Source organism: Piliocolobus tephrosceles, chromosome 18 (genome assembly GCF_002776525.5).
Source record: "Piliocolobus tephrosceles isolate RC106 chromosome 18, ASM277652v3, whole genome shotgun sequence".
NCBI classification, from domain to species: Eukaryota; Metazoa; Chordata; class Mammalia; order Primates; family Cercopithecidae; genus Piliocolobus; species Piliocolobus tephrosceles.
In genome coordinates, this window is record NC_045451.1 from 57595512 (window position 1) to 57667600 (window position 72089).

General features: G+C 40.5%; 1 protein-coding gene across 1 annotated transcript; it reads right to left on the reverse strand.

The window, feature by feature from the left end:
- Positions 1 to 11881: 11881 nt before the first annotated feature.
- On the reverse strand, positions 11882 to 43545 carry IMPACT (impact RWD domain protein). The gene is made up of 11 exons (XM_023207764.1): positions 43395 to 43545; positions 42142 to 42270; positions 41254 to 41306; positions 39799 to 39861; positions 31765 to 31850; positions 25063 to 25185; positions 22538 to 22641; positions 20239 to 20312; positions 17501 to 17591; positions 15727 to 15861; positions 11882 to 14637 (listed from the first exon to the last, which is right to left on the reverse strand). The coding sequence occupies exons 1-11, from the start codon at positions 43428 to 43430 to the stop codon at positions 14569 to 14571; spliced, it is 963 nt and encodes a 320-aa protein (XP_023063532.1). The 5' UTR covers positions 43431 to 43545; the 3' UTR covers positions 11882 to 14568.
- Positions 43546 to 72089: the final 28544 nt, after the last annotated feature.

The window sequence follows — 72089 nt, forward strand, 5'->3', positions numbered from 1 at the left end:
CAGAAGATAAGATTAGTGAACTTAAACATGTAATGATATAATCCATCTCCAATGAAACACAGAGATAAAAGAGATTTTTTTTTAATTAACAGTGTATCACTAAGCTAGAAGACAACTTCAAGTGACCTAATATATGTCTGATAGGAGTCCCAGAAGGAAAGGAGAAAGGAAAGGACAGAAAAAAATTTGAAGAATCAGTGGTTAAAACCTTTCAAAATGTGATGAGAACTATAAACCAAGAAGCTCAATGAATCCCACACACAAGAAACAGAAAGAAAACTACAGAAGGCATATCAAATAAAATTGCTCAAAACCAGTGTGAAAAAGAAAAGCTTAAGAACAGCAGGGGTTGAGGGAGGACACATAACATACAAAATAAGAAAGGTATGGGTGTTAGCACGTTTCTCATCAGAAGCAACAGAAGCAGAAAAACAGTGGCTGCGATATCTCTCTAGTGTTGAAAGGAAAAAAGAACTCAACCTAGAATTCTATATTTAGCAAAAAAAAAAAAAAAAAAGTTTCAAAAACAAAGACAAAATAAAGGGTTTTTAGATATATAAGAGCCGAAATAATTCACCATCAGCAAACTTGCTCTACAAGAAATGTTAAAGGAAGTTCTTCAAGCAGAAGGAAAATGATACCAAATGCAAAAATGACTCTATGAAAAGGAAGGAAGAGTAACAGAAATGGAGATTATCTTGCTGGCCCTCCTAATAGAACATAAGTTGCTACAGGGCAAAGAATGCACTTTGTTTCATTTTGTTTTATTTCTTTTTTGTTAAGTATGTGCATAAATCATAAATTGATAATTGATTAATGTTTACAAGTTGAGCATAACCATGTAACCACCACCCCTACCCTTTTCCAATTACTTAGCCCTCATGGGTAAACATTATCTGGACATTTAAAAACATAAGTTAATTTTGCACACTTTTATTTTATAAATGTAATTGTACATTCAAAAATTATATAAAATATTTCTTCATATATATTCATTCTACATGATCCACATTTGGTTGATTAAATTATTTAAAAATCTTTACATTCTGCTCTATTATAATTTATTAATGCCATTTGCTTGTAAATTGATTAAAATGAAGATAAAAAGTAATTAATTATTGTATTAGTCCATTTTCACACTACTATAAAGACATACCCAAGACTGGATAATTTATAAAGAAAAGAGGTTTAACTGACCCCCAGTTTCGCATGGCAGGGAGGCCTCAGGAAACTACAGTCATGGTGGAAGGGGAAGCAGGCATGTCTTACACGGCAGCAGGCAAGAGAGAGCATGTGAGTGCACAGTATGGGTATGGGGGAGCTGCCCCCATAATCCAATTACTTCCCTCCCTCGACACATGAGGATTACAATTCAAGATGAGATTTGGGTGGGGACATAGCCAAACCATATTAATTACATTTTCCCTTTCTTAATAATTTCACTGGGGAAAAAACAACTATTCTTTCTCATGTGCCAATCATAACCTGAGCCAGAAGCTCCTTTACTGGATAATTCCAACTAATATGTATTCATTAGATATCCACTTCAAAAGCAAGACCAGAACCAGATTTTTTTAAAGGCAAATACCTGAGTTCAGAACCTACATCTTTTTCAGTTTAAAATTCACTGCCAGAAAGATGCAGTTTCTCACAGGAGAAAGACTCTGAGGAAGCAAGGGGCAAACTGAGATTCTCCCAACCCCTCCCACTCCCCTACCTCAGACTTGAGAGAAAAAGAATTTTGGAAAACTTCTTTTTTTTTTTTTTTCTTTTTTGAGATACAGGCTCATTCTGTCACCCAGACTGGGGTGCAGTGGCACAATCTCAGCTCACTGCAACCTCCACCTCCTGGGTTCAAGCGATTCTCCTGCCTCAGCCTCCTGAGTAGCTGGGATTACAGGTGTGTGTCACCACGCCCGGCTAATTTTTGTATTTTTTGGTAGAGACAGGGTTTCACCATGTTGGCCAGGCTGGTCTCAAACTCCTGGCCTCAATAGATCTGCCTGCCTCAGCCTCTCAAAGTGTTGTGCTGGGATTACAGGTGTGAGCCACAATGCCCAGCCAATTTCTACCTTTTTAACAGATCTAAACTGAAGATTAGTTAGATCTTAGTAAAGTGAACTGACATGCAAAATAACATTGTATTCAATGGACTTATATTTATCACTTTCAAAGTCATGGGTTAATAGGAAATTGAAATAGATAACTAAAATACCTGTTTAAGAAGGTGGGCGTAACAAAGAATCAAATGGCTAGTCTATAAGCCTGCAGCTTTGTGTTTTGCAACTGAAGGTGAGGGGAACTAAAGGTGAAGTTCCATTAGGTAAATAATTATATCTGTTGGTGGAATTAGGGCGAGAGAGATAAAGAATGAAACAAGTATTTGCATACGATCTTCCCTACTTCACCTCTATTTTCCTTTTCAACAATGGATCTGGTAGTCCTTGCAACCAGGGCTACCATTAAGAATCCCAAAATCCATGTCAGGCATGGTGGCTCAAGCCTGTAATCCCAGCACTTTGTGAGGGCAAGGCAGGCGGATCGCGAGGTCAGGAGATTGAGACCATCCTGGCTAACATGGTGAAACCCCGTCTCTACTAAAAATACAAAATTAGCCAGGCATGGTGACGTGCACCTGTAATCCCAGCTACTTGCGAGGCTGAGGCAGGAGAATCGCTTAAACCCGGGAGGCGGAGGTTGCAGTGAGCTGAGATCAGGCTACTGCACTCCAGCCTGGGTGACATAGCGAGACTCCATCTCAAAAAAAAAAAAAAGAATCCCAAAATCGTATAATATTCCAAAACAAGTGAACCTAAATGCAAAAATTCCAAAGAGGTTGATGGCATGGATTATCTGTTCCCTGCACTTTGCCAGGGTGGGGCTGACTATGCAAATGTTTTGTTGCTTGGTGGAAGGACAGTACCCTTTCTTCGTATGTATCCAGTGTGATCCCCTACTATTGGGAATGACCCCAAAAGGAAACCCTGGAATATCTCATTTTGCTACCAAAAATATGGGCTAGTCCAGTGACAACCAGTGGGACCTGTTTTAGGGGGAAAGGTTTGGATTTAAATTAATGATACAAGGAAGAAAGGTGAAATTGTTGCTGAGGGAAGGTTAGTTAATAAGTGGCTATTACAAAAGGGAAAATCTAACGTAATTTTGGTGCCTTGAGAGACTCTCAGAGCAAAATAATAATATTCTCTTTTAACTTCCACTCAGTGCCCCTTGCAGTATTCAGTTTTCCAAAACCTCTTTCTGAAGGATCAAGAAGTAAGCAGTACAGTAGCCAACTCAATGAATGTAACACACACTTCTGAGAGTGGTCTTCGTCCTCAAAATGGATGAGCAGATAGCAGCTCTGACTATAACTATCTGGAACAATACAAATATGGCTATGTCCTTTCGTTTCCATTTCACAGGATAGAGCTATGGTCGAAAACCTGAATTGGGAAAGCAAACTATGGAATATGTATCCAGTTGAATCTGGAAAACACTGATTACCAGTAGTCTAAATGAACACTGTGCAACCATTGATTGTGATAATGAAAGTTTAAAGAAGGTACTGGGATATGATGGAAGATGTTCATCTTCAGCGTGTCCCATCTGTCAAAACATTATGTACAAAAATAGCTCTTGTTCCTGTTATTGGGGGTGGAAAGCTATAAAGAGATGGAGTAACAACTGAGATACTTGGATCGCTGAGAAAGGAAAATAATTCAATCTAATTTGCAGGCTCAAGTACTGAGAATGAAAAATCAGGAATTCTATGTAGATGGGTATGGGAAGCATTATGGTATACCCAAACCAAAGTCCATTTAGAGGCCAGGCACAGTGGCTCACGCCTGTAATCCCAGCACTTTGGGAGGCCGAGGTGGGTGGATCACTTGAGGTCTGGGGTTCGAGGCCAGCCTGGCCAACATAGTGAAAGCCAATCTCTACTGAAAATACAAAAATTAGCCAGGCTTGGTGGCACATGCCTGTAATCTCAACTACTCATGTGGCTGAGGCATGAGAATCACTTGAACCCAGGAGGTGGAGGTTGCAGTGAGCCAAGATCATGCCACTGTACTCCAGCCTGGGTGGCAGAGTGAGACTCCCTCTCAAAAACAAAACATCCATTTAGCAATGAGTACCACTCATATGGCTTTAGTTTGAGGGAGTCAACATTGTAGGATCCAAGTTTATTTCCTAATTATAAGAAAGAAGTGAGTACTCAACATCAACAGTGGGTCTGGTGGATCAAACTGCACTGACCTGCTTAATATAAGGGAGACTTCTGAGAATTCAGAGCTAGGCTGAGAGGAATTCATGAAGAAGAAATGAGGAAAGATATTTTGAAGAGGAAAAAAAAAAAAGACTTCTTGTATAAACAGAGAAACTGCAAGACATCCTCCTCCAGGAGGAAAGACAAGGATGGCAACTGAAATGGAGACACAACGCTGATGGAACGGGTCTTGCATTAGAGTGCACAGTAAGACCATATGCCCAGACCAAGTGATGGGAATGGGCTTGCATGTCACACAGCTGGGTTGCAAGGTATCTGCATTCAAATGGAGTCTGAGCTATCCCAGACCCAGTGGCCTGGGATTCTCACAGCAGAAGCACAGGGTACACACTTAGAGGAGGCTGATGTGTTTCCCAGTCTAAGACATTGGTAATTGGAGAATACAGCATACTGAGGTGCTCCTTAACAACTTTAGTGCCGCAAGTGATAGTGTAACTTGTGGGTATTGGACACATTTTAAATAGGACTAGACGACTTCCAATAGGGAATAAACAGGCCCTGTTGGGGACATGTCTCCTCCTGGGAAAACGTTATCCATCAAACCATATGGCCAGAGAAATGGAATTTATAAGAGGTTTGGAATCCTAAAATAACAGAGACATGGCCTCTAAGCTCCACTCCCATGAGAAAAGGCAGATTTGTTGAGAGAGACAAAATAATACATCATTATGTCTGATTTATATTATGCCATGTATTAGAGTACGACAATATAGACATCATAGGTAAATTTAATATTGTAGAGGCTAATAAAACTTATAATACCGAGGTGGTTGATCAAATGTATTGTGACATTGAATTAAAACCCCCTCACAACACTATCACTATGGAATAAAATTGGCCTGAAGAAGATTTAGACTTGATGAATTATTTTTAGGACTCTCAATCACTCATAGACGCATACCTGAGAGAAAAGACAGCTATAAATCAGAGAGGCAAAAGAATTATAAAGTTAGTCCAAAATATGAGTAAGTTTGTTCCATTTTGTGCTAGTATTATTGAACTGTTCAGTTGTCTAAATCCATACCAAACCTTTACTAGGTATCATAGATGTTTGGAATTACGTGCATTTGATTGTCCATGTGATTATGTGATGCTGTAATGCAAGTAATTGCTCTCAAACCAAGAGTTGTCACTTCATCTTAAAAAGGCCTTGAAGATTGATGGTGGGGGCAGTGAAATATGCTGCAAAGGCTCATTCCAGAAGGCTGAGTTGTTTTGCTAAAGTACCTGCAGACACTGACCCCTGGCCAAGACATGAAATGTACTGATTAATAACATCGGTTTGTAAATGGGTCTGAGGAGTTTCGGGCCAGTTTGTTCTAGCTTTTAGCATTGCTGACCGGTACCAGTGAGACTGATGATTTGCACTTGGTCTTCATGAGCCCCAAGAGGCTCTGTCATTAGGCTGATGACATAGGAAGAATATGCCTATGTGACCAGAAAGGTACAAGAAACCCCAACTGAGGCTCCATTTTATGCTCCCTGGATTCAGGGTGTTTCATGCACATGTCAGTCGTTCCCAGACCAACAGACGACATACATATGTGTGGCCCTTACAAGGAGAGGATACTGGAAGTCAGGCCTCGGTTCTTCAGACCCCTCTGCTGGTAAAGCAGCCTTTGGCTGAGACAAATTTCCTAACTTTAATGCTGGTGCTAATCTAATGGCCAACACCATTTAGTAAGTCTCTAGGGAGTTCCAAATTTTACCACATTTTCCTGTCTTCTTCTGAGCCTTCCAAAGTGTTCCAACCTCTGACTGTTACCCAGTTCCAAAGTCGCTTCCACATTTTCAGTTATCTTTTCAGCAATGCCCCACTCTACTGGTACCAATTTACTGTATTAGTCCATTTTCACATTGCTGATAAAGACATACCCGAGACTGGGCAATTTACTAAAGAAAGATTTAATTGGACTTACAGTTCCACATGGCTAGGGAAGTCTCACAATGATGGTGGAAGGTAAGGAGGAGCAAGTCATGTCTTACACGGGTGGCAGGAGGCAAAGAGAGAGCTTGTGCAGAGGAGCTCATCTTTTTAAAGCAGATGTCATGAGATCATCAGATCTCATTAGACTTATTCACTATCATGAGAACAGCACAGGAAAGGCTTCCCTCCATGATTCGAGTACCTCCCACCATGTTCCTCCCACAACACATGGTAATTCAAGATGAGATTTGGGTGGGGACACAGCCAAACTGTTATCAGCATCTCTTTAATAGTCTTGATTAAAAGGGCTTAATCATGACCTTTTGAACATTAAAGTCCATGATTATGTCATATGATGAACTCCCCTAAGAAGATTACTGATAATAGACAGTTGATGGGGTTTCATTATATGTATTTACTTTTATTTACAGAATTTGAGGGCCAGGCATGATGACTCATGCCTATAATCCCAGCACTTTGGGAGTCTGAGTCGAGAGGACTGCTTGAGCCCAGGAGTTCAAGACTAGCCTGGGAAACAAAAGGAGACCCCCATCTCTACAAACATTTTTAAAATTAGCCAGGCTAATGGTAGTGCACACCTGTGGTCCCAGCTACTCAGGAGGCTGAAGCAGGAAGATTACTCACTGAACTCCAGACTAGGCAATAGACAGAGACCTGCTCTCTCACAATAATAATAATAATAATAATAATAATAATAATAATACCATAAGTATTTTAAAATAATAGTTAGAAACATTAGGTGTGACAGAGAAGGAAGGTGGTGGGGGGCGCTGCCACACAAGTTAGAAAAATAGAAAAAGATTTGACACTTAGGCATAAGATTCAATACAGGTAAGTAAATTCAAATAGAGATCTAGAATTCTCTGCAGCTACACCAGTTCTATTTTCACACAAAGTAAGAGAGAATGAAATCTGACCCAAAATGATTCCTCATTATTCTTTTTCCTGAATGCTATCTACCTGGCAGCCAACTTCCGTAAAGAAAATTCCCCACAACCTAAGGCTGCAAGGCAAGATCCCCAGGGCTCTCTGGTTGCTTTCTTTTCCCACATGAAATGACAAAAAGTAGTGATTACCACACACAGTACAGACAACCAATCCCTGATCACTTTCTGGGCTTAGTCACTCAGTACCCCTTCATAATCTTATCCACAATGGTTGCAGTCATCATGTTTACTTTTGCACCTTATCTGACACTACAGACAAAGTCAGCAATGTATTTATCAGCCTTTCTTTCCTTCCCTCTTCACAGCAAATGCTCTCTAGAGCCTCTGGTTTTAGATGCTGAAATTATAAAATTACATAAAACAACCGCTGTGCTGCTTTTGTAACAGCAAAAGCAACCTTGAAAGTTGACCAGGCCCAGCATGGTGGTCACGCCTGTAATCCCAGCACTTTGGGAGGCCGAGGCAGGCGGATCATGAAGTCGGGAGTTCCAGACCAGCCTGGCCAACATGGTAATTTTGTAAAAATACAAAAATTAGCTGGGTGTGGTGGCAGGCGCATGTATTCCCAGTTACTTGAGGCTGAGGCAGGAGAATTGCTTGAACCCGGGAGGCGGAGGTTGCAGTGGACTGAGACTGCGCCATTGCACTCCAGCCTGGGTGAGACAGCAAGGCTCTGTCTCAAAAAAAAAAAGAAAGTTGACTAAGCATAAACACTGGCTATTTTTGAAAAAAAAACTTTGTAATTGTGGAAGAAGGTAAAAAAAAAAAAATCCTAGTGCCTCTTGTTAGTAAATCATTAATGAGTGAGGCAAAGAAGAGTGATGGTTGAGGAGAGTGGCAAATGAGTTCCCCCCATTCAGGTTTCCTTAGAAAGATTAGAAATAATTTTCATGCTATCAGAAAAAATCGTAAAAACCCAATTTTAAGTCATGGCTGTCTATATATGTGTATATTTTATAACATAATTTTTTTTGAGACAGAGTCTTGCTCTGTCACCAGGCTGGAATTCAGTGGTGTGATCTTGGCTCACTGCAACCTCCACCTCTGGGTTTCAAGAAATTCTCATGCCTCAGCCTCCCAAGTAGCTGGGATTACAGGCATACATCACCACGCCCAGCTAATTTTTGTACTTTCTTAGTAGAGACAGGATTTTGCCATGTTGGCCAGGCTGGTTTCAAACTCCTGGGCTCAAGTGATCTACCTGCCTTGACCTCCCTATTACGTTTTGGTTTGTTTGGTTGGGTTTTTTTTGAGACAGAATCTTACTCTGTTGCCCAGACTGGATTGCAGTGGAGCAATCTGGGCCCACTGCAACCTCCACCTCCTGGGTTCAAGGGATTCTCCCACCTCAGTCTCCCAAGTAGGTGGGATTACGGGTGCCTGCCACCTCACCTGGCTAATTTTTTTGTATTTTTAGTAGAGACGGGTTTCACCATGTTGGCCAAGCTGGTCTTAAACTCCTGACCTCAAGTGATCTGTCCACCTCAGCCTCCCAAAGTGCTGGGATTACAGGTGTGAGCCACTGTGCTCAGCCCTTAAAACACACATTTTTAAAAACTGCAAGTACTATCCTGTACATAAGTCTTCCAGCTGTATAAATGCAGTATTTGTGTATATATACATACACTCACATGAATATATGTACACATATATATATACACACTGCATTTATATATATATAAAACAGGATGTCCATAAGGATTTTGAAAAAATTGTTAAAACCTATAATGACCAGCAGTGGTGGCTCATACTTGTAGTTCCCAGCACTTTGGAGGCAGAGGTATGTGGATAGCTTGAGCCACGAGTCCAAGACCAGCCTGGGCAACATAGCAAAACCCCGTCTCTACAAAAAAAATAGAAACAGTAGCCCCCCAGTAACATATGCAACTATAAATGCATGTACTTGTCTCTTGTATTCAAAATATTGAAATAAAACCAGAGTAACTTCCCAACATGATTTTTTAAAATCAATTCTTCATCGGAATGTGAATTTAATCATTTTTTTCTCTTACATGTGAAATTATAAAACTAAATGCTTATATAAGCTGTTTTAGATGATTTCAACGAGGAAACTTCTCAGAAATTCATGTTTCAAATATCAGATATATAATTTCAGTATGCTTTTCAATATGTTTTGGGGATTGATTTATAATTTAATTAAAAAGGTATGTTATGGGATGCATGCTGCAAATTATTTTGGAACATATGACACAAGAAGTTTCACATCTATGTTTTATAAAACCATTGTCCAAGATGGTGACAATCAAATATATCTTTGAGTTTTAACTTTTCACATATAATTCAAATACAATGAAATTCACTCTTTTAAAGTGTACAATTCAGCAGTTTTATATTCATGTATAAGTTTTTATGTGGTCATGTTTTCTTAACTATATACTGAAAAGTGGAATTGCTGGGTCAAATGGCAATTGTATGTTTAACTTTATGAGGAATGCCAAACTGTTTTCTGAAGCAGCTGCGCTGTTTTATTCTCACATAAAAGGCAATGTTACAAGGGTTCCTATTTCTTCACATCCCTGCTAACATTGGTTATTTTGTTTATTATTATGATACAATACCCATGCTAGTGGCTGTGAAGTGGTATCTCACCATGGTTTTGATTTGGATTTCCCTAATAAATAACTTTTCATGAGTTTATTGGCTATGAAATAGGAGCACCAAGAAACCCCATAAATTAAAGCAAGAAAGTTTGACAGATATATTTATGAACGAGTTATTACAACATAGATCTATACCAATGGCTCACCCTGTTATCCAATCTATTGCCAGATTCTAATTATTTTGCATCCTAAACATTTTTTAAATCTATCAACATATTTTCAACTCCATTGCCACTATCCTAGTCTAAACTAGGATAATGTTGCTATAACATTCACATATAAGTTTTTATGTGGACATGCTTTCAATTCTCTTGACTATATAATGAAGAGTGGAATTACTGTATTTCTGCAATAGCCTCTTATCCACTTTTGTTACTTTTCAATCCATTCTCTACCTGGCGGCCAGAGGTAACTTTCTAAAATACAAATCTGATTGTGTCACTCTTCTGTGAGGTCGCAGTGAGCAGACATTGTGCCACTGCACTCCAGCCTGGGTGACAGAGTGAGACTGTCTCAAAAAAATAAAAAGAAATTGAGTAGCTGTGACAAACCATACAGCTCACAAAGCCAAAAACATTTATATCTGGATGTTTACAGAAAACATTTGTTAATCCCTGGTTTATGCTTCTTGACTACATCCCTAAGTAGTCTCTCAGTACCAACCCATGGCCTGCTTAGATATGTGTGCTAAGTCTTACATCCTCAATAACTTCCCAGTCCTACGGGATGATTTGTTCTGTCCTGCTGTCTGCCTAGCAGGACAATAGGAAAGACAAATGCAAAGATGACATTTGCAAACAAGGGTCATCAATGACAGCCACCTAATTCCTTCATAAGCTTTGCACAACTTGGTACAGAAGAGAGATAACTTGCCCAAGCTTGCAAGGCTAGTAAAAAGCAGACACAGGATTCAAACCCAAGTCAGATTTCAGAGCCCTGGCTCTTAACTATTATACTATATTGTCTCCCTACAGGAATTTTCACTTTAATCTCACACCTTATGTAAAAACTAAAATGGAAAATAGATCTAACTGAAAAACATAAAATGATAAATTTAAAAACAGAAGAAAATCTAGACCTAAGGTTAGCAAAAGTCCTTAGACGTTGGATCAAAAAGAATGATCCAAAAAAGAGGAAAAAAAAGATAATTAGAGCACATCAAAATTAACAACTTTATTCTGCAAAATACACTAAGAGAATGAAAAGACAAGCCACAGACTGGGAGAAAATATTTGGAAATCATTTATCTGACAAAGGAATTGTAATCAAACTATATTTCCTGGTTTTGAAATTTTACTATAGTTATGTTGCTGTTAGGGGAGGCTCAGTGATGGGTACACAGGACCTACTATTTTTATAACTTCTTGTGAGGCTACAATTATTTCAAGGCAAAAGGTTATTATTATTATTATTATTTTTTGAGATGGAGTTTCGCTCTTGTTGCCAGGCTGGAAATGGCCTGATCTTGGCTCACTGCAACCTCCGCCTCCCGGGTTCAAGTGATTCTCCTGCCTCAGCCCCTCTGGAGTAGCTGGGATTACAGGTGCCCAACACCACATCCAGCTAATTTTTTTTTTGTAATTTTAGTATAGACAGGTTTGACGGTGTTGGTCAGGCTGGTCTCGACCTCCTGACCTCAAGTGACAGCCTGCCTCAGCCACCCAAAGTGCTGGGATTACAGGCGTCAGACACTGCCTGGCCAAAAAGGTTATTTTTTTAGAAAGAATCTTGGGAGTTATCAAGCAAACTGCCTATTTTTTCCCATCTTTGGCTAGTATTAAGTATATTCCAACACAGTATTAATGGAGCAATCACTGAAAACACTTTCCTGGAGGACAATCTGACTCAATTAATCAAAAGCTATTAGAATGTACAAACCTTGACCAAGAAATTCCGTATCTAGGAGCTTTTCCTAAAGAAATAATAAAAGATATATACAAAAATCTGCAAATGATGTAGGTTTTCACAGTTGTTTATAGCAGTGAAAAGTTGAAAAAAACTTAAAAATTGGAAATAAGTGGAGGACTAGTTAGTATAATATGAAATACTGAGAAGACAGAATACAATGCAGCCATAAGAAATGTAAGCCATAGAAGAATATTTATTGACATGGAAAATGTTAACAATATACTTCTATATGAAATATGTAGGCTACAAAACAGTATATACAGTTTAATACCATTTTTATGGAAAGAAAAATAGCTATATAAAATCATGCATAAGAAAAAATAATGTAAGGATGTACATATCAAATATTAATAATAATGCCTAGCTCTGGATAGTGGAATCAGAGGTGATTATGTCATTTTCCCAAAAAATTTTCCTGTCCTCCAAACAGTATATGCTTCATGCTATTATTTCTTGGTTGTAATTAGTTTGATATAATTCTCTTCAGAAAGGCTCTGTTTCATCATATATACCTCAAAGCATACTTTTGATGCAGCTTCTTCAATTCCCATCTAAAAAGTAGTTAATACTTGCTTTTATATTCTGGCATACGGAGACTATTTGTAATTAATACACCATAAAATATGTCAGAGCAGGCCAGGCATGGTGGCTCACACCTATAATTCCAACACCTTGGCAGGAAGATCGCTTGAGGCCAGGAGTTCAAGACAAGCCTGGGCAACATAGTAAGACCCTATCTTTACAAAAAATTTTAAAAATTAGCCAGGTATGGTAGCACATGCCTGTAATTCCAGCTACTTGAAAGGCTGGAAGGTCAAGGCTGCAGTGAGCCATGACCATGCCACTGCACTCCAGCCTCAGATTTAGACAGAGCAAGATTTCATCTCTAAAAAAAAATTTTAAATAAAGCAAAATATGCCATAGCATAGATCTCATTGTAGAAAATTATTATACGAAGAACTGAAAAATCTCCTAATCAAGACAAAAATTTTAAATAGAGGAAAAAAATACTATCATTAATTCAAGTTTCCATTAAGAGTAGAGTGTGAAATAGCTCTGAGTTCAGAACTGAAGAATTTTGCATCTCTCCCTCTTACCTGTCAATTGACTTTAGGTAAAGAATACTAGAGTTTTTTAGTTAGTAAAATATAGTTAACAATTCTGCATAAAGGAGCAAAAATAACTTTCTCATTGTTTTCTATCTCCCTTCATAGGTCTGACATGTTGAAATTGTGAAATTATTTAATGTTAATAGTTTTTAACTTCTTTAATTACGTAAAATAATTAACTTTTTAAAGTATTTTAACAGTTAAAACACAAAACACACTTTTCATGGAACCTGAGGTTTAAGTGTTCCAAACACAAAAAGGTCATTCTCTGATGACTCTTGATAACATACAACATAAAATATAGTTATAACAAATATAATTTAGAATTTGTATTTCAGAATCCATCCTGGTGTAAAGTTATTTACTATAACCTTACTAAAAATACCAACAGTAAGGATGTTAAATCTTTTAAAGGTAAAACATCAGAGAAAAGAGAAAAAGACCTGTTTGTCCAATTCTCTGTGCTTTCCATGCTCTAGCACCATCCCAAAGTTGCCTCCTAACTTCTGTTCCCTCCCTGGGAAGGGAAGTCCAGGCAAATCTGTGATCAGTTAATAACTTTTAACAACTGTTCGCCATTACATCTGAAAGCAAGCAGTTAATAACTTATTGTCATATCTCAAAGGTAAATTTCATTGTCTAAATGCCTAGAGGTAACTGGAAGATGAACGAAACATAAAGGTTTGATGAATAGAGGGAAAAAAATGGGTGGGAGGGTTGTTTCTGTTTTTCCAATGAAAAGGTTTGCTCCTTCTCTCTGCAAAATCTTGGAACTGAGAAAGCTGTCTGGAGCGCACATGGGAAGCATGCATCAAATTGATGTAACTACACAACACACTCCGCCCTACACCAGGGTCATTCTGCCACCTCTATCCCACTCTACAAATGTCCCATTCACCACAGCCTAGCTTCTATCACAGTTCTAACTCCTCAGTGAAGATCACAAGAAAGGTACTTCCAGGTTGTTATAAGAAATGAGAATGTTACACTAACACATTTCTGGGGTGGAAGGAGACTACCGACACTCCCTATTTATTGCTTACATTACAAGAATTAAACAAAAAAAGCAGAGACTAGAAAATCACTTTCTGAAATTTCACAATCACTAATTTGCAACAGAAATTGAGGCATAATATTTATGCTAACATATATGTTGGATGAATTATCACCTCAGCACATAACTGCAGATGGATACTCCTGGATTTTCACTTAATCCATTACTCAATGATGAACACTATAAAATGAAAGGTGACATACTTACGAACTAAAATCACAAGAAGAAACTCTCCAAGATCAATCATAAATGAGCTCCTACTCCAGTAAGCCATAAAGAGCAGTAAAAGCAATATTCATTTAACAGTACAAGAATCTCGATGACAAGAAATCAAGTATTTATATTCCTCTAGAGACACTTCTTCTCCACCTAACAAAGGCACTTGACATGCACTGAAATGGACAGTTAATTCAGGTACTGCCCTGGGCAACTGTTACCTTCCTAAAATTAGATGAAGTGGTGATTAAGTTCAAATTAGTTCTCCCAAATAAGCCTGAAACACACATGAATAGATCATAAGTTCTCTATTTTTGGCAGATGATATAACCAAAGAAGAAAAGCTAATGTTGGTATCCATGCTGAATTGGCTGACTTGAGCAGTCAAGGATACTCTCTCTGCACAATATATTCCTTGATGACTATGGAATGTATATATAATTATAGGCAAATTAACCTTTCCTATAGTTTCAGGTATTAATGTTCATTCTTCTTCTTGTCTTTTCTTACTTTTTTGTTCTTTCCCAAAGACTTAGATGACTCCTCCTGAAAAAGACACAAATCAGTGCAGCATCTCTCCATTTACATAAAGACTAAAACTTAAATCTAATCACTTACAAAATATTTATATATATATATATTCTACATATATTCATACATATATGTATGTATATATGTTATAGTGAGGGTATAATCACTTTCATATGTGTCAGTTCTGTGTTTTACAGGGTACTTTCACTTATAGGCTAATTTTAAACAATCAAGAATCATCAAAGAAACCTTATTTATCTAGTAGATGTATGTTTGAATAATTTCAATATTATTTCATCTATTGTCCCACTTTCCCAAGTAAGGCAGTAAAATTTAAATAAGGAAGATATGAACATACCTAAAATATGAAACAAAATAAACTCAAAGTATAAAGGAAGAGGGCCAGGCACGGTGGCTCATGCCTGTAATCCCAGCACTTTGGAAGGCTGAGATGGGCAGATCACAAGGTCAGGAGATCGAGACCATCCTGGCTAACATGGTGAAACCCCATCTCTACTAAAAACACAAAAAAATTAGCCAGGCGTGGTGGCGGGATCCTGTAGTCCCAGCTACTCGGGAGGCTGAGGCAGGAGAATGGCGTCAACCCAGGAGGCGGAGCTTGCAGTGAGCCGAGATCGTGCCACTATACGCCAGCCTGGGTGACACAGCGAGACTCCGTCTCAAAAAAAAAAAAGGAAAAAGGAAGAAAGCATCTAAAGGTATGCCGGTGGAGGGAGAGATGTTTTGACACTAACGGAGAATTTCAGAATTTTATAGATGTTTAAAGAACATCTAGTCTGATATGATATCAGCTACAACCACTCTGGGGCTCAATTTTAGGGGTGGAACCTAGTTGGTCTTCAAAGGTTTTTCTAATTATAAAATTTTATGAACCTATGAAATCAAGGTGCGAAAGGATGAAGTGATCTGTCCAAAGTCACGTGACTGGCCAGACACACTGTTTAGAGTCTAGGTCTCCAGGTTCTCAGTCCAAAGGTTTTATCAACTCACCACCCACATTCTGATTCATTCTTTTCCGTCTTTTTAAAAAATTCCCAGGCAGTGATAAGAAATTCTCTAGATATAGTATGAGGAGCCACTTACAGGTGAATTTGTGTAGTTCTTTTCCACTAGTATGTTTCTGGCACAGTTGTTGATATGTTTAAAGCGATCTGGTCCTAGCAGAATCCCTCCATACCAGCGTGATACTACCACCATGACATTCTTCACATTCAAAATCTGTTATTTTTTGGAAGCATAATTAGATACATAGACAGACACGTACAAATATGAGTTTTAAAAAAGGAGAAAGAAAAAACCCATATATAAAATTGCACATAAAATTTCCCAGTGACTTTAATGGTAGAGTCATATGAGTAGGCACTGAGTGAGACTACTAACAATTCAGGCAGTGAAATGAAAGAACAGAAGGGAATCTGGAAAACCATCACTTGTGCGTTTCACAAATGTCCTCAAATTCCCAAATTTGGGGCAACTGGACAGAGTGAAGGGGAGACCATGCAGGTAGGATTCTAGTTCCTGGTGACTTCAACCAGAACAGCTAAATTTAGGCAGCATTTTACCACTAGGCCAAATAACAACAACAACAAACACCCTACTTCTGAACAAAGCTACCGGGGCTGCACGAGGCATCAATCCCTGGGGCTACTAGTAAGGTTTTCATCAGTTGAGATCTAGATCAGTCTCGCTCTGTCACCCAGGCTAGAGTGCAGTGGAGCAACCTTGGCTCACTGCAACCTCTGCCTCCTGGGCTCAAGTGATCCTCCCACCTCAGCCTCCCAAGTAGCTGGGACCTACAGGTGCATGCACCACCATGCCCGGCTAATTTTTGTGTGTTTTTGGTAGAGACACAGTTTCACCATGTTGCCCAGGCTGGTTTCGAACTCCTGGGCTCAAGTGATCTCCCCGCCTCGGCTTCCCAAAGTGCTAGGATTACAGGCGTAAGCCACCATGCCTGGCTGTCTTCATCAGTTTGACATCTGTCAAATGCTGCCCTTAATGTGAAGCCAGCCAGTTTACAGGCCTGCCTCACACACACAGTTCCTCTTCAAGGGAAAGGCCTTGTTAGAAAATAAACCTTCACATACAAGAGCAGAAAAAACCAAGTAACTACCTTAGGAAAAAAACAATCCAATCTTAAAATTAATAAACAATAAATGATCACCAGACAGATGAAGAAAATCCAGCAGCATGAAAGAGAAAGGACAAGATAAACAAACTAAAATGGACCAGGAAAAATTTTTTTAGGGGTGAGAACATCTTAAAAAAGAAACTCTAATTAATATAATCGGAGAAATTCTAGAAGATATTGGAGCCATAAAACAGACCAGGATATTCTTAAAAAGGAAAAACAGAAAGCAAGAAAGAACTCTTAAAAATTAAATATATGGTTGCTAAAAAAAATTTTAAATTCAACAGAAATTTTGGACAACAGTCAAGAAAATGTCTCAGAATATAAAGACAATGAGATGGACAACTTAATTCAAAAAAAAAAAAAATTCTGGATCTATCCAGAGGTTCCAATACCCAACTAACAGGAGTTCCATAAAGAAAGAATAGGAAAAATAAAGAGAAGGAAATTGTCAAAAAAACAAAGGGTGTTTCTAAAGTTGAAGACAATCTTCTATTGTCTAAATCTTGAAAGCATAGCACTTCTTATTAATTATTTGCTTTCTGTCCCACCTCCACTGGTTAAAATTTTCATTCAATCAATATTTTAATATCAACTACTAATTAAATCAAACATATCTTATATTACATAGTTCAACTGACTTAGCTATTACTAAATGGAGCTCTGTTTTATTGAGAAATTTTATGGCTTGTACAGAACAGGACTGATAGTTTAACTGACACCTACCTCCATGAGATGAAGAAGACGCCCACCAGCTGCTGTTTCCCCATCATCCTCACAATCCTGTAAGAAGGTCTGTTTATCCTCACAATATATTCTGCAAATACATGTAACAGCATTACACTTTGAACCTAAAATATTATAATAAAAGTTATTCCTCAATATTTGTGATCATTTTGATTACTTCCAAAATTGGCATATTCATTTTTTTAAATCCTTCTTGAAATATGTATTATATGAGACATATTTTCACTGATGGCTTACTATCCAGTATGTTTGCCTTTTTATATACTTGGGAAAGCTAGGAATCAAAGGCATCTCCTTTATATCAGAAAAGTTGCTATTATGTGAATTTATACATGTGACATTCCTCTTACTTCATTTAATCTTGAAGCTACCGAGAGCAATCATTGAAAACCATTTATTGAGAATATACTGTATAGAATCAACAGGTACTATGACATATTATAAAAGAAGTAAGTGGCATGCATCTGTCTTTAAAGAGCCTTAAGATTTGGTGAAACAAAAAGCATATAAAAAAAGATGAAGGCAACAAAACCAATATAAGGTAATATTTTATACTTTCCTCTCATCTTATTGCAGCCATCAAGCATTTCTCTATTTTCTTCTAAGAATGCAAAGATTTAAATTTCCCTCTGGATGGTTACTAATATTAGAGACAAGTCATGGTATTTTTATCCATTTAAACTATCTAGAAAGTTATATTTGAAATAATAATGTAGGCCTACAATACAATAATGTAGGCCTACAATAATGTAGGCCTAAAATAAGCTTGGCAAATAAGTGCTAGAGATTGAAAAAAAAAAAATAGTGTCAGTTACAGTATGCCATCTGGTGGATTTCTTAGGGCCCTACAATGGTATCATGTGGAACTGGGCAAATGTTGTAAAGACATCTCCCCAGCTCTGGCCATAAAAAGCTGTAAACTTTTAATGTAAATACTAAAAGCTATAAAAGCCCATCTACACACCTAAGTCAATTATGTTACCTTACAGCCGTCACATTCATTCATTCACTCATCCTTCATTCCCTCCATCCATCCATCCACTCCATATTTACTGACCACCTACTATGAACACTAAAGTTAAAATACTATGAGTGCCTTTTTTCTTTTTTCACATAGCTTAGATACAAGATTGTTGAAGCTGTAGCCACAGCCATGGAGGAGTCAAATAAAGAAAACAAATGAAACTGGATTATCAAATTTAGCTTTATCACTTAACTATGGGATCTTGAAAAGCTAACCTTTCTACAGTGGTAGAATTGCTAACTAATCAGAGTTAATTTACATAAAGTTTTGGCACAGAGTAGGCACTCAAAAAACATGTAGAATAAATGAACATTACAATTTTTACAGCCCATTCTAATGACTGAGAGTAGTCTAATTCCTCATTTTCCTATTGAAGGTCATAACTGATTAAGAAAACATTAAAATTCTGTTCAGTGATACTCTATTAAGAGGGGAATTACGTAACAAATAATTGTTTGTAAGTAAGTTTTGGCACTTAAAGAGATGTGAAATTAGAAATATTAAGAACTCACCTACTCAAAATGAGTTTTTGAGTTTCAATTTCAGATAGCCTAGATTCTACAAATAGCCTCAATCACATTTTAAATTTATACCAAGTCCCTATGTCCTGATTCATTTTAGGCCTAAACTATGTTCTTTTAAAGTCTTACAAATTTGCGTTTTTCAAATGCCCTTCATCTCTTCACTTACAAGTCAGTAAAGATGCATATAAAAACCTGAATTCTCAAAGCTGAAACTCATGTCGTAAAAGAAATACTCTTACTTCACTGCTTATGGGAGCATAAATTGCTTTAAAAACCTTTGGGCTCACACTTGTAAATCCTAACACTTTGGGAGGCCGACGTGGGCAGAACACTTGAACTCAGGAGTTTGAGGCCAGCCTGGGCAACATGGCAGAACTCTGTCTCTACAAAAAATATAAAAATTATGTCGGGCATGGTGGCTTGCGCCTATAGTCCCAGCTAACTTTGGAGGCTGAGGTGGGAGGATTGCTTGAGCCAAGATCACACCCCTGTGCTCCAGCCTGGGCAACAGAGGGAGACCCTGTCTCAAAAACCAAACCAAAACAAAACGAAACCTTTGCAAGAAATTTGGCTATATATCAAGAGTTTCAAAATTGCTCACACTTTCTGAAAATTCTACTTCTAAGAATTCTTTCTTCCTTTTATTATATTCCCATTTCATTTCAAAAAAGAACCAGAACTCAAGCAACCAGAACCTATCCTGAGAAAATAACCTAAAAAGTATACAGAGATGTTCCCTGGACCACTCTTTATAATCGTGAAAAATATGAAAAACTAAGAGGAAATGAATGCTTAAATAAACTGTAGTATGGCACCTCAAATATTATACAGCCACTAAACAGTATTTATCAAGCAGTTATAACAACACGAAAAAGTGCTTTTGTTTAATTAAGAAAAAAACAGGATACAAGGGTAAAACAATGGGAAAAAATAAACTTTGCATAGAAAAAACAAAACAAAAAACAAAATATTGTCAGTTACATTTGATGGCAGAAAATGCCAGATTTTTCCCTTCAGTTCTTTTCTTTTCTGCAGTTTCCAAGTATTCTACATGTCTATTACTATTACGATGGAAAAAATACATACTAGTTATTATTTTCTAAAATCATGCATCATTTCCCTCTATTTTTTACAAATTGCGTATACTAAAACTTGTGATGATTACTCACCTGTAGGCATAGATGTTGTGGGTGGCACTAGCTATTTTCTTATTCTCATACAATTTGGAAAGAACCATTTTCACCTTAAAAACAGCAATAATATAAATAAGTATGCTTTTTATATTTGCTCTGTAAATAAATGCTAGAAAAATACCTTAAAGTATGCTGTATTAAAATAGTCACTCAGAGTCTACTATACTCTGAAAAAGTCATTTCCAAAGTTTCCTTCTCATTTTAGGGGCAGAAACTGGTACTCATAATTGATATAAAAATGACAGACCTGGTATTTTTGAGCACTAATTATCAACAAATATTTCGATACTACTATGTCAAAGGGATAATTTGTTCCCCGTGTAGGGAATTTTAAATGTATTATATAAAACTTCTAAAAACTAGCTCTGAAATCTACCAAATGTATACATCCAATGTAGCAGGTGTACAATAATGGTATGTTCCAAATGTTATAAAACCACAGCTTTCTCTGGGAGTCAAGTAAGGTTCATAGAGGAGGTCACATGAGCCAGGTCTTACAAGTGGCAGTTCTTCTGTATCAAAAGGAAAGATGGGGCAGGAAGAAGACATTCCACACAGAGAATAGGGTTATATGCAAATACAGGGACTGAGTGACCAAATTTAGCAAATAAAAATACAGGACATCCAGTTAAATATGAATTTCAGATAAACAACATGTAATTTTTTTACTATAAGTACGTCCCATGCAATAATGTTTACTTGAAATTCAAATGTAACTAGGTATTCTGTATTTTATCTGGCAATCCTAACAGGAACAAAAAAGAGAAAAGTTCAGGAAGCTTTACACAGCTTAACTTAGAGTATGAATGAGATGCCAGAAGATGTGTCATGCATGATAAGCTAGGGCCATATTACAAAGCATCTGTGTAGTAAGTTTAGATGTTCCCTTGTAGACATTGGAAATCAGCAAATATTACATGTGCGAACGTGGATAAGAGAAAGAACAGTGATACATGGTCAGATTTTTCAGGAATGTTGTAATGGCAAGAAGTATGGAAGAAATATTGGTGGCAGGGAGACTGAGGTAGAGCTGGGGACACCAATTTGGATCACAAATTGTGCAATCTTCTGTTTATCATTTTATAATCTTTCAGGTTCTCAAATTCTGATCAATAAAATAGACAACGACCTCTAAAATTGGTTTCAGCTCTCACAAATTATAATGCTGTAAATCTAAGTGACTATGATCAGAAACAGAGAGAGGATCCAGAATGAACAAATTCAGAATTAGAATGTCTCAGGATGACCCTGGGAAGAAGATTTGACCAAGGGCCAGGGACAAAATAGGATTCCTGAGAGAAAAGACCAGAAGTCCGCACCAAAAGTTATGATCTTGACCACAGGTCAATGCAGAAAAGAACTTCCTCTTTCAGAGAGTGAAAGAGCCTGGTACAAAGAGCTATATCCCTGAAGTCCAGGGCTTTAAAGAGCTTCAAGAGTAGAGTAGCTGCAAAGACCAAAGGAAGAGACTCATGCCTAAAACTTGCGGTAAATGAGACTTTTTAAAAAATGTAACTTTACAGGTAGTATTGAAATGGCCTCGTACATCAAGAAGGTAAGCTGAGCTACATTATAGAAGCAAGGAAGAAGAAAAGGATTCTGCTGAAAGGAGAATAAGAAAGACAAAGACCTAGGAATAGTTTACGGCTGAAACCTCTCCCATTTATATCCGTGGGTGGAAATAAGGTCACTTAAGATCAAGAAGCACGAAGGAAAGTAAGTCAGGTAGGGAAAACTGGGTTTAGCCAGTCTGTCCACTGTCCCCTTTGTTGAATAATAACAGAGGAATGGACTTAATTTCACAGAACTCCCATTCGACAGGACAAATAATTCTTTTCGACAAGATATTTAGCATCACAGTTTTCTATAACACAATGAGTGTTTCTTATTTAAAGATTCATTAGAGGATTAACCCCTAATCAGAGTTTAGATACAATTTTGAAAGCAGTGACAGGCCTGGCTAGGTGGCTTATGCCTGTGTTCTCAATACTTTGGATTGGGAGGCTGAGGCAGGAGGGCTGATTGAGTCCAGATTGAGACCAGCCTGGGCAACAAGGAGAGACACCATCTCAAAAAAAAAAGAAAGAAAGCAGAGACAAACAGAAACAAAACAAACCTTCCATGATTCACAGTAATTTGGGAGTAGAAAAATGAACAAATAATTTTTATCTTACATGAAAATAAAACATGAAAGTGAAAATAAGGGCATTATTGCAAAATCATTTACCTGATATTTCAGTAAATTATCAAAATGAGCTAGACAAAGGAACTTTACCTGTTTGGGACAAACTACTGGTGCCAAGTGTGCCTGAAAAGTACTTCTTCGGTCTGTAATAGGAATGCCATGATCAATCGGAGGTAATTCTTCTACTTCTACTTCTAGAAATGTAGAAGAAACTTTATTTTTTAAAAAGCCTTACATTCAAATACTGAGAAAAATGAAATGGGGGTGGGGGGAGCTGGGAAAGAAATGTAAATTACACGGCAAATCAACTAAAATAACTATTAATCATTATCTACCAACATTAAATGTAAATTATAATTTTAAGTAAAAAGTTTCTAAGTATATTGTACATAAGATTAAAATATTTGATTTATAAATGATTTCCACCTGCCAAGGTTACCCAGGGAAAGCAGTGGGTTGGGACTAAAATCCTGTACTGCTGCAGTCAGTAGTGTAAGTTGGCATAATATCTAATATAATACATAATTTTTAAGAGTGGAAAGGGGTCCTGAAAACAAAGATTTATAGCTGCTAATATAAAACTTATTTATCAGTTTCACTGTAGTTAGACCTCTGAATTGGGAAAATATGAATTTATATTCTTTATATTGTGTAGCTATAATATAATGCCTTCTGCTAATACAACTGTTTCTACTTCATATGATGGAATTAAATACATCAATACTACATCTAATTGGTATTCCATAAAGAGTATAATGATTCCCAGTTATTACACCTCTTAACAAGTTTAAGAATCGTGGCTGGGCGTGGTGGCTCACGCCTGTAATCCCAACACTTTGGGAGGACGAGTGATGGATCATCTGAGTTCAGGAGTTCGAGACCAGCCTGGCCAACATGGCGAAACTCCCATCTCTACTAAAATACAAACATTAGCCGGGCATGGTGGCGTGAGCCTGTAATCCCAGTTACTCGGGAGGCTGAGGCAGGAAAATTGCCTGAACCTGGGAGGCAGAGGTTGCAGTGAGCCAAGTTCGTGCCACTACACTCCAGCTTGGGCAGCAGAGCAAGACTCAGTCTCCAAAAAAAAATTAACCCTCAATTCTGTTGAGAGACTTAATCATCCTGGCTACTACTACCTGCCTCACTTAGGATGAAAAGTTATTCAAGACAAGAAACTAGGTTTATGTAAGATGTTTTACATCTTCCCTCTGATACTGTCCTTTTCCTGAATTGATTTTTACCACTATACTAACACAGTAATAAGTCAAATACAGTATTAGGGTCAATATGAACTACTGACCAATTGATAGTATTTATTTATGAGTATGATTTTTACCCTTTCTCTTTTCATTCTAGATCCTGTTTTCCAAAGATATCATATGTCAAATCCACACATAAATAAATGATTAAAATGGGAGCTACTTAGGTTGAAGCATAAATGAGAGCCCTGAATGCTCCCCACTCTTTCATTTCCTCTTTGTTCCTTTCTACTAGTCCTGGACACCATTCAAAAGCCTTAAAACTCAGAACATCTTTTAAAAGCTACCATATAATGACATAGGAAACCCCTCCCCTTCAAACAGAATGAATATTCCCCCGGTCTCTTATGTTTTCCTACAAGGCTTAGGGAAACTAACCATAACACTCAAAATTTTTAAATAGTAAAATGAAACATAGTATCACAGCAACTTATTTTTATGTTGAATACAACTCGATTATGAAACAAATTTGTTTAAACGAAACCAAGGCCAGGCGTGGTGGCTCACGCCTATAATCCCAGCACTTTGGGAGCATGAAGCGGGCAGGTCATTTGAGGTCAGGAGTTCCAGACCAGCCTGGCCAACATGGCGAAACCCAATCTCTACTAAAAATATAAAAATTAGCCAGGCATGGTGGCATATGCCAGTAATCCCAGTTACTTAGGAGGCTGAGGCAGGAGAATCACTTGAACCTGGAAGGCAAGGCTGCAGTGAGCTAAGATCGTGCCACTGCACTCCAGCTTGGGCGACAGAGCAAGACTCTATCTCAAAGAAAAAAAAAACAAACTGAACTCAAGCTGGGCACAACGGTGCATGCTTAGAGTCTCAGCTACTTGGAGGCTGAGGTGGAAGGATCACTGGAGCCCAGGAGTTCAAGGTCAACTTAGGAAACACAGCGAGACCTCGTCTCTCACAAAAAACAACTCTTAAAGGCATTTTACTAGCTTTAATTTCAGGAGCTGCACTTTCAGTTAATATATTTGTACTTGTGAGCATAGACTAAAATTTAATCCTGAGACTTCAGGAAACAGCTAAGGATTTCAATATAGAAATATAAAAACATGATGTGAACAAAAACCTTAATAGCTTTTCTTAGTTTCAATTTCTTCCATCAGTAAATCAAAACTCTAGAAAGCAGGGGGGAAGAGTAAATTTCCATTTTTTCCTTACCATTCTGGTAAGACTTGGCAAACACCAAAATTGCCAACAGGCAGGAAAAAAATTAATCTTATCTGCAAATTAGTAACTCCTTCCTAAAATTTGAGAAAATTAGTAAATTTATCTATCATCTCAAAGAACAATACATAATACTACCAACCCACTCTCCACAGAAGAAATTAGTTAGTAACATTATACCTGTCCGAGTTTCACTGATATCAAAATCCAGTGCTTTAACCGAACTTTCTGGCTGACATGCTAAAATGAGATCATCTTCACATTCAACATCTTCCTCTTCAGTTTTCTTCTTTACATCTGGGCCTATGTGAATATGAGACACAATTACTCTATGATGCAGATAAGAAACGATGCTTTTTTAAAAAATCACTGAGTCTTGGGTTTTTGTTTTGTTTTTTTCTTTTTGAGATGGAGTCTCAGTCTGTCGCCCAGGCTAGAGTGCAGTGGGGTGATCTCGGCTCACTGCAAGCTCCGCCTCCCGGGTTCATGCCATTCTCCTGCCTCAGTCTTCCGAGTAGCTGGGACTACAGGTGCCTGCACCACGCCCAGCTAATTTTTTGTATTTTTAGTAGAGACGGGGTTTCACCGTGTTAGTCTCAATCTCCTGACCTCGTGATCCACCTGCCTCGGCCTCCCAAAGAGCTGGGATTACAGGCGTGAGCTACCGTGCCCCGCCCAGGTCTTGGGTTCTCAACACCATTCTTCAACGGTAGGAACCAGCACTCAGCCCATAAAAGAACTGGTTGATTCCTGAGTTGGAGCAAGGAAACTATAAGATGAACCTGGAACATCGTGTGAATTCACAAACTGGGAAATGCTCAAAAAGAGATGGTGCTTATAAAAAGAACACAGGAGCTAACCTGAAGGGGCCCTTAAAGGTCAAAGCTAGAACAATTTGAGCAGCAAAAAAAAAGGACCTTATGGCATTTTAACCCATGGACTGAAATAATATACATGAGTTCATACTGATATAAATAATAAACAGATAAACAAATAAATACATAAATGGGGAGGACAGTCATCCCTTCCTCATAATAGAATTCCAATTAATAATTGAAGAAGAAATGAAGAAAACAGAAAATCATCACCGGGAAAACACCACAGTAATAAATATTGTAGACAAGTTCCATGGACAGATGCTAAAATTAGTGGCCGAAAGTTTAAGGACAAACAGGATATTAGCATAGCCTCAAAGTATCTCCCTCAAGCTACAAAGAGAAAGATAGTAACTGCAGTGGTTAATCTTACATGTCAACTTGGCTAGGCCACAGTACCCATATATTTGTTTACTTTTGTTTGACACAGTCTCACTCTGTTACCCAGGCTGGAGTGTGGTGGTGCCATCTCAGCTCACTGCAACCTCCACCTCTCCGGGTTCAAGTGATTCTCCTGCCTCAACCTCCCAAGTAGCCGCAATTACAGGCACGCGCCACCATGCCCGGCTAATTTTTGTGTTTTTAGTAGAGATGGGGTTTCACTGTGTTGGCCAGGCTGGTCCTGAACTCCTGACCTTAAGTGACCCACCCACCTCGGCCTCCTAAAGTGCTGGGATTACAGGTGCAAGCCACTGTGCCCAGCCTCAGTACCCATATATTTGGTTAAGTACTATTCTAGATTTTTCTCTGAAGGTATTTTTTGGATAAGATTAACAATTAAGTCAATTACTTTGAGTAAAGCGGACTTTCTTCCATATGGGCCTCATCCAATCAGCTGATGGCCTTAACATGAAAAGACTGACCTCCCCAGAGGTCTCTTCTTGGTAGAAATTTTTCTATCCAGAAAGAGGAAATTTTTCCTCTTTCCCCAGAAGAGGAAATTTTTCCAGCAGACCATCTTTGTTTTCAAACCGCAACATTCACTCTTCCTTGGATCCCCAGCCTGCCGGCCTATCCTGCAAATTTTGGACTTTCCACCTTCCACAACTGTATAAGCCAATTTCTTAAAATATATTTCTGTGTGTGTGTGTGTGTGTGTGTGCATACACACATATATATGCACGCATACATTCTATTGGTTCTGTTTCTCTGGAGAACGCTGACTACAGAATTTACAGTGGAGACATCTGGCAAACACTACCTTAACTGAGATATCAAGGTAAATATCACCAATAATAAGGCATATGATACAGCAGGCACAGTGGCTCACACCTGTAATCCCAGCACTTTGGGAGACTGAGGCGGGAGGATCACTTGAGCATAGGAGTTTGAGACCAGCCTAGGCAACCTCGTCTGTACAAAAAATTTTTTAAGTAGCTGGCAGAACACCACCACTCCCTGCTACTTTTAAAATTGTTTGTACTCCCAGCTCTGTTTAAATTCTTTGTAGAGACAGGGTCTTCCTATGTTGGAGCTACACCCTATATCCCAGCTATATCCTCCAAGCCTGGGAGGACAGCTTGAGCCCAGGAGGTGGAGGCTATGGTGAGCCATGTGTTCACGCCACCGCACTCCAGCCTGGGTGACAGAGCAATATTCAGTCTCAAAAATTAAAATTAAAATTAAGGCATATAGGCCAGGCGTGGTGGCTCACGCCTATAATCTCAGCACTTTGGGAGGCCAAGGTAGGTGGATCACTTGAGGTCAGGAGTTCAAGATCAGCCTGGTCAACATGGTGGAACTCCATCTCTACTAAAAACACACAAAAAATCAGCCAGGCATGGTGACAGGCGCATGTGATCCCAGCTCCTCGGGAGGCTGAGGCAGGAGAATCACTTACACCCGGGTGGCGGAGGCTGCAGTGAGCCAAGACTGTGCCACTGCACTCCAGCCTGGGTGACAGAGCAAAACTATTTCAAAAAAAAAAAAAGCATATGATATAAACTCCTTGATACGTTGCACTATGAAAGATGCAACAGCATTTTTTTAGTATTCTTGCCAAAAATGGCTAATCTCACTCCAATCGTGAGAAAACACTGGACAAACCCAAATTGAGGGGCATTCTACAAAATAACTGTCAGTAGTCTTCGTTAAGTGTCAAGGTTATAAAAGTCAAGGAAGCACTGAGTAACTGTTTACAGACTAAAGGAGAGTAAAGAGACACAACAATGGAATACAATGTAGAATCCTAGACAAGATCCTACAACAGCAGAAAGGATATTGGTAAGTTTGTAAAATCTGAATAAGCTCCTTAGTTTAGTTAATAATACCACACCAGTGTCAGTTTTCTGCTCTTGATAACTGTATGATGGTTATATAGGATGTTAACAGGAAATCAGGGTAAAGGATATAAAAGAGCCCTTCATACCATTTTTGTAACTTTTCTATAAGTTTCAAATTAGTTCAAAAGTTCTAGAAATTGTAAACAGCTGTGTATAATCAGTTCAAAATCAGAATTTCTATGCTGAAAAAAATATATAAATAATAAAGAATAAATCTGTACTGAAGATTAACAGTAAAATCAAAATGAATTACTTAACAAGTAAATGACTAGCAGAAGAGACTTCTCATGAGCTATTCTGATCACTAGCTCTTTTTCTTATTAGTCCTTCAGAATTGTTAAGTCTTCCACTTTATTATGAAGTCTACAATTTTAAAGAAAAATAATCCAAACAAAAAAATTTCTAAAAATTCAAAATCATGAATTATACAACACAAATCAGTAACTCCAAAAGTTAAGGAGTGGTTAAACTATATTATGGATACAGGTAAGGAAAAATATTATTTTATATATTTTTTTAATTTTTTTTTTTTTTTTTTTTTTGAGACTGAGTCTCACTCTGTCACCCAGGCTGGAGTGCAGTGGGGCCATCTCAGCTCACTGTAACCTCCACCTCCCAGGTTCAAGCAATTCTCCTGCCTCAGTCTCCCGAGGAGCTGGGATTACAGGCACCTGTCACCAAGCCCAGGTAGTTTCTATATTTTTAGTAGAGATGGGGTTTTACCATGTTGGCCAGATTGGTCTCAAACTCCTGACCTCAAGTGACCTGCCCGCCTCAGCCTCCCAAGGTGGTGGGATTACAGACATGAGCCACTGCACCCAGAAAAAAATGTCATTTTTAAGATCAATTATTAAAATTTCCTAAGAGTTAAGTGATACAAAAGTTTTCAGAGTCCTAATTTTTTACTATAATACATTCCATTTCTGTAATCCATCTCTAGAAAGGCAGATTGACAAATAACTTGTTTTTGGAATTCTGAGAACACTTTTCTCATAGATGCCCTGAAATGCTACAAAATCAGAACATGGATCATAAAAAGTTGAAGAAAATACTTGGAGAAAGATTGTTATATAGATAATATCTTCATGTTATTTATCTCTCTTTTTTTAATGTTTGTGGATACTTAACAGGTGTATATATTTATGGGGCACATGAGATATTTTGATACAGGCATGCAACATGTTATAATCATACCACAGAGAACCGAGTGTCCATCCTTATCTCTCTGACTTTAATAGAAGCAGTAAAAATACTTGCACTCGTAGAAAAATGGTAAAAGGGTTCTAAAAAAAGATATACTGCTATCAACTTTAAACTGATTTTGCCAAAGGAGTCCTAAATAGTTTCCCATAAATAGCTTTCTAAAAAATCAGTAAGGAAACTACCAGGTTCTGTTTTTGTTTTCTTTTCTTCTTCTTTTTTTGGAGACAGGATCTCACCCTGCACCCAGGCTGGAGTGCGGTGGCATGATCATAGCTCACTGCAGCCTTGATCTTTTAGGCTCAAGCAATCCTCCCACCTCGACCTCCCAAAGTGCTGGGATTACAGGCCCAAGATCTTTTTTAATCCCTCTTTTTCTCATATTAAAAACAATTCTAGCAGTGTAACAAGAACATCCTACTTGGAAATAACATCTTAAATAGAGTTATTTTACCCTCTCAAAGGCCTTTGTGGTAAGTGAAACAAAGATTAGCAAGTGAAGTAAGAGGAAACACTGAAAACCTCCATGTTGTTCATATACTTAAATGATTCAATAGAAGATTAATAATAGAGCAAAATACAAATTTTCAGATGTTTTAAAATTAGTGGTAATGGCTGCCTAACAATGGGAATACTAAAAACCACTGAACTGTACACTTTAAAAGGGTAATTATGACATGTAAATTATATCTCAATAAAAAATTCAACTGTAGGCCGCGCGCGGTGGCTCAAGCCTGTAATCCCAGCACTTTGGGAGGCCGAGACGGGCGGATCACGAGGTCAGGAGATCGAGACCATCCTGGCTAATACGGTGAAACCCCGTCTCTACTAAAAATACAAAAAACTAGCCGGGCGAGGTGGCGGGCGCCTGTAGTCCCAGCTACTTGGGAGGCTGAGGCAGGAGAATGGCGTAAACCCGGGGGACGGAGCTTGCAGTGAGCTGAGATCTGGCCACTGCACTCCAGCCTGGGTGACAGAGCGAGACTCTGTCTCAAAAAAAAAAAAAAAAAAAAAAAATTCAACCGTAAAGTTAATTTCTACATCCTAATATTGGTCACTGTGCTTCCCAAAATTCTTTTTCTATAAACACTAGACTCATTTGAAATTAATATCTCAGCTGGATACAGTGGCTCATGCCTGTAATCCCAGCACTTTGGGAAGCCAAGGCAGGTGGATCATTTGAGGTCAGGAGTTCAAGACCAGCCTGGCCAACATGGTAAAACCCTGTCTCTCCTAAAAAGACAAAAATTAGCCAGGCGTGTTGGTATACGCCTATAATCCCAGCTACTTGGGAGGCTGAGGGAGGAGAATTGCTTGAACCTGGGAGGCACAGGTTGCAGTGAGCCGAGATCGTACCACTGCACTCCAGCCTGGGGGATGAACTGAGACTCCGTCTCAAAAAAAAAGAAAGAAAGAAAGAAAGAAATATCTCATTTATGTAGTCTAATAATTCATGAGGAAAGTTACAAAGTCCACATTACCTTAACTATAGTCAAAGAGAACAGAAATTTTCGATTCAAGTTCTTTCACCATAAAATTCTACTTCTATAAGAGTATACAGGAGTCTTCTTTATTTGCAAGGGATATGTTCTAAGACCCTGCAGTGGATACCTCAAAGCACAGATAGTACTGAGCCCTATATATGCCGTTTTTTCCTATATATACATATCTATGATAAAGTTTATTTTATAAATTAGTCACAGTAAGAGGTTAACAACAATAACCAAAACCAAAATAGGCCAATTATAACAATTACTGTGAGGCCAGGCGCGGTGGCTCATGCCTGTAATCTCAGCCCTTTGGGAGGCCGAGGCAGGCAGATCTTGAGGTCAGGAGATCGAGACCATCCTGCCTAACACGGTGAAATCCCGTCTCTACTAAAAATACAAAAAAAAATTAGCTGGGTGTGGTGGCGGGCACCTGTAGTCCCAGCTACTGCGGAGGCTGAGGCAGGAGAATGATGTGAACCCGGGAGGTGGAGGTTGCAGTGAGCCGAGATCACGCCACTGCACTCCAGCCTGGGCAACAGAGCAAGACTCTGTCTCAAAAAAAAAAAAAAAAAAAATCTATCTATCTATCTATCTATCTATCTATTGCACTGCACTTACCCTTCTTGTGATGATGTAAAATTATAAATGCCTATGTGATGAGATGAAGTGATAGAATGGCACAGCCCAAGATTTCATAATATTTTCAGAATGGCACACAATTTAAAACTTATGAATTATTTCTGGAAATTTCCATTTAATATTTTCAGACAACAGTTGACCACAGGTAACTGAAACCATGGAAAGTGAAATCTCAAATAAGGAGGAATACTGTAATACGAAATCAAAGAGTCTAAACCTTATAGAAAGAAATAACTATAATTACATAAGTAATGAAACTTTTCAGAGAAACTTGGATTTTATAATATACAAACCTTAAACCAGAATACAGATTTTCATATTAAATTTCAATCAGAGTATCTACATAAAAATGTAATTATAAGTTAAAAGACTATTGATAGTATTTTTCAATCCTACCTGGTTCTGTCATCTGAGATTTTTGTATTAGAACATCTCTTATTTTCTCCACCCACAGGTAAAGAATACTTTCACCGATATTCTGTCTAAACAAAATTCAGGGAAAACAAAATTTGTTATTTCAAAAATCATCTTCTCAAATTCAAGAAGATACTGACATTTACAATCAAAAACATTATAAACAATCTAACCATTTCTTTTTAAAAATAATTTATAAAAACCTGGGGTTTATCAACATTTGTGTCTGAGTATTTAATACAGGTTATAGCAACCTTAAAAATTCCAGTCGACTCCAAAATTAACATGGCTTACTTTAAAATAAGCAGAAGAGTGGTAACCAAAGAGGGGAATAAACATTTCCAAACTAGATGGATTAGAGAAATATAAATGTGACTTAGTTTCTGTAAGTGGATAAAATCTTTCAGTATGATCATTGTTTGCTTTTTTAAACTTTTTAAAGAACTTCAAACCACTTATTTGGTACACTTATCATTTAGTATACTTATCTCAACAACAAAGAACGCAAAGCATATGGGGAACTCCTTCAGGGAGTCAATTTACAAGACCTAAAAGACAATTCAACAATTTTATATTTATATCTTGTTTCTGACAAAATATTCTACTGCCTAATATTCTATTGCCTAAATAAATATTCTATTGCCTAAATTGATAGATTTTGGTTCCAAATGATATTTGGTTGTCTCCGGTAACTAAATCCATCTCAAAGGATCACTGAGAAAAAGAATGTATCACGGGTTTTGAAGTCATGTCCATAGTTATGTTAAATGATGGCAACAGTAATAAAATAAAGGCCCAAGCATCTGCTCTTTAGAGAAAGACACTAATTGTAGATAAGTATGGTATGTGTTTAAAGATATCACCACATTACTATACAGCAACACCTCACCTCTTTCCTCTAACAGTTTCCCTTGAAACCATTATCTCTCTTTATCACTACTCATCAGCACCCACCAATACTTTCAAAACAAGCAGACAGAAAAAAACAACGTTTTCAAATAATTCTACACCCTCAAATCCTCCCCATCACACCCCACATCGCTACAATTCGTAGTACTAAAACTAAATACTTGTATTGGTTGATATAACAGTAAAGCTATTCACTAAAATGCACTAAGCTGTGTGAAGTTAAACTAATCATTTGATCTGAGTTTCCGTCACCTAATTTTCAATATTATAAGCTGGAAGAGATGATTTTTAAAATAAGAACAGTCCAGGGCTGGGTGTGGTGTAATCAAAGCACTCTGGGGGGCCGGGTGGGCAGATCACCTAAGCTCAGGAGTTCGAGACCAGCCTGGGCAACATGGCAAAATCCCTTCTCCACAAAAAAAATACAAAAATTAGCCAGATGTGGTGGTGTGTGCCTGTAATCCCAGCTATTCAGGGAGGTGGGAGGATTGCTTGAGCCTGGGAGGTGGAGGTTGCAGTGAGTGGAGATCGTGCCACTGCACTCCAGCCTGGGCAACAGAAAAAGACTCCTTCTCAAAAACAAAAAAAAACAAAAAACAGAAAACAAAAAAAACAGGCCAGATGTGGTTGCTCACACCTATACTCTCAGCACTGTAGGAAGATAGCTTAAAACCAAGAGTTTGAGACCAGCCGGGGCAACAAAGCGAGGCTCCGTTTCTGCAAGAAATTCAAAAACTCACCCAGGCACAGTGATGTGTGCCTGTAATCCCAGCTACTTAGGAGGCTGAGGTAGAAGGATCACTTGAACCCGGAAGTTTGGAGGCTGAAGTGAGCTATGACTGTGACACTGCACTCCAGCCTCAGCAACACAGCAAGACTTAAAAAACTAAAAAAAAAAAAAAATTTAAAGAACAAAAAAAAGATAGCTGCTAGTTCAATGCTGACAATATTATCCCCTTTCTACAGATGAGAAAACAGACACAAAGAGATGACACTATTTTAAAAACTGACTCCAAAAGCCTGACTGAAACAGCCTTAACTTCAGCTAGACTAAACTTTATATGGGCCCATTCCTGACTCTAGGCCCTTACCTCCCTTTTCTTAGAGCATTTTCTTTACAAAACTTGTCATTGTAAATTCCTTCTCTGTCTCTTTGAGATACATGTAAATCGTTTTATAGAAAACTTTAATTGGTTTTACAACCCAGGAAATGTCTTTCTCAAGGACCTGGGAACCATCCCTTTGAAACACATCATCAAAGAAGACACTGCCCTTATCTTCCAGTCTCTGTGGAAGTATAGGAGGCTAACTTCAACGGGTACCTATTAGTAAACACACATGGCCTACTTACAAAGAGAAATATTTGCAAACTCAACAATAACTTAATATGCCCAACACACCCGATTAATGGTCCCACATAATATCTTTCAGTACTTTTGCACTAGCTCATCCTGGCCCTTAAAAACCCATCTGCCTTTTGTTTCAGAGGAGTTGAGTTCACACTTAGTTCTGGCCTCTTTCCCTTATTGCAAGGGCCTTGAATACAGTCTTCCTTGTCTGTTTAACTTTATCCAATGTAATTTTTGATTCAAGAAGCCTCACTCACCAACATTAAAACCTAAGATTCCATGATGCATCAAAATGTGAAGAGATGTAGAAAATTTCAAAAATTATCTTCTTGGATTCTAAATTAAATATTGCTATCATAGAAATTCACAAAATCAAATACTATAAAAAACTTGTAATCCTTTTCATTTTATCTTAAACAGTATCATATTCTAAGTATTTTAAATGTATTTACTTTTTTATCAAAATATTTTCATTTATTCAAAATATTCATATGCAAAATATTTAAATAAAAATTAAGGGCTGGGCACAGTAGCTCGTGCCTGTAATTTCAACATTTTGACATGCAGAGGCAGACAGATCACATGAGGCCAGGAATTTCAGACAAGTCTGGGCAAGGTAGCAAGACTCCTTCCTTACAAAAAAATACAAAAATTAGCCAGTGGTGGCACACCTATAAACCCAGACACTCAGGAGGCTAAGGCAGGAGGATCACTTGGGCCCAGGACGTCAAGGTTGCAGTGAACCATGATCATGCCACTGCACTCCAGCCTAGGCAACAGAGAGAGACCCCATCTCAGGAAAAAAAAAAAAAGTAAGTACAGGCCGGGCGCGGTGGCTCAAACCTGTAATCCCAGCACTTTGGGAGGCCGAGACGGGCGGATCACGAGGTCAGGAGATCGAGACCATCCTGGCTAACTTGGTGAAACCCCGTCTCTACTAAAAAATACAAAAAACGGGCCGGGCGCGGTGGCTCAAGCCTGTAATCCCAGCACTTTGGGAGGCCGAGACGGGCGGATCACAAGGTCAGGAGATCGAGACCATCCTGGCTAACACGGTGAAACCCCGTCTCTACTAAAAATACAAAAACTAGCCGGGCGAGGTGGCGGGCGCCTGTAGTCCCAGCTACTCCGGAGGCTGAGGCCGGAGAATGGCGTAAACCCGGGGGGCGGAGCTTGCAGTGAGCTGAGATCTGGAGACTGCACTCCAGCCTGGGCCACAGAGCGAGACTCCGTCTCAAAAAAAAAAAGTAAGTACAATAACCAAACTAACCTACATCTAAAACCTACATCTAATCAATCACCAAATCCTAGCTTATATATATATATATACTTTTTTTTTTGAGATGGAGTTTTGCTCTTGTTGCCCAGGTTGGAGTGCAATGGGGCGATCTCAGCTCACTGCAACCTCTGCCTCCCGGGTTCAGGTGATTCTCCTGCCTCAGCCTCCCAAGTAGCTGGGATTATAGGCATGCGCCACCATGCCTGGATAATTTTGCATTTTTAGTAGAGATGGGGTTTCTCCATGTTGGTCAGACTGGTCTCTCTCGAACCCCTGACCTCAGGTGATTCGCCTGCCTCAGCCTCCCAAAGTGCTGAGATTACAGGCATGAGCCACTGCACCTGGCCAATATATTTTCAAGTATTTCTTTAACTGACCTTCTTCTCCATTCGTGTTCTTGTTGCCTTAATAAAGGCCTTCACTATATCCCTGAGTTACTGACTGTTCTTCTAAAGAGTCTCTTCTTCACAGACTTACTTTTTATTTATTTATTTTTGAGACAGAGTCTCACTGTATCATCCAGACTGGAGTGCAGTGACTTCACTTCGACCTCCTGGACTCCAGTGATCCTTCTACCTCAGCCTTCCAAGTAGCTGGGATTACAGGCACGCCCCATCACACCCAGTTAATTTTTATTTTTTAAATTTCTATAGAGATGGGGAAGGTCTCACTATGCTGCCCAGGCTGGTCTCAAACTTCTAGCTTCAAGCAATCCTCCCACATTGGCTTCCGAAAATGCTGGGATTACAAACAAAAGCTACCACATCTGGCTCATGTTTAATTTTTAAAAACCTGTATTTTTCCCTTGCTGCTCTCTGCTGGAATTATATGGAAAATATGATTAAAAGTTGTCACAAAGGCCAGGCGCAGTGGCTCATGCCTGTAATCCCAGCACTTTGGGAGGCTGAGGCAGGCGGATCACTTGAGGTCAGAAGTTCAAGACCAGCCTGGCCAAAATGCTGAAACCCCATCTCTATTAAAAATACAAAAATTGGCCAGGTGTACAGGCGCTCACCTGTAATCTCAGCTACTCAGGAGGCTGAGGCACGAGAACTGCTTGAACCTGGGAGGCGGAAGTTGCAGTAAGCTGAAATCGCGCCACTGCACTCCAGCCTGGGCAATACAGCAAGACTCAGTCTCAGAGAAAAAAAAAAAAAAGTTGTCACACAAAAGTTTTAAAAATAAAGCCAGGTGTGATGGTATGTGCCTGTAGTCCCAGCTACTTGAGAGGCTGAAGCAGGAGGATCACTTGAGGCTTGAGCCCAGGAGTCCAAGGCCAGCTTGGGCAACACAGTGAGGCCCTATTTAAAAAAAAAAAAAAGTTTTACAAGTAAGATGTGTATTTCTATTTAGACTACATGTGTGAAAATAATAACCACTGGACCAAGGTTATTTGAGCACGTTTAATAAACAAGACACCATATTCCACCATTAGAATAAACTATATTATAATCTCTGACACTTCCTAAGTCTCAAATAGCTCAAGTGAACTAGTTAAAGAGAAAAGGAAAGTTGTGTCCTGCGGGAAGGTATCTTTTAGTAAAAGGAGGATGTTTGGGATAGGGGATAGGCAGGTGAAGAGCCACTTCTGAGTGTATGACATTGTACATGGGTAAGAAAAAACACTAACTGATGAATGTGATTAACATGATGGAAGCTAAGTGTGGAGAGATTTCCAAGAAGGAGGAAGTGGTCAATATCACCAAAAGTTAGGTAAGAGCTGAAAAATGGCCACTAGATGAACAATTCTGGTGTTAATGGTGAACAAATCCGCAGTATACTGATTTTATTCTATTCAGGGGCTAGGGGTAGTGGGCAGATAAACTGGCAAATAAGAGAGGATTATAGAAAGAAGTTTGTTGGGGGCACAAAAGGTGGAGTGGCCAATAATGTTAGGGAGAGATATCAGAAAACATTTAATTAAGGAAATACTTATACTTCCGCCGAGGATGATGGAATCACTAAATGGGGACCCAAGAAGACCATACTTGCTCTAGGCAGGAATAAGTAGAATGGATTCCACAACAACTTACCATTTTCTAATTAAATATTTTGGAAGGAAAAGAAACCTGGCCTGGATCCCAGGGACACAAAGAGGGACTGTCACTGTACCCAATGGAGTGGCCACCTAGAACATATAATACAATCCTTACTAGATCCTGGATTACAGTAAAACTGATATTCCAGAACATTATTTATTTTACTAAATTATTTCATTAAAATTAATCTAAATCATAGTTATATCTTCTCTAGACAACGGCATTAGCCCCCAACTGATGTTCCACATCTACTCTTGCTACCTTCCAAACACTACTTCGAACAGAAATAGAATGATCTTATTTATTTAATTTATTTATTTTTTTTTTTTTTTTTTTTTTTTGAGACGGAGTTTTTGCTCTCGTCGCCCAGGCTAGAGTGCAATGGCGCAATCTCGGCTCACTGCAACCTCCGCCTTCCAGTTTCAAGCGATTCTCCTGCCTCAGCTTCCCAAGTAACTGGGATTACAGGCGCCCACCACCCCCAGCTAATGTTTTTGTATTTTTAGTAGAGACAGGGTTTCACCATGTTGGTCAGGCTGGTCTCAAACCACTGACCTCGTGATCCACCTGCCTCAGCCTCCCAAAGTGCTGGGATTACAAGTGTGAGCCACCATACCGGCCCTAGAATGATCTTTTTTAAATGAAAATATTATCATGGCCAGGCACAGTGGCTTAAACCTGTGTCTGCACTTTGGGAGGCCAAGGCAGAACTGCTTGAGGCCAGGAGTTTGAGACCACCTGGATAACAAACCAAGGCTCCATCTCTACAAAAAAATAATTTTTAAAAAAATCAGCTGAAGGCAGAGCATGGTGGCTCATGCCTGTAATCCCAGCAATTTGGGAGGCCAAGGTGGGTGGATCATTTGAGGTCATGAGTTCAAGACCAGCCTGGCCAACATGGTGAACTCCGCCTCTACTAAAAATACAAACATTGGCTGTGCGTGATGGCAGGCGCCTGTAGTCCCAGTTACTCGGGAGGCTGAGGCTGGAGAATTGCTTGAACTGAGAGGCAGAGGTTGCAGTGAGCAGAGATCACACCACTGCACTCCAGCCTGGGCAACACAGCGAGACTCCATCTCAAAAAAATTTTTTTAAAAATTATTTAATTAAAAAAAATTAAAATTAGCTGGGCATGGTGGCACACATCTATAGTCCCAGCTACTCAGGAGGCTGAGGTGGGAAAAATCGCTTGAACCTCAGAGGTCAAGACTGCAGTGAGTCACTATTGTGCCACTGCACTCCAGCCTGGGCAAGAGAACAAGAACCTGTCTCAAAAAAACAGAGAAAATCTTATCGTGGCACCCTACTACCTAAAAGCCTTCTCTACTTCCAACTCTTCCAACTATTCTTAGTATAAAGACAGAACCTTTAACATAACCTACAAAACTCTGGAGGACCTGTCTTGTCTACCTCTCCAGGTCCTTTTCCTACCATATTCCCTCCATCTCATCCTGTCTCTTATCACTGCATATCACCATCACTGTTTCCTACAACGTGCCAAGCTCCCTGACACCAAGCCTCGTGCTGTGGCCTCTCACTGGAATTATCATCCCCTAATTAACTCTGCTTTTAAGTCAAAGAAGCCATCCCTCACCTCCTAGACTATGTCAGGTCTTGTTTCAAATTCAATTAGTTTTGCGTATCTTCCTTTCATAGAACTTACCACAGCTACTGTTACATTCATTTTTACAATGTTATAAGTAATACCTCTTCCCCCACCAGAAATTCTAACTGCCATGATAAAGGGCACTTCTGTTCATGCTAGCCATACCTGCACCCAGGATCTAGTACAGTGCCTGCCATGTAATATTTATTGAATGAAGGAATAAATGAAAAATATAGCCCATCAACAGATTCTGAGTCTTATGGCCTAATACAAGGGAAATTACCACTCAAGGTATATAGACATTTAATACATAATTACACTTAGGATTCTGTTATCAATTTCATTCTACATAGCCTATGAAAATACCAAATCAAGAGCAGTATCTCTGAATTTACTTTCACAGTTGGCTAAGTGTTTTTGTTTTTTAATTAAGATCCTTTTAGCAAATAATTTTTTTTAATTTATTGAGATTGAGATGGGGGTCTCACTGTATTGCCCAGGCTAGTCTTGAACTCCCGGGTTCAAGCAATCCTCCCATCTCAACCTCCTGAATAGCCGGGATTACAGGCCTATGCCATCGCACCCAGCTTGGCTAAGTGTTTTTTATAGTTATTAGCTCTAAATATTGCTGTATTTTTGTATCTACGTAGAAGCTATCAAATTATATATAAAATTATATAACCTTTCAAGGTCTCTTCAAGTGAATTCTTTTTGTTAAAGCAGAAGTAGCTTTAAAAAGTTTAGAAAGGTTCTAACAAAGGGTTCACAGATTCAACAAAAGGCCACAATACAATCACTAACAGAATTATTTTTAAAAAATTACCTGTCACTTACATATATATTTCCTCGAGGCTATTTGATAAATCCATGCGTTCTTGCCCTTTAAGCCAAGGAGCACTAAGATTAAATAAAACAATTAAGAAGATTATTCAAGGATTATGTTTATATCTCAAATTGCGGATTACATCACAAACAAATTTTTTTTGGTTTTAAAAAATTATTTTCATAAAACGGTCTTATATTTGTATAAATCTATATAGTCACAAAATGCTTTAATTAGCATTAATTCATTCAGCCCAGAAACCATGACAAAACCCACACCAAAATTACTCTGTTTTAATGGTTTAAAAATTGGCCAGGCGCCGTGGCTCATGCCTGTAATCCCAGCACTTTAGGAGGCCGAGCGGGCGGATCACGAGGTCAGGAGATCAACACCATCCTGGCTAACATGGCGAAACTCCGTCTCTACCAAAAAAAACAAAAATTAGCTAGGCGCGGTAGTGGGCGCCTCTAGTCCCAGCTACTCAGGAGGCTGAGGCAGGAGAATGGCATGAACCCAGGAGGTGGAGCTTGCATGAGCCAAGCACACCTCTGCACTCCAGCCTGGGAGACAGAGCGGGACTCCAGCTCAAAAAAAAAAAAAAAAAAAAAAAATTTCTGAAAAGGGTATTTATGTTTACAAGCATTCTATATCTATCATTTGCAATAAATAAAAATAAAAATTTACAGAACCATTATTAACAGTAAGCATTAACGCTATGGTTTTAAAATATGTGCACAAAAAAACTAATAGGTAAAAATTCTAGTAATTGAGTTTTTTTTTTTTTTAAGGCTAATTAAGTGAAGTGGTAGGAGTGAAGAAACAAAGTAATCTAACCAGTTGTGATCAATTACTGGTTATAAATCAATTACTGGTCTACAATCAGACCAGCCTAGTAATTGAGTTTATGCAATTCTGTTCCCAAGGGTTTATACATATTACTGGGTGATGGGGCCAAGGTAGATGAAATATCACTTGCATTAACAGGTCATGACTCATAAAAGATTAAGCTTGGGCTTCTAAGAAGATGGTTCGTCAACATCAATGGGGAAAGGAGCAGGGAGAAACACCAGAAGCATCAAAGGTAACTCCTGGAAGGCAGGCAGTCTTACATGTGCATCAAGGAACTGTGGTTAGGTCAGGAGAACTAGGTTAGGAGAAACTCTAAGGGCCAAGGTTTCTAGATTACTAGGCTAAAGAGGAAGGTTTCCTTCCTCATCTCTAAAGACAATTCTGCAGCTACTTCACCTCTACGAACCTTGTGATTCTCTTTCATACTAAGTGGCATATTCCACTGTTTTATAGAAATTAATTTTTATTTAAATGCTCTATACCAAATCCAAAAGGTATTTTTAATTTCTATAAACATTTTAATAAGAAAGATATTTCCTGTAAATGCAAATTACAGTATAAACATCTTTCAAAATATAATCTTTTTATAACAATATAAATGTGGAAATACAGCTTACTTCAACTGGTAGATAGGTGGAGCTGTACCTGGGTATTCATTCGGCAGCATCACCTACAACGCAGGTTCAAAAACATCTGTTTACACTTCATCAAGGTTCAAAAGTAACCATATTTACAAAGCTAGCAACCAGACAAAAACGGCAAGGAGGACAGAGGTTAAAGGAAAAGGAAAACTGAAATATGGACATTATACCCTGACCCCAAGTGGATGGAGTGGCATTATAATATTTTCTGGGCACTTTTCAGTATTTCAGAAGAAATACTACAAAAATCCTAGGAAACACTATTAACTATATGAAACAGCTAACATATAATAGAGAACCATACACATACTTCTTTTCAAATGAGTTTTATAAAAACAAACACTGGCAAAAACTGTTTTGCCTCCTTTATGTTGAAAGTACATACAAGCAGTCATCAAAGATTAAGCACTAAGAAAAGCCATAGCTGACCTTTTCATTTATTTTATCCTAATTACAACTGATAATTGATCATTGATTCTCAATTAATAAAGAAATGAGTGTCTCCTCTACCAGTCATCTACATTATTAACCTCTCCTTCCTTTTAAATGTTAGCCATCTTTCCAGGTTTGGACCCTTTCCTGTTAGATGAAGAGAATAATGAAGGGAAGAAAAACTACAGTCTCTCAAGGGTACATTAACACTTTTAAATGATTAAAAGCACTGGATTAGAAAGATTGAAACCGTCAATTAATGTATGATTTGAAAGTGATCTGAGATGTAACTGCCCATGTGTTTCATCATTGACAAAAGCCAATAACAAAGATAATTTAGAAAACAACACAAATAATCATTAGAATACAGGAGTCAACCATATAGTTAATGTTGTAACTGAAAGATGGCTGCAAGGAAGGGGGAAAAAGTACCTGCAAGCAAAGCGTCCATTTGGGGTCATCTATATCGTCGCTAATTCTAATACAAAATATTCTGGCACAGTCGTCAATGACACACCATTCCTCGCCATAAATGGCTGCCATTGCTTCAATTTCCTCATTCTGAAAGAAATTGATTTTTTAAAAAGTCAGCAAATGTACATATCTTAAAATCTTATTCTTACTACTTTATAAGGTATTCGCATTCAACATTACCAGCACAGATATAAGATTCCTAGATGAGCCTTACCAGGCCAAATGTTTCTTAAGAGTAGGTCACCATGTTCTACTCTCTGGGTGGTTGCTAGGCGCTACTCCAATGACTGGAGCCAGGCTTGCTACTGCATTACTGTGATTTTGGCCACTATTGAGCCAAAATTTAATATATATGCACTCCCATACTTTGTAATGACCATTCACACATGAAAAGACAAACCTATCTTCTCTGTTCCACCTTCTCTTTTTTAACAGGTCATCTCCAGCCCTGATTCCCACCCCCAGTAGCTCTGCCCCACATTATCTGCGCACCTCTCCTGGGTGTCTCACTGGTTCTTTCGAATTAAATTTTGTGTGGCGGGGAGGTGGGGAGGGGGTACACAAGGACTGGATGGGTAGGTGGGTGGTAATCAAACCCTTAAAACATTTCATAAATTATTCTTTGGGCCTGGGGTTAAAACAGAAAAATAACTGGAGGACCTAAAGGGAAAAGATGGGAAGCAAAGTATCCATTCGACTTCGTAGCATTTCATTTTGTACTCACAGCCCTGTAGGAAAAGACATATGATCGCCCACGTGAACAAGGCACAGCGAAAGCTCGATGCCAAGGATCAGAAGGAGGGAGATTCGGTGGGCTCTCGAGTGCGTGCAGGGTCTGGGCTACTGCCCATTTTGCAAAGGGGGAAACCCGAATTCTTAAGTGATTTGTCCAAGATGACCCGGCGGCGGCAGGGTGGGGAGCGAAACCCTGGTTTTTGCCTTCGGCCCAGAGCTGCTTAGTCGCGTGTTAATGGTTGAGGAGAACACCGTCCAACACAGGCCGAGCCCGCGACCGCCGAGGAGCTGCCGGCCTAAGAGCGCTCGCCGAGGGGAAGCGCCGGAAAAATGGAACGCGGTGGAGCAAATGGCGTGGCCGGTGCTGGCGGAACCCGGGGCTGCCCCGGGCGGAGTGCCCCTCGGCTGAGAAGGACTGGGATGGCGAGGCGAGCCCGAGCCGAGTCTGGAGAGTCAGCACCCCGCCGGGGCCTCACCTGCCTCTGGTCGCTCCCTGCGTCCCCCTCAGCCATGTGGCCCAGGGACCGGCCCTGCAGCAACCGCCGCCTGCCAGGTCCGGAGCGCGGGGGCGGGGCGCTGCGGCTGCAAGCCGAGAGCTGGCTGCGGCGCGGCCGGACCCGGAACCGCAACCCTGCCACGCCGCGCAGCCGGCATCTGCTTCCGGGTTGCGGGCCGAACAGTGCAAGGGGCTCCGGCCTCCTGGGTTTGGTGTGGGCTTCTGCCCTGGGGCCTCGCTTCCGCCTTTCCACTCTCCCGTAGGGCAAAGACACAGGGAAAGCCGGCCCTTCCGAGTTGCTGCCGGAGGCATTCTTGGCTCTGTCTCCTGGGAATGTGCCCGGGCGGGGGGCTTTTGCTTGCTCATTGCGGCCTTGGCGCCATCGGAACGCCCAGGAGACTTTGGGGAGTCATTTCCCGCCGCGTACCGGGAAGGGACTCAAACCTCAGTCCACAGCCCCAGACTCGTCTTTACATTCCCAGGCAAAGTTTTTGTGTGTTTGTTTTTAACATGTTTCAAGTTTTGTCGGATTTTTGTAAAGTTAGGTCTGATTTACCAAAACTGGAGAACAGAGAAGGCTGGCGGTAATTTTGAAAGCGTGAGGAGAAACCTTATTCTCCCATTCACTGTTGTATTGCGATCGTTTTCTTTAGTCGCCTTGAATATTTTGGGGGCAACTTCTGTGCGAGACAGTAGTTATGCCAGTCAACATAAGGAGCATTGATTCATTTTCCCAAAAAATGAATTAGTTTGCCATTACTCCCTCGCCAATAACACACGTTCCATGACATTCTAATACATTGGTTATGAATTATATCAACCACCTTATTCAAGACACCTCAATCGGGCATTTATTCTCTTGATTGCAAGGCATCCTTGCTTGCTTCATTTTCTTCACACATAATACACAAAAACTCAAAATATTACATCTTTCTTCCTTAATCACGGGTATTTTTCTGGCCCCCTTTAAAACCGTTCTCTTAAGATAAATCATTGTAGAGAAAAGTAAAACTCTTCTCAGAGTTAGGAGTTCAACACCTGTAGAGAATTCATTCCACTTACATTGAGTATAAGCCTTGTGGATTTATTAATTCAACAGACATTTATTAGGCTCTTACTGTGCTAAACATTGGAGATGCAAAATCATATGTCATACATTGCCTTTAAGGGGCTAAGATGTGAAGGGAACAAAAGTAAACCTGAACCAGAAGTACAGTAATGAATCTCTTAAAAAGATTGGATAAGTTCTGAGAAATTTACCCTTAGGCGGTTTCATCGTGATAGTGTGAACTTCATAGAATAATATACTTACACAGACTTGTATGGTGTAGCCTACTACTTATCTGGGCTATATATCGCCTGTTGCTCCTAAGCTACAAATCTGTACAGCATGTTACTGTACCGAATAGGCAGTTGTAACACATGGTATTTGTGTATCTAAACAAAAGGTACAGTACAAATATGGTAGTACCAATACCGTAAGGTGTGGTAGTACAAATACCATATTACAAATACGGTATTGGACATGCAAGTGGTCTTATGAGACCACTGTCATATATTTGGTCCATCAGCATAAGTCACTGTAACCTCCTGGGCTCAAACAATCTTCCTGCCTCAGTTCCCCTAGTAGCTAAGACTATAGGCATGTGCCACCATACCCAGCTATTTATTTTTTATATTTTGTAGAGTTGAGGGTCTCATTGTTGCTCAGACTGGTCCCAAACGCCTAGCCTCAAATGATCCGCCCTCCTCAATCTCCCAAAGCACTAGGTTTACAGGTGTGAGCCACCACACCCATTCCTGAACTCTTTCTTCACTCACCTTTTCTTATTTCTTACAGCTTCTATGCAAACATAATGATTGCATCTGGACCTTCTTCAAGTTATCCTCCTCTCTCGCCTCTGCCAAAGTAATCAAACTGTGTAAGTCTGATCTTGTCTCCTCCCTTGAAATCCTTTAGTTGCTCCCCCTTGCTTTTATGATAACACTTAAACACCTTAACTCATAAGATATGTTCCTGGTCATCTCTGTAATTTCATCTCTCGTTGTTTCAGCCATACCAGCTTAATCTACTTAAGCATTCTTTGAAGAAAGAAATCCATGGCTTCTGGAAAGTGTGAAACTGCTGTTTTATGCAGTAGACACAATATAGGGAATTGAGGCAAGATATGCAAAGGGGTCAGGATGATAACTGCACAAATCTTCAGGCAATCAGGAGGAGATGCACATTCCCAAATCCCTGAGAACTCACACCTAGAAGATAAATTTATGATAACTGGCTGCACCAAACTTTCTATGTAGGGTGGATTTTGGAGCCCAATATTGATAGGAAGGGCTTGAAACATTTTGCTTAAGATTAAGAAACATACTGTCCATACCAAATAATTGGAGGGGGGAAAGGATATGATTGACATCATAGAGGGTCAGAGCCCTCTCTTGGCACCAAAAACGAATGCACATGTGCAGGTGATACAGAGCTAATCATAAAGGGATTGTACAAGTAGTTTGACAAGAAGGGCTTGACAGCTGTGGTTTTATACAAGGAGCAATGAGTTATTTGAATGGCAAAAATCTAACCTAGAATTGTGTATATCTGTTTTCCACAGAATTGCCTGGCACATTAGGAGTGAGGCATTAAACCTGTGAAGAGTTCTCAATAACCCATTTAGATAGCCTGAATAAGACGCTTTCAAGTATTCTCTAGGCCCTTGCTACTTAAAGTGCGGTCTGTGGACCAACAGCATATTATCTGAGGGCTTGTTAGAAATACAGAAACTTAGGCCCCACTTCAGACCTACTGAATCTGCATTTTAATGAGATTCCCAGGTGATTTGTATGCACATTAAATTTTGAGACTCTTGTGTGATGACCGAGTAAAAGCACCTCTTCAATCTTAGCTCGAAGAGTAATTGACTGAGGGCTCCAGCTGCTGGGCTCAGAGATCTATTGCTATGCTTGCACTGAAACCACCTTTTTCATGGGCAGCTCTCAGGCAAGAGTATGGCACAGTTACTCAGTAGGCCTACTTTTGGGAGACAGGATTCCTCTGATGGGGTGCTTGGGCTCCATGCCTTGCTGAACTTTCCTTAGAAAAATGCCACACAACCTTCCTCTACTTCTTCTTCTTTTTATTTTTATTTCTTAGAGACAGGATCTCACTCTGTCACCTGGGCTGGAGTGCAGTGGTGGGAATCATAGCTCACTGAGGCCTCGATTTCCGGGGCTCAATCAATTCTCCCACCTCAGCACCCCCAAGTAGCTGGGACTACAGGCACAGGCTGCCACACCAGGCTAATTTTTAAATTTGTTTTAGAGTCGAGGTCTCACTGTGTTGCCCAGGCTGGTCTCAAACTCCTGGGCTCAAGCAATCCTCCTGCCTCCACCTCCCAAAGTACTGGGATTACAGGCGTGAGCCACAGCGACGGCCCTTTCCTCTATTTCTTTCTCCCCATTCACTCAGGATCAGATTAGCATCACTGTGATGGTTCTCTGAGCCTCTTTAAGTTCCTTCCCAATTTTCTACAGGCATTTCCCCTAACACATTTCTTGCATATTTAACTTCATTTTGGTATCTTCCTCTCCAAGAAGACTAGAACAAACTGCTCTAGGATACACTGTAACACAGATAAATTCTGTCCATATAGTTTTGTTAAAATAATTAATTGGGAGGCCATGAGGCTGAGACAGTTCCATTGCTTTGTGTTTCTGGCTAAGCAAACAGAAATAGAACTCAATGTAAGGCCGGGCGCGGTGGCTCAAGCCTGTAATCCCAGCACTTTGGGAGGCCGAGACGGGTGGATCACGAGGTCAGGAGATCGAGACCATCCTGGCTAACACGGTGAAACCCCGTCTCTACTAAAAAATACACAAAAACTAGCCGGGCGACGTGGCGGGCGCCTGTAGTCCCAGCTACTCCGGAGGCTGAGGCAGGAGAATGGCATGAACCCGGGAGGCGGAGCTTGCGGTGAGCTGAGATCCGGCCACTGCACTCCAGCCTGGGTGATAGCGAGACTCCGTCTCAAAAAAAAAAAAAAAAAAAAAAAAAGAACTCAATGTAAACTTAAGCTTAACCAATCAGAACCACCAACTAACATCTAACTAGGGACTTTCTAGTTTAAGCCATCAAATATTTTCTTTATCTTGCTTCTGCAAACACCTTAGAAAAATTTCTCCCTCCCACCAGTTTAGTGGATCGTTGAACTGTTTGTGCTCTGATGCTGCGTGATTCATGAATAGCTTCATGCTCAAACTCGTGAAAATTTTAATATATTTATCTTTTAACAATATTAACTTACAATATTATCTGGTTCTGAAATGTTTTTCTTAGGGAAATATGTCCTCAAAATATTTTAGAAATAAAACACAAACCATCTTAGTACACAGTGATCTTTTCCTCCAGTTCTATGTGTTTACCTTAGCTCCCAGACAATGAAAGCTAAAATGTAGCTGACTACAAGGGCAATGAATGCTGAGGCTCTTGCTTCTTTTTGTGCTGTTCATTTGCTTAGTCAATAATTTGACCCACAATGGCTGAAGATTAAAATGCTGGATATTAAATTGTAAGTTTTATGGAGAAGCTCTGTCAAAGAAATACTCAAGGAAACAGAGTCCATATCAAGCAAGCAATTAGGGGAGAGAGAAAATCCTTTAATATTGTAATTTCACCATAAGTAACACTCATCCTGGGAAGATTAGCTGATAATTGTATAAACACAGTTAGAAAAAATAATGGAGCCTGGCCGAGCATGGTGGCTCACATCTGTAATCCCAGCACTTTGGGAGGCCAAGGCGGGCGGATCACTTGAGGTTGGGAGTTCAAGACCAACCGGGCCAACATGGTGAAATCCCATCTCTACTAAAAATACAAAAATTAGCCAGGCATGGTGGCGTGTGCCTGTAATCCCAGTTACTCGGGAGGCTGAGGCAGGAGAATCCGGGAGGCAGAGGTTGCAGTGAGCTGAGATCCCACCACTGTACTCCAGTCTGGGTGACAGAGCGAGACTGTGTCTCAAATAAATAAATCAATAAAATAATGGAGCCAGAGGCATTTCCTGACTTCCGGAGATTTGAAGGGCATGGAAGAGTGGCATCTCAGGTGTGATGTTAGAGTTCACCTACAGAGGAACTGTGCTATGTGGTAGGGACCCTGTTACACCACCTCCAGTCAGCACCCCCTTTTCAGAAACAGGTACTCCCATCCCCCAAGCAGGTTTGCAAGTACTTCATTGACCGCTAGGGCAGGTTTGTTTCCCCAGTAACAGCATGTTCAAACGAGTGTTCCACAGTAATTCATCCTCCTGTAATCCTAGCGCTTTGGGAGGCCGATGCAGGTGGATCACTTGAGCTCAGGAGTTCAAGACCAGCCTGGGCAACATGGTGAAACTTCATCTCTACAAAAAATACAAAAATTAGCCGGGCATGGTGGCTCATGCCTGTAGTCCCAGCTACTTGGGGGGCTGAGGCAGAATGATCGATTGAGCCCAGGAGCAGAGGTTGCAGTGAGCCAAGATTGCTCTGCTGCACTCCAGCCTGGGCAACAGAGTGAGACTCTGTCTCAAAAAAAGAATTAACTCTGATCTTTTTATTTTTTCATTTTCAAGAAGCATCTTCTTAATGAATAAACTTCTAGAAGGGATAGTTACCAGTTCTGTTGTTAATTATTCATGAAAACTTTAGCAAGGATTGGGTTATAGCCAATGGAGAACAGGTTCCTGGGTGGGAGTGGGAGTGAGTAAATCCAGAGATAAGCCTTCCTCAGCACCACGCACCCTTCACGGCCACACTTGACTTCCTTACCTCTTTACGTGGCATCTCAAATTGTTTTTCCTCCAGAAACTTTTTTTGACTAAAAGTAGAAAATAGCCATATGATTAGCTTCCCCATAACCTCAAAATCAATGTTCAGAGGAGATGTGTATGAAGTCAAAATTGTTAGTTAAGAAATACAAGTTATTTACTTTTCCCTTTTCCCTCTGAGTGGAATGTTCTTCCCTTAAATCTTCAAATGGCTGTCTCTTCTGTGTGTGTGTGTGTGTGTGTGTGTGTGTGTGTATGTGTGTGTCAGTGTGTCAGTCTCAGTCTGTCACACAGGCTGGAGTGCAGTCACCTGATCTCGGTTCACTGCAACCTCTGCCTCCTGAGCTCAAGTGATTCTTGTGCCTCAGCCTCTCAAGTAGCTGGGATTACAGGTGCTCGCCACCATGCCTGGCTAATTTTTGTATTTTTAATAGAGATAGGGTTTCACTGTGATAGCCAGGCTGGTCTCAAACTCCTGACCTCAGGTGATCCGCCTACCTCGGCCTCCCAAAGTCCTAGGATTACAAGTGTAAGCCACTGCTCCCAGCCTTTTTATTTTATTTTATTTTATTTTATTTTATTTTATTTTATTTTATTTTATTTTATGTTTATTTTATTTATTTATTTATTTATTTATTTTATTTTTATTTTGAGGCAGAGTCTCACTCTGTTGCCCAGGCTGGAGTACGGTGGCACGATCTCGGCTCACTTCAACCTCTACCTCCCGGGTTCAAGCTATTCTCCTGCCTCAGCCTCTCAAGTAGCTGGGACTACAGGCGTGTGCCACCACGCCCAGCTAATTTTTGTATTTTTAGTAGAGACAGGGTTTCACCATGTTGGCCAGGCTGGTCTGTAACTGCTGGCCTCAAGTGATCCACCTATCTTGGCCTCCCAAAGTGCTAGGATTACAGATGTGAGCCACTGCACCCGACCCAAATGGCCATCTCTTTTCTTTTCACTTTTTAACACAATATTACCTCCTTATCAAAGACTTTCCTGACCACCCTAATTAAAGGCTTCTTCCCCTCTCCCCCTTGTTGATGCTATCAGAGCAAAGGGAAAGCTACCCCTTCACCCTCTGAAAGTTCGCTGAAAAATCAACTGGCACAAGGCAGATGAATAGGGGCAAAGCCATTAAAAAAAAAAACTTTCTGGACATGCATCGCAGGAGAATCACATGAGGATAGTCACCACGTGGAGTCAGAGGTTTGTATACCTTTCTTCATAGAGGATGGGGAGATGGAGAAATGTGGCAATTTGAAGGCTAGTCAATGATTTGTAGGGATAAATGAAAGGACTTGGAGATCATAAAATGCCTTGGGACAAAATCTGTTGGGCCTGCAGAGCAAACAATAGTTTATGACAAAAATCTATCCAGATGGCTGGGCGGGCGCCGTGGCCCAGGCCTGTAATCCCAGCACTTTGGGAGGGTAAGGCGTGCGAATCATGAGGTCAAGAGTTCGAGGTCAGCCTGGCCAACATGGTGAACTCCTGTTTCTACTAAAAATACAAAAATTCGACAGGCATGGTGGCACGCACCTGTAATCCCAGCTACTCAGGAGGCTGAGGTAGGAGAATTGCTTGAACCCAGGAGGCAGAGGTTGCAGTGAGCCAAGATCGTGCCACTGCACTGTACCCTGGGAGACAGAGCAAGACTCCATCTCAAAACAACAACAACAACACCTATCCTGGTGCACTGACAGACTGCGGTCTTTCTTCCTGTTCTATGAATTAAATTAATGAAAACTCAAGGTGGGTCCAGAGGTTTTCTTCTTGGCAGATCCAGATTTTAGTCAAATTAGAGAACTTGAAAGTGAACAACTTCACAGAGACAGGAGGCAGGGTTGGGTGGGGGGTCAGAGAGAGCTGAGACTGCTTCTTTAGGCTTGCTCATCAAAGTGCCATATTTTGGGGTGTCAGTTTCTGAGCCCCAACAATACCTCCTAATCAAAGACCACCAGATATACACTATAATCCAACAAAGTTGGGCTTATCGGTGCTTGTGGCAGCAAGTGAGACCACACACCTTGGCAAAACATGGGATGTCTTGGTAAGAAAGTCTTACAAGGGGCCGGGCGCGGTGGCTCACACCTGTAATATTAGCACTTTGGGAGGCTGAGGCTGAGGCTGGTGGATCATGAGGTCAGGATTTCATGACCAGCCTGGCCAAAATGGTGAAAACCTGTCTCTACTAAAAATACAAAAATTAGCCGGGCGTGGTGCCGGGCACCTGTAATCCCGCCTACTCAGGAGGCTGAAGCAAAGAATTGCTGGAATCCGGGAGGCAGAGGTTGCAGTGAACCACTACACTCCAGCCTGGGTGACAGAGTGAGACTCTGTCCAAAAAAAAATTAAAAAAAAAAAAGGAAGTATTTCAAGGGACTTACTAGAGAGTTTGGGCTTGTGTTCAAGGAAGGGGGTTTGCTCTGGATTGAGGGCTGTTAGGAAGGGAGGGTAATTCAATGATCGGGTATCTTAATGACTCTTCCCTGGGAGGCAGGAGAAATGGAGTGAGACTAAAGCTGCTATTGGCAAAGAGGTAGCCGTCATTCACCTGGGAGAGATGGCTGATTGGTCATTTTAGTCGTTTGCAGAGTGTTCTTGTTTTGTCCCTGCTCAGACACGATTACAGAGTGGTCTTTTTTGTTTTGTCTGTTTTGCTTCATCACGACCACAGAGTGAGCTTATCTGATATTGTTGTGCCATGAAACTGTTTATGTTTGATGGGAGAATGCTGTGATCTAGCTGTGTGTGCCAGGCCAGCTGCCAACTAACAGATGATTTTTTTCTTTCCCACTGTAAACCAGGGGTTCCCAACTCCTGGGCCAGGGGTCTGTTAGAAACCAGACCACTCAGCAGGAGGTGAGCGAAGGGCAGCGATGCTGGAGCGAAGCTTCATCTGTATTTACAGCTGCTCCTCATTTCTGGCATTACTGCCTGAGCTCTGCCTGCTGTCAGATCAGCAGCAGCATTAGATTCTCATAGGAGCGCAAACCCAATTGTGAACTGCACATGCGAGGGATCTAGGTGACATGCTCTTTATGAGATTCTAACACCTGATGATCTGTCACTGTCTCACATCACTGGCCCCCAACCCCATGGGGCTGTCCAGTTGCAGGAAAACAAGCTCAGGGCTCCCACTGATTCTACACTATGGTGAGTTGTAGAATTATTTTATTATCTATTACAATATAAAAATAGAAGTAAAGTGCACAATAAATGTAATATGCTTGAATCATCCTGAAACCATCCCCTGACCCCTCAGTGTGAGAAAAAATGTCTTCCACGAAACTGGTCCCTGGTGCCAAAAAGGTTGGGGACTGCTGCTCTAAACCGTTATCCTGTGGAATTATTTCTTTTTTAAAAATTTTGAAATAAGTTTATTCTTTACAAATGACAGAAATAAAACTTCATGCTTCATTTGGATTTTACATTTATTTGAAAACTCTTTTCCTTCTTTAAATTGTTGTACTTGAAATAGGGTTGACAGAATGGGCCCAGGTGAATGGTGACACACCTGAGGACCATCTAGCCTGTGGAATTTTTTCACAGGGTGAATCAGTATTCAATAATTATCCAAGCTATATATCTTCCTTTTTTTATTTTATTTTTTTAAACATAAAGACGGGGTCTCTTTATGTTACCTAGGCTGGTCTCCAGCTCCTGAGTTCAAGCTCCCATCTTGGCTTCCCAAAGTGCTGGGATTGCAGGCGTGAGCCACCATGCCTGGCCCCAAGTTATGTATCTTTAGTGTGTGTGTAGTCTGTCTTCCTCAACTGCATATAAGCTCTGTGTGGGCATAGGTATTGTCTGTCTTATTCATGACTGTGTGCCCGACACCAGAAGCAGCCCCGATGTATGGTAGATACTCAAATATTAGTTAAATGGATGCCAAACTTAGATGGTTGTGGAAACAGCTCTTCTGGAGGTGGGAGAGAGATTCTTCACGTGCTGAAGGGATGTAAGGAAGTTACAAAGCACACACAAGGTGGTTAAGCCAATTCAGATCTTCTCTGGGGTTGCTATGTCACCCTGGGATAGGACATTTGATCTGGGCGGGTAGGAAACTCTAACTCTGAAACGAATGGCTTTTTGAATTCTAATTAAAGAGTCTTTGAGATTGTGAAATGTTAAAATCTAATTTACTCTGTCCAGTTAGGTACAGGAGGTATTCTAGTCCTTGCCAATTTGGGCTGTGATTACCTTGAGAAAATAGAACATGAAAAAATAGTCTTTCAATCACCTTCATACAATGGCCATCATAAAGTGTCTTCCTAGAGCTTTCATTTTTAATTTTCAGACCAAGGTTTTCCTATACATGAAAAGAGTGAATATAGCACTTTTCCTTCCCTTAAAATACTGTGGTTTTCCTGAGTCAAGGACTAGAAAAATAGAAAAAATAATAAGAAAATACTTTGGTTTGTCTGAAGACCAATCTAAGGCTTTCAAGGAAAAAAATCCAGGTAAATGTGCTTTCTACTGCATTCAAAGACTATTAGTGACCATTTTAAACAATATTCTTGAAAGTATTCATTGAACTATTATCCCAAAGCTAGCAGAAATTTGTATCCAGGAGGTAATAACAATTTATGTTGATATTTACTATGTATTTTACTATCACTGTTTGCTTGCTTTTTTTTTTCATGACTCCTGGTACTTTTTCTTACAAAGCTACTGAAAAGTTACTAGTTTGGTTAAATTCACTAAATACTTATTGAGTGCTTGTTTTGTGCTGTATACAGTGCACTATGTGATTCACTTGCAAGAAGGCTAAGAGCCGGGCGCAGTGGCTCACGCCTGTAATCCTAGCACTTTTGGAGGCCAAGGCAGGTGGATCGCAAGGTCAGGAGATCAAGACCATCCTGGCTAACAAGATGAAACCCTGTCTCTACTAAAAATACAAAAAAATTAGCCGGTCGCGGTGGCGAGTGCCTGTAGTCCCAGCTACTCAGGAGGCTGAGGCAGGAGAATGGTGTGAACCTGGGAGGCGGAGCTTGCAGTGAGCCAAGATCATGCCATTGCACTCCAGCCTGGGTGACAGAGCGAGACTCTTGTCTCAAAAAAAAAAAAAAAAAAAAAAAAAAAGCTAAGAAAGTGTAAAGGAAAATGCATAACTAGGCTTTTTTCAGTAGGACTTATTTTCAATACTGCCTAGCACACTGAATTGTCCTGACTAATGGGTGCTGAAGAGATTCAAAATCATTGGCCTTAGCCAAACACTGTTGAGCATCCTCTTGTGAGGCTGATGTGGTATACATTTAAGCTGCTATAGGTATACAATTTACTTATGTTCTTTGGAAACACTCCAGAGCCAGGATGCTTAGGTATAAATACTGATTTGCCAATGACTAGCTGTGTGACTTAACAGCTCCATGTCTTAGTTTCCTTCTCTCTCTATAAGCATGAAAATAATAATATCTGTTTTATAGGATTAGTGTGAAAATCAAATGATATAACTTATGTAAGGCTTTAGTATATTGCCTGGCATATAGTAAGCATTCAGTAAGCACTGTATTATTATGTCATATTATAATATATCGCTATTATAGATTGTATTTTTATCATAGCATTTGTAGAGCTGTATAATTAATAAACATTTTGCATCTCTACAGTAATTTTTTTTGAGATGGAGTTTAGCATCTGTTGCCCAGGCTGGAGTGCAATGGCGTGGTCTCGGCTCACTGCAACCTCCACCTCCCGGGTTCAAGTGATTCCCCTGTCTCAGCCTCCCAAATAGCTGAGATTACGGGTGCATGCCACCACACCCAGATAATTTTCATATTTTTAGTAGAGACAGGGTTTCACCATGTTGGTCAGGCTAATCTTGAACTCCTGACCTCAGGTGATATGCCCCCCTTGGCCTCCCAAACTGCTAGGATTACAGGCCTGAGTCACTGAGTCCAGCATCTCTACAATATTTCATGCAGAAAACAGTATGAAGATTCACTATTTAACTTAGTCATTATTTTTTGCTGCTTGATATGCGGAAGTTTCATAATGATGCTGGAGATAAGAACATTAGTAAGATACAGTTCTTATTCACCAGCTCCCATCTGCAAACTCAGCAACTGCTGTGTAGTGGGATCAAAACTCCAGATTTCTTATCTGCTTTTCTAAATGCATATGGTAAACCAATTTTTCTGTTTTCTCATCTCCTGTGACCTCCCTTGGTTATCTAAAATTCACCCTTGCCACCCCTGTATAGCTCAATCAGTCACGCCCTTTGTACAGTATCAAGAAATCTCAACATACGCACTATCTCTCCTTCCTACTGCCTGTACTGCTGTTTTACAGCTACCCACCATTTATTTCTCTTTTTTTCTTTTTCTTTCTTTCTTTCTTTTTTTTTTTTTTTTTTTTTTTTGAGATAGAGTCTCAGTCCATTGCCCAGTCTGGAATGCAGTGGCAGGATCTCAGCTTACTGCAACCCCTGCCTCCCAGGTTCAAGCATCTCATGCCTCAGCTTCCTGAGTAGCTGGGATTACACACATGCACCATTACGCCTGGCTAATTTTTGTATTTTTAGTAGAGATGGGGTTTTGCCATGTTGGTCAGGCTGGTCTCAAACTCCCGGCCTCAAGTGATTCACCCACCTTGGCCTCCCAAAGTGTTGGGATTACAGTTGTGAGCCATGGCGCCTAGCCTGATGTTATATCCTTAGATGCATGAATAGAAATGGTCTCCAACAGGAATAGAAAAAAAAAATGATAGAATAGGGTGGTTCAAGTCACTTTATGGTATAACTATAGCTATAGATGAACACTAGAGTTATGAATAACCATTTCTGTAGTCAAGCTAATGAAAAGAAAGGGTCTCTCTTGGTATAGAATATGCAATATAGACTTTCAGTATATGATACTAAAATGGACTTTTGACTACAGTGGTCATTTGTGCCCTTTTTATGGAACAAATTAAATCCCCCACAAAACAGTGCCTTGGTAATTGAATGGAATTAGTACGTGCTCATAAACAATGTATCTATGAGGGTTTCAGCAGAAAACAAATGGCACACTCAAAGGATTCAACTGAAGACAGATTAAGGAAGGGATGATTTACAGAAGAATGGGCAATACCAAGGGACCACACAAGAGGTTAGAGAAACAGCCAGAGACTATTAATTGCAGGAAGCCATTAGGACCCCAGGATTGAGAATAGTTTTATTGGAGACCAGCAAGAATTGCAGCCGTAGAACAAGAACTGCCCAAGAAGAGCTGTGGCTGTAGGAAAATGCAACCGCACTGCCGGAATTCTCCACAAAGTGTCAGTGGAGGGTATTGATGGGCAAGGTAGTGATAGAGACCTTTGCTTTCCTCTTTTTCAGTTTCTACTCTCCTGCTGCTACCTCTCATCCTCTGAACACAACTTGGAAGCCAGAGGGCAAGGAAGCGCTGATAGTTGATCCCTAGAGACCAGACTCTCAGGACAGAGCAGAATAGAGAAGGGCATGGAATGGATTGAGAGGCAAATGTTTCTCCTTAATTATTCAGTCAACAGTCAAGCTCGAGTTTGAAGGCATTGAGAGAACACAAACGGATGGTGGATTAGTTCATTTTCATGCTGCTGATAAAGACATACTCAATACTGGGTAATGTATAAAGAAAAAGAGGTTTAATGGATTCACAGTTCCATGTGACTGGGAAAGCCTCACAATTATAGTAGAAGGCGAAAGGTACCTCTTTCATGATGGCAGTCAAAAAGAGAGAAGGAGAGCCAAGTGAAAAGGGAAACCCCTTACAAAACCATCAGATCTCATGAGACTTATTCACTACCACGAGAACGGTACGGGGAAAACCACCCCCATGATTCAATTATCTCCCACTCGGTCCATCCCACAACACGTGGGAATCATAAGAGCTACAACTCAAGATGAGATTTGGGTGGGGATACAAAGTGAAACCATATCAGATGAGTAGAAGTGCTACAAACTGGCTGGGTACGCTGGCTCACGCCTGTAATCCCAGCATTTTGGGAGGCTGAGGTGAGCAGATCACTTGAGGTCAGGAGTTCAAGACCAGCCTGGCCAACATGGTGAAACACTGTCTCTACTGGAAATACAAAAATGAGTCGGGTGTGATGGCACATGCCTGTAATCCCAGCTACTTGGGAGGCTGAGCCAGAAGAATTACTTCAACCTGGGAGGTGGAGGTTGCAGTGCTGAGATAGCACCACTGCACTCCAGCCTAGGTGACAGAGAAAGACTGTCTAAAACAGAAAAGAAAAAAAAAATTGATACGAACCACTTCCAGGTTCATCCATAAAACCTCCAGTGCAGATGTGCATGCTCTCTCTCCCCTTCTGCAGGAATTCTGGGATCCACCTATTGACAGTGGTGGTGCTCACAATGGAAGAAACCTGGAGTGGAGCCTCTGTCCTTGACTGCATTGCATCATGTTATGAAGCCACTAAGGTTTCAGCTTGTTTCACATGTCACATGGGGGTGCAGTGAGAGACATGGTTAGCACTGATGACTCCCTACTATGCCTCTCTCCAGATTTCTTCTCTCTTCTGGACTTCTGAGCACTTATGTTTTCTGTATCTATAAGATATTTACAAGTGGGTATCTTGGATATCACATCTTAAACTCAACGTTTCACAGCCATTTCATCCTAGTCCAGCGGTGTGAAACAAAATTTTTTAAAAAAAGAAGAACACTTCAAAGCCAAATTCAAAACATTCTGAGGTGGGGAGTGGTGGCTCATGCATGTAATCCCAGAACTTTGGGAGGCTGAGGTGGGAGGATTGCATGAGTCCAGGAGTGCGAGACCAGCCTGCGCAATGTAGACTCTGCCTCTACAATCAATCAATCAATCAATCAATCAATCAATATTAGCCAGGGGTAGTGGCGACGGCCTGCAGTCCCAGCTACTTGGCAGGTTGACGTGGGAGGATTGCTTGAGCCCAGGAGTTTGGGCTGCAGTGAGCCATGATCGCATCACTGCACTCCAGCCTGAGCAACAGAGACCCAACCTCTAATTTTTTTTTTTTTTTTTTTGAGATGGAGTCTCACTCTGTTGCCCAGGCTGAAGTGCAGTGGAGCGGTCTCAGCTCACTGCAACCTCTGCGTCCTGGGCTCCAGCGATTCTCGTGCCTAAGCCTCCCAAGTAGCTGGGTTTATGGGCATGTGCCACCACACCCAGCTAATTTTTGTATTTTTAGTGAAGACAGCATTTTATTGTGTTGGCCAGGCTGGTCTCAAACTGCTGACCTCAAATGATCTGCTTGCCTCAGCCTCCCAAAGTGCTGGGTTACAGGTGTGAGCCACCACACCGGCTCATCTCTAAATTAAAAAAGAAAAAAAAAAAAAAATCTTCCCCAAACTATCTTGCTTTCATATGTACTCTGCCTATCCAAGTTATGTATTCGTTAGGTTGGTTATTCAAGAATATTTATCAAAACTTGATCTATGCCATAATTTGGCTATATATTGAAGATATAAAAATAAAGAAGACAAAGAAGACATAGCTTCTGACTTTAAGAAGCCCCCAGCCAGCCGGGTGTGGTGGTTCATGTCTGTAGTCCCAGCACTTTGGGAGGCCGAGGCAGGTGGATCATGAGGTCAGGAGATCAAGACTATCCTGGTTAACACAGTGAAATCCCATCTCTACTAAAAATACAAAAAATTAGCTGGGCTTGGTGGTGGGTGCCTGTGGTCCCAGCTACTTGGGAGCCTGAGGCAGGAGAATGGCGTGAACCCAGGAGGTGGAGCTTGCAGTGAGCCAAGATCGTGTCACTGCACTCCAGCCTGGGCGACAGAGCGAGACTCCGTCTAAAAAAAAAAAAAATGAAGCCCATAGCCTGACAGAGGGAAACATGTACACAAATAATTCCTAAGAATGTGTTATGTGCCGTGGTGATATGTCGGTTGCATCCTCTCCTTTAGATCCCATATTAAATGAGTCACAAGTACCTTATATTCTTCGTTGGTAGAGTCCACATTCTCAGTGTGTTCTATTTGAATGATAACCATATTCTCTCTCTGCCTCCATCATGCTTTCTTTTCTCTGGTTGATCCCTTGTGCGCTGTTGTTAGACTATTGTTCCTTAAACATTATTTGTCCAGGAATATTATAATATTTTTCCCCACTGAATCAAGTCTCAGTTCCTCTGCTTGACTTTCAAAGACTTTTGGATAGCCCCCTAATCTGGCTATTCAATATATTCTTCAGGACTCTCCTTTGTAACTTCCAAGCCCTGTCTATCTGTCACATTAGCCTAGTAATGAAGAAACCAAACTCTGTGAAATATTTTGAATGGGTTTGTTCTGAGCCAATGTAAGTCACAACAACCAGGGAAAACGCAAACCCAAGAAGCCTTGAGTAAGTAGTCTCAAGGCAGTCAGATTACAGTTTGGTTTTATACATTTTAGGGCAGCAGGAGTGATAGGCGAAGACATAAATCAGTACATGGAAGGTATCGATTGGTTCAGCCCCAAAAGGTGGGAAGGATACTTGAATCGGGGGCTTTCAGGTTACATGTGGATTCAGAGGTTCTTTATTTGCAGTTGGTTAACGGAGTAAGGCTCTGTCTAAAACTTGAAATCAGCAGAAAGGAATGATTGTCTGCAGGTGTGACTTAACCCGCCTTAGGTCTTATTCATAATTTGGTATCTTATTGCCACAAAGAGCCTGTTTTGTCGTGATTTTTTTTTTTTTTTTTTTTTTTAGACAGGGTCTCTATCACCCAGGCTGGAGTATAGTGGCATGATCATGGTTCACTGCAGCCTTGACTTCGCAGGCTCAGGTGGCCCTCCAGCCTCAGCTTCCCATGTAGTTGGGACTGTAGGAACACACCACCATGTCCGGCTAATTTTTTTGCATTTTTTGTAGAGACAGGGGTTTTGCCATGTTGCCCAGGCTGGTCTCAAACTCCTGAGCTCAAGGGATCTGCCTGCCTCAGCCTCCTAAAGTGCTGAGATTATAGGTGGGAGCCACTGTGCCTGACCTTGTCAGTCTTATTATCTCTATTTTAACATTAATGCTGGTCGTTGCGCCTAAACTCCAAAAGTCATGTGGTATAATGAGGCATGTCTGACCTCCCTTCCCATCATGGCCAGGAATTCCGTTTTTCAGTTTTTTTTCTAGAGTCCCCTTGGCCAAGAGGGAGTTCATTCAGTCACTAAGAGGTCTTAGGATTTTATTTTAATTTCTAAGACCCTTCCCTTCTTTCTATTCCAGCTGCTCACCTTAGTTCAGGCCGTATCACCTCACCCCTATACTACTGCAGGGACATCTTAGCTCCTTGTCCTGACTCCAGACTTTTCCCTTCCACCCATCCTGCCTTCAGCTCACAGAGCTCTCTCGTTAAAGCATCCACTGTTCAAAAGCCTCTTCATCTGCATTCCCAACCTCAGGAAATGGGCTCCTCTACTTGCCAGTTGCCTGGACCAGACACATGGCAGCCATCCTTTATCTTCCTTGTCCCTCATCCCTCTCATGCAACCATCACCAAGTTCCTTCTGTTCCATCACCTAAGTATCCCCTGAATCTGTCTACTGATACTTTGCACCATCCCCATAGTTCCCACAAAAATTCAAGCCGCTGTTATCTGTTGACGGAGCCCCCTGCAACAGCCTCCTTGCTGGTATTCTTGCTTCCAACATTATTATCTTTGAACCCGTTCTCCACATCGCCACAAGCTGTATCTCTGTGATGGAAATCCAGTACTGTGACTGTCCTGCTTCAAACTCTTTGGGGTTTTAACTCCAAGGCCCTGATAATGCATCTCAAACTTTATGACACAGCATAGGGTCCTTTGAGATATGGCTTCTGCTTCTCTCTCCAGTCTCATCTCCTCACCCCAGCTGTCACCAGCACCTTAAGTTCTAACCTCACCGAACTACACTCCTGATAATGAGGCACATTATTGCTTGCCTACTACAGTCCTTCTTTCATGTCACTCCCTATATGTGGGATGTTCTCTCCTCCCACCTCTCACCTATTTCTATATACATCCTTTTAAACTCAGCTTCCTTAATGCCAGTTACTAAGTCTTCATCCTTGTATCCCCAGCTTGCAGTACAGTGCCTAGCACCTTGTGGCCCTCCATCCAGAGAAGGTAAATACATTGGGGTCTTATAGATAGTTAAGAGACAGAGCACTGGGATTTGATCCAACTTTCTGATTCTAAATTTTGTGTACATTCCATTTCCTTGTACTGCCTTCTTATAAAACATCTTAGACATAAAGCCCCAGTTCATTTCATTCATTCAACAATGATTTCTTGATTCCTGAATATGTGCCATGCACTATGTTAGATAAAGGGAATAAAGTGGTAAGCAAGGCATTCCTGCTAAAAGGCCAATCTACTTCTAGATTAAAGATGAAAGATAGCTAAATCAAGAGTCATTTGAAGACCATGTGATGATCATAGGAGTAAGTACAAAGTAATAGGACAGCATGTAGGAAGGGCCCCTAACCCAGCCATATGGAGTCAGGAAGGCCTTTGGAGAGAAGTGATTTTTTTTATTTTTTATTTTTTGAGATGGAGTCTTGCTCTGGCACCCAGGCTGGAGTGCAGTGGCACAATCGGCTCACTGCAACCTCTGCCTCCTCGGTTCAAGCCATTCTCCTGCCTCAGCCTCCCCAGTAGCTGGGATTACAGGCATGCATCACCATGCTCAGCTAATTTTTGTATTTTAGTAGAGATGGGGTTTCACAATATTGGCCATGCTGATCTCGAACTCCTGATCTCGTGATCCGCCTGCCTCGGCCTCCCAAAGTCCTGGGATTATAGGCGTGAGCCACCGCACCCGGTGAGAAGTGATTTTTAAGCTCAGACTGCATGAAGCATAAATATCAGGAAGACAAAATGGGGAAGCATTCAAAGCACCGAAGAACAACATGGACAAAGGCTCTAAGCCTCAGAGACTGCGTCAACACTGGAAACTGAAAGTTGTTCATAATTGCTGCATGGTGATAGTGATGAGAGATGAGTCTGGACATACGCATGGCTTTATGATGCTAAGGGGTTTAGACTACGTCCCAAAAGATGTAGAGCTGAAGCTGGGAGTGGACTGGTGGTGCTCCGGTGGTCCCAGCTACTAGGAGGCTAAGGCTGGAGGATCCCCTGAGCCAAGGTAAAGTTAGAGGCTGTAGTGCACACCATGATCGCACGTGTGAATAGCCACTGCACTCCACCCTGGGTGACATAGCAAGACACTGTCTCTACCAAAAAAAAAAAAACAAAAAAAACAAAAAAAAAAAAACTGAATTGAATTTTCAGCAAGGGAATTAATAGATCAGATTTAAATTTTGGAAATATCCTCTGACTACAAAGTAAAGAATAGATTGGGGTTGTCGGGGCAGGGAGAAAGCCAGGATGGGGAGGATAGAGAAAGAGAGTGCTTATCTCCAAAACAAAGAATATAAAAAGGAAACAAGAGGTTGGGAGGAAGAAAGAAATTGAGCTTTTGGTTGAGATTCATTAATTGATGTGCAAGTCAGAGGCTTGGGAGTGACACTGGGACCCCAGTTAGAGACTTGGGAGACAGGAGTGTATAAAAAGTTATTGTCGCCATGGAGCATATGTGCTCTCCTAAGAAGAGTGTGAGGGGAAGTAGAGTTTCAGGCAGAATGTTCAACAATTAAGAGAAAAGCCAAGAACTAGGAGCTCAGGAAAACTAACAGAAGAGCATCTCAGAAGGAGGGAGTGACAGGGTCTCACTCTGTCACTCAGGCTGGAATGCAGTGGCGTGATCATGGCTCACTGCACCACCTGGGTTAAAATGATCCTCCCATCTCAACTTTCTGGATAGCTGGGATTACAGGTGTGTGCTACCATGCTCGGCTAAGTTTTGTTTATTTTTTTGTAGAGATGAGCTCTTACTGTGTTGCCCAGGCTGGTCTTGAACTCCCTGGGCTCAAGTGATCCTCCTGCCTTGGTCTCCCAAATTATTGGGATTACAGGAATGAGCCACTGTGTCTGGCAGCAAGGACAGTTTCAATGGAGTTGTGGGGCAAGAAGTTAGAGTGGAGAGGAAATAGAGCCAGTGTAGACCACTCTTTCAAGTAGTTAACTGTGAAGGAGGAATGAAAAAAAGGGTACCATCTGGCAGGAGGGTTTTTAAAGATGGCAGACACTAGAGAACATTTATGTAGCAGGTACATTTTGAGAGCACTTGAAGATCTAGGAGAGAGCGAGTTGATAGAGTGAGGTTGCTGGAGAGGTAAAGGGAGGAATTATATGAACATCTGTGGAAGCTCCAATCTTAGGAAGGATCCCTCTTCCATTTTAACCGAAAAAGGAAAGGAAGAAATAATATAGGTGCTGGAAGGTTTGTTGGTTTGGTGGTAAGTTTGGAAGGCCTTCATCTAATGGCTTTTGTTTTCTTAGTAAAGTAGGAGGTGAAGTCACAAGTCACCTGTTGAGAAAGTGGAAGGAAGCTATGGGAAAGGGATTTAAGGAGAGTGAAGAAAGTTATCTGAAGGGCAGGAAATAAAGCACAGCTCTAACTCCTTTTCTTCTCATTTGATTCCTCTTTCTCCCTAAACCATCTCCTGCATGATATGAAATGAAGCCATGTCACCTCCACGCAGATGATCACAAATGTATATATCTAGTCCAGAATTTACATCTGAACTCCCCACCTGTCATCCACTCTTGGGTATTGCAAAGGCTCCTTCAACTACCTGTCCCTCTAGCTTTGGCTTGGGACTGACTAGGGAAGGATAAAGGATAGAAGATTGTTGGGCCTTCTTGAGAATCCAGCCAGTGTTTTGTTTCATGCATTTTCTGTGTGGTCTATCATGTGCAGGGTCCTCCTCTACCTTTTGTGTCCACGCTCCTCTATCTCGGTCAGTTTTGCTCATACTATTTCATTTGCATAACATGTTCTCTAATCATTTCCATATGTTCAAATCATATCCATCTTAAGCATTTAACTTTTGTCTTAGTCTGTTCTCTGCTTCTATCACAGAATATCACAAACTGGGTAACATATAGAATAAAAATGTATTTGCCTCTCAGTTCTAGAGGCTGAGAAGTCCAAGAGCATAGCATTGCATCTGGTTAGGGCTGTGTCATCCAATGGTGGAAGGGTACCACATGGAGAGGAGGTGCAAGCATGAGATAGAGCAGGATTGGAGGCTGAACTTGATCCTTTTATCAGGAACCCACTCCCATGATAACTAACTCACTTCCCAAATAACAGCAATAATCGATTCATGAGGGTGGAGCTATCATGACCTAATCACCTCTTAAAGGTCCCACCTCTTAATACTGTTACAGTGGAAATTAGGTTTTTAATACGTGAACTTTTAGGGGACACATTCAAACCATTGCAACTTTAAAACCCACCTTTTCTGTAAAGCACTCACTGTTCATCCCCTACTGGAAACAAAACAAGGCCAAAAAATTTTCTTCCTCTTATTTCTCCTTTATCTATACTTTTCTCATGGTTATTATTATTTCTTAATTTATTCATATACCTGCTGACTTACAAGTCTTATTTCATCTCATCTGTGTTACTAGATTAAGTCCTTGAAGAGAAGAACTGTTACTGGATTTATCTTTTATCTTTCACTAAGCCTAAAATAGTGTCTAGCATATATATCCACTCACAAAATCATCTCATTTACTAAGTTACTATGTATATATTTACTGACTTATGAATAAATGAACTAATCAATGATGAATAACAAATTATCTGTTCTGGTAAGTCTTTTTTTTTTTTTTTCTTTTTTTAAGATGAGGTCTCACTCTGCCTCTCAGGCTGGAGTGCAGTGGCGCAATCACAGCTCACTACAACCTTGTTCTCCTCAGGCTCAGGTGATCCTCCCACTTAGATGGGGTTTCTCCATGTTGCCCAGGTTGTCTGTTAATTCTTTACATGTCATTATCCCAATCTTCTTTCCGATGGTAATGCTATACAACATCATGGATATTTGTGGATGATTCAAAAATCTGTTTCTAAAACAGCCCTGAGCTCTTGCTCAAAGTATATTCTCATATTTTGTTTCTTGCTGCATCTCTCAAATGTACTGTGTTAAGGGTACTCGTTTCCCATTTCCTGGTGTTTCCTATACAAAGCTGAGGCTAAGTGTAAATACCACGACTTCTTTTTTTTTTTTTTTCTTTTTTTGTACTTTAAGTTCTAGGGTACATGTGCACAACTTGCAGGTTTGTTACGTATGTATACATGTGACATGTTCATGTGCTGCACCCATTAACTCGTCATTTACATTAGGTGTATCTCCTAATGCTATCCTCCCCCACCCCCTCCCCACAATAGGACCCGGTGTGTGATGTTCCCCTTCCTGTGTCCAAGTGATCTCATTGTTCAGTTCCCACCTATGAGTGAGAACATGTGCTATTTGGTTTTCTGTTCTTGTGATAGCTTGCTGAGAATGATGGTTTCCAGCTGCATCCATGTCCCTACAAAGAACATGAACTCATCCTTTTTTATGGCTGCATAGTATTCCATGGTGTATATGTGCCACATTTTCTTAATCCAGTCTGTCACCGATGGACATATGGGTTGATTCCAAGTCTTTGCTATTGTGAATAGTGCCACAATAAACATATGTGTGCATGTGTCTTTATGACAGCATGACTTATAATCCTTTGGGTATATCCCCAGTAATGGGATGGCTGGGTCAAATGGTATTTCTAGTTCTAGATCCTTGAGGAATCGCCACACTGTTTTCCACAATGGTTGAACTAGTTTATAGTCCCACCGACAGTGTAAAAGTGTTCCTATTTCTCCACATCCTCTCCAGCACCTGTTGTTTCCTGATTTTTTAATGATTGCCATTCTAACTGGTGTGAGATGGTATCTCATTGTGGTTTTGATTTGCATTTCTCTGATGGCGAGTGATGATGAGCATTTTTTCATGTTGGCTGTATGCATGTCTTCTTTTGAGAAGTGTCTGTTCATATCCTTTGCCCACTTTTTGATGGGGTTGTTTGTTTTTTTCTTGTAAATTTGATTGAGTTCTTTGTAGGTTCTGGATATTAGCCCTTTGTCAGATGAGTAGATTGCAAAAATTTTCTCCCATTCTGTAGGTTGCCTGTTCACTCTGATGGTAGTTTCTTTTGCTGTGCAGAAGCTCTTTAGTTTATTTAGATCCCATTTGCCAATTTTGGCTTTTGTTGTCATTGCTTTTGGTGTTTTAGACATGAAGTCCTTGCCCATGCCTATGTCCTGAATGGTACTACCTAGGTTTTCTTCTAGGGTTTTTATGGTATTAGGTCTAACATTTAAGTCTCTAATCCATCTTGAATTAATCTTCGTATAAGGAGTAAGGAAAGGATCCAGTTTCAGCTTTCTACTTATGGCTAGCCAATTTTCCCAGCACCATTTATTAAATAGGGAATCCTTTCCCCATTTCTTGTTTTTGTCAGGTTTGTCAAAGATCAGATGGCTGTAGATGTGTGGTATTATTTCTGAGGGCTCTGTTCTGTTCCATTGATCTATATCTCTGTTTTGGTACCAGTACCATGCTGTTTTGGTTACTGTAGCCTTGTAGTATAGTTTGAAGTCAGGTAGCGTGATGCCTCCAGCTTTATTCTTTTGGCTTAGGATTGTCTTGGCCATGCGGGGTCTTTTTTGGTTCCATATGAACTTTAAAGCAGTTTTTTCCAATTCTGTGAAGAAACTCATTGGTAGCTTAATGGGGATGGCACTGAATCTATAAATTACCTTGGGCAGTATGGCCATTTTCACAATATTGATTCTTCCTATCCATGAGCATGGTATGTTCTTCCATTTGTTTGTGTCCTGTTTTATTTTGTAGTTCTCCTTGAAGAGAGCAGTGGTTTGTAGTTCTCCTTGAAGAGGTCCTTCATATCCCTTGTAAGTTGGATTCCTAGGTATTTTATTCTCTTTGAAGCTATTGTGAATGGGAGTTCATTCATGATTTGGCTCTCTGTTTGTCTGTTACTGGTGTATAAGAATGCTTATGATTTTTGCACATTGATTTTGTATCCTGAGACTTTGCTGAAGTTGCTTATCAGCTTAAGGAGATTTTGGGCTGAGACGATGGGGTTTTCTAAATATACAATCATGTCATCTGCAAACAGGGACAATTTGACTTCTTCTTTTCCTAACTGAATACCCTTTATTTCTTTCTCTTGCCTGATTGCCCTAGCTAGAAATTCCAACACTATGTTGAATAGGAATAGTGACAGAAGGCATCCTTGTCTTGTGCCAGTTTTCAAAGGGAATGCTTCCAGTTTTTGCCCATTCAGTATGATATTGGCTGTGGGTTTGTCATAAATAGCTCTTATTATTTTGAGATACGTTCCATCAATACCGAATTTATTGAGACTTTTTAGCATGAAGCGCTGTTAAATTTTGTTGAAGGCCTTTTCTGCATCTATTGAGATAATCATGTGGGTTTTGTCTTTGTTTCTGTTTATATGCTGGGTTACGTTTATTGATTTACGTGTGTTGAACCAACCTTACATCCCAGGCATGAAACCCACTTGATCATGGTGGAAAAGCTTTTTAATGTGGTGCTGGATTCAGTTTGCTAGTATTTTATTGAGGATTTTTGCATCCATGTTCATCAGGGATATTGGTCTAAAATTCTCTTTTTTTGTTGTATCTCTGTCAGGCTTTGGTATCAGGATGATGTTGGCCTCATAAAAAGAGTTAGGGAGGATTCCCTCTTTTTCTATTGATTGGAATAGTTTCAGAAGGAATGGTACCAGCTCCTCCTTGTACCTCTGGTAGAATTCGGCTGTGAATCTGTCTGGTCCTGGACTTTTTTTGGTTGGTAGGCTATTTATTATTGCCTCAATTTCAGAGCCTGCTATTGGTCTATTCAGGGATTCAACTTCTTCCTGGTTTAGTCTTGGGAGAGTGTAAGTGTCCAGGAAATTATCCATTTCTTCTAGGTTTTCTAGTTTATTTGCGTGGAGGTGTTTATAGTATTCTCTGATGGTAGTTTGTATTTCTGTGGGGTCAGTGGTGATATCCCCTTTATCATTTTTTATTGTGTCTATTTGATTCTTCTCTATTTTCTTCTTTATTAGTCTTGCTAGTGGTCTATCAATTTTGTTGATCTTTTCAAAAAACCAGCTCCTGGATTCATTGATTTTTTGGAGGGTTTTTTGTGTCTCTGTCTCCTTCAGTGCTTCTCTGATCTTAGTTATTTCTTGCCTTCTGCTAGCTTTTGAATGTGTTTGCTCTTGCTTCTCTAGTTCTTTTAATTGTGATGTTAGGGTGTCAATTTTAGATCTTTCCTGCTTTCTCTTGTGGGCATTTAGTGCTATAAATTTCCCTCTACACACTGCTTTAAATGTGTCCCAGAGATTCTAGTATGTTGTATCTTTGTTCTCATTGGTTTCAAAGAACATTTTTATTTCTGCTTTCATTTTGCTATGTACCCAGTAGCCATTCAGGAGCAGATTGTTCAGTTTCCATGTAGTTGAGCAGTTTTGATTGAGTTTCTTAGTCCTGAGTTCTAGTTTGGTTGCACTGTGGTCTCAGAGACAGTTTGTTATAATTTCTGTTCTTTTACATTTGCTGAGGAGTGCTTTACTTCGAACTATGTGGTCAATTTTGGAATAAGTGCAATGTGGTGCTGAGAAGAATGTATATTCTGTTGCTTTGGGGTGGAGAGTTCTGTAGATGTCTATTAGGTCCGCTTGGTGCAGAGTTCAATTCCTGGATATCCTTGTTAACTTTCTGTCTCGTTGATCTGTCTAATGTTGACAGTGGGGTGTTAAAGCCTCCCATTATTATTGTATGGGAGTCTAAGTCTCTCTGTAAGTCTCTAAGGACATGCTTTATGAATCTGGGTGCTGCTTCTGTATTGGGTGCATATATATTTAGGATAGTTAGCTCTTCCTGATGAATTGATCCCTTTACCATTATGTAATGGCCTTCTTTGTCTCTTTTGATCTTTGATGGTTTAAAGTCTGTTTTATCAGATACTAGGATTGCAACCCCTGCTTTTTTTTTTTGTTTTCCATTTGCTTGGTAGATCTTCCTCCATCCCTTTATTTTGAGCCTATGTGTGTGTGTCTCTGCATGTGAGATGGGTCTCCTGAATATAGCAAACTGATGGGTCTTGACTCTTTATCCAATTTGCCAGTCTGCGTCTTAATTGGACCATTTAGTCCATTTACATTTAAGGTTAATATTGTTATGTGTGAATTTGATCCTGTCATTATGATATTAGCTGGTTATTTTGCTCATTAGTTGATACAGTTTCTTCCTAGCATCGATGGACTTTACATTTTGGCATGTTTTTGCAGTGGCTGGTACCTGTTGTTCCTTTCCATGTTTAGTGCTTCCTTCAGGATCTCTTGTAAGGCGGGCCTGGTGGTGACAAAATCTCTCAGCATTTGCTTGTCTGTAAAGGATTTTATTTCTCCTTCACTTATGAAACTTAGTTTGGCTGGATATGAAATTCTGGGTTTAAAATTCTTTTCTTTAAGAATGTTGAATATTGGCCCCCACGCTCTTCTGGCTTGTAGAGTTTCTGCCGAGAGAACTGCTGTTAGTCTGATGGGCTTCCCTTTGTGGGTGACCCAACCTTTCTCTCTGGCTTCCCTTAACATTTTTTCCTTCATTTCAACTTTGGTGAATCTGACAATTATGTGTCTTGGAGTTGCTCTTCTCGAGGAGTATCTTTGTAGTGTTCTCTGTATTTCCTGAATTTGAATGTTGGCCTGCCTTACTAGGTTGTGGAAGTTCTCCTGGATGATATCCTGCAGAGTGTTTTCCAACTTGGTTCCATTCTCCCTGTCACTTTCAGGCACACCAATCAGACATAGATTTCGTTTTTTTGCATAATCCCATATTTCTTGGAGGCTTTGTTCATTTCTTTTTACTCTTTTTTCTCTACACTTCTCTTCTTGCTTCATTTCATTCATTGATCTTCAGTTGCTGATACTCTTTCTTCCAGTTGATCGAGTCGGTTACTGAAGCTTGTGCATTTGTCACGTAGTTCTCGTGTCATGGTTTTCATCTCTATCAGTTCTTTTAAGGACTTCTCTATATTGGTTATTCTAGTTAGCCATTCGTCAAATCTTTTTTGAAGGTTTTTAGTTTCTTTGTGTAACTTTGGTTACATAGTTCCTCCTTTAGATCTGAGAAGTTTGATTGACTGAAGCCTTCTTCTCTCAACTCGTCAAAGTCATTCTCCATCCAGCTTTGTTCCATTGCTGGCTATGAGCTGCGTTCCTTTGGAGGGGTAGATGCGCTCTGATTTTTTGAATTTCTAGCCTTTCTGCACTGCTTTTTCCCCATCTTTGTGGTTTTATCTGCCTTTGGTCTTTAACAATAGTGACGTACTAATGGGTTTTTGGTGTGGGTGCCCTTTCTGTTTGTTAGTTTTCCTTCTAACAGTCAGGACCCTCAGCTGCAGGTCTGTTGGAGTTTGCTTGAGGTCCAGTCCAGACCCTGTTTGCCTAGGTATCAGCAGCAGAGGCTGCAGAAGATAGAATATTGCTGAACAGTGATTGTTGCTGTCTGATTCTCGCTCTGGAAGCTTCGTCTCAGGGGTATAACCAACTCTGTGAGGTGTGAGGTGTCGGTCTGCACCTAGTGGGGGATGTCTCCCAGTTAGGCTACTCAGGGGTCAGGGACCCACTTGAGCAGGCAGTCTGTCCGTTCTCAGATCTCAACCTCCATGCTGGGAGATCCACTGCTCTCTTCAAAGCTGTCAGACAGGAACATTTACCTCTGCTGAGGTTTCTGCCACTTTTTGTTTAGCTATGCCCTGTCCCCAGAGGTGGAGTCTACAGAGGCAGACAGGCCTCCTTCAGCTGTGGTGGGCTCCACCCAATTCGAGCTTCCCAGTGGCTTTGTTTACCTACTTAAGCCTCAGCAATAGCGGGCGCCCCTCCCCCAGCCTCACTCCTGCCTTGCAGTTAGATCACAGACTGCTGTGCTAGCAATGAGGGAGGCTCCATGGGCGTGGGACCCTCCGAGCCAGGTGTGGGATATAATCTCCTGGTGTGCCGTTTGCTAAGACCCTTGGTAAAGCGCAGTATTAGGGTGGGAGTTACCTGATTTTCCAGGTGTTGCGTGTCTCACTTTCCTTTGGCTAGGAAAAGGAATTCCCTTCCCCCTTGCGCTTCCCAAGTGAGGTGATGCCTCGCCCTACTTCAGCTCTCACTGGTCAGGCTGCACCCACGGACCAGCACCAACTGTCTGACGTGCCCCAGTGAGATGAACCCCCGGTACCTCAGTTGAAAATGCAGAAATCACCCATCTTCTGTGTCGCTCATGCTGGGAGCTGGATGCTGGAGCTGTTCCTATTCAGCCATCTTGGGTGCATCCCCCCAGTACCACGACTTCTAAATGTCTTCTGTATTCTAGTCCTCCTAAATCCTTTAGAATATTAGGCCGGGCGCGGTGGCTCAAGCCTGTAATCCCAGCACTTTGGGAGGCCGAGACGGGCGGATCACGAGGTCAAGAGATCGAGACCATCCTGGCTAACACGGTGAAACCCCGTCTCTACTAAAAATACAAAAAAACTAGCCGGGCGAGGTGGCGGGCGCCTGTAGTCCCAGCTACTCTGGAGGCTGAGGCAGGAGAATGGCATAAACCCGGGAGGTGGAGCTTGCAGTGAGCTGAGATCCAGCCACTGCACTCTAGCCCGGGCGACAGAGCAAGACTCCGTCTCAAAAAAAAAAAAAAAGAATTTATTTTATTTACCATTTTTGGCTGTTATGGCTTTTTTTTATGAGTTTTAATTGTATACTTTGTCTGCCAAATTAGATTATAAACTTCATGAGGCCAGGAATTTGTATATAAATGTATAACTTCTTTGCTGCACTCCCTCCTTTCTTTCTCCAATCTAACTCCACCACCTCCTTCGCCCAGGTCTCTGTTAAGTGAGAAAAATTAGCTACCACCAGAGAGCAGTGGAGAGGTCAGAGATGATATGTATGGGGAAAAGGCCATAGGTTTAGAAAAGTTGATA

What these genes read in the sequence shown, in the direction of transcription:
- IMPACT (XM_023207764.1), bottom strand. Translation starts at nt 43,430, where the DNA reads ATGGCTGAGGGGGACGCAGGGAGCGACCAGAGGCAG. An exon ending in CAGGGAGCGACCAGAGGCAG is followed by an intron (nt 42,271 to 43,394) that starts GTGAGGCCCCGG and finishes AATTTCTTTCAG; the next exon opens with AATGAGGAAATTGAAGCAAT. An exon ending in AGAACTACACAAATTCACCT is followed by an intron (nt 14,638 to 15,726) that starts GTAAGTGGCTCC and finishes TGTCTTTTTCAG; the next exon opens with GAGGAGTCATCTAAGTCTTT.